Here is a 62,834-nt window from a genome sequence, read left to right on the forward strand (position 1 = left end):
GTCTAGTCAGCCCAGCTGGCCACCTGATTGGTCTCCCTGCTTCCCCTCTTGGGGTCCCCACAGGCTATTCTCAGCAGAGCATCCTCGGTGGCTCTGTGAAAGCCCCAGTCCATCACGATCCTCTACTGTTCATGAGCCCATCTCACTCAGAATTCAAGTCCCCTAAATGGCCTGCCCACCGTCCATCCTCCTCCACTTACCTCCCTGCCTTGACTCCAACCCCTGGCCTCCCCTCCACTCACTCTGCACCCATGCGGCTTCCAGCTGCCTCCTGCCCATGCCAGGCATGGCCCTCCTTCCTGTCCTGGCACTTGGTGGTCTCCCCTCCTGGCCAAGCTTTCCTAGACGTCTGCATGGCTTACTCTTTATCATTGAGTCTTCTCCAGTCACCTCGTGCAAGATTCCAACTCTCCCCATACACGTTTCCTTCTTCCCTGATTTTTCTCTCCAGCTCCGACTGGAGTGGACGAATGTTCCTGATTTGCAGCGACTGTCTTTTACTGGTGCAATACCATCAGTGCCCACTGCAGCTATACTGAAAGTTCTGATTCTGGACATCAATCCCATAGAGACAGTCTCCCTGATGATAGCTCGACTTCACATTTTTCAACTTTACGATGGGTAGATTGGGTATTAGATGCATTTTGACTTAGGAAGGGCTTATTGGCGGGGAGGGTAGCCCCACTGCAAGTCGAGGAGCACCCGTAATCGCTCAGTATGCCAGAGAAAACCACTCGCAAATGAAGAAACGATCGGCCCTATTTCCCCAGGACTGCACTGGGAGCTCCGAGCACCTGTAAGGTAGCCATCTGGTGAGCAACGGTGCGCTACGAAAGGGAGGTGGACGGGGTTGGGAGACCGAAGCAGGCAGATGGCTCGAGCCCAGGAGTTAGAGACCAGCCTGAGCAACATAGAACCCCGTCTCTACAAAAAATTAAAAAATTCGCGAGCCTGGCAGCGCGTGCCTGTGCTCGCAGCTACTTCCAAGGTGACGCAGTAGGATGGACTGAGCCCAGGAGGTCGAGATCTTTAGAGAGCCGAGATGGCGCCCCTACACTCCAGCCCGGGAGACCAACCGCGCCGGGGGCAGTGGGCGGGAGGTAGGGCTCAGGTGCGGCGCGCTCAGGTGAGGACGGCCCACATGCCCGCCCACCGCCGCCAAGCGCGCCCTCCATTGGCGGTTCGGCGGAGAACCCACGCTCCCATTGGCCGATGCGGGATGGGGGCGTGTCCGGCCCAGGGCCCCCCCCCCCCCCCCCGAAGGCGTGTCCGGCCGCAGCCGAGGCCCTCCCGGAGTTGCCCGAGAGTAGGGGCGTTCGGCGGCGCTAGTCTTCAGGGGAGCGCCAGGCGCACACCGGACCACTACGGGAGGCCTAGCGCCGAGGGCCGAGGACTTGGCCTGCGCCCGCCGACCCCAGCTACCCTCCGCAGTCGCCCAGGCGTCCCTTCCTCCCCAAGCCCAGCGGCGCCGGGCCCGGGGCCGGGGTCGGCAGGCGCAGGCGCATTGGACGCCCCCGGCCCCCCCCTCCACCCCGCCGCGTCCCGCCCCGTCCCGCCCCGTCCGCTGCCCGTCCTAGGAGGCGGAGGGCGATGACGTCATCGAGCGGGGCGACGGGCATTGGGCGCCATTTTGAAAAGGGAAAAATATCGCTCCCCGGCGGCGGCGGCGGCGGCGGCGGCGGCCGGGGCTGAGCGCTCGGCTGTAGCGGCGCGGAGGCCGTCTCCCTGGTCTGCCGCGGTCCCCGCCCGTCCCGCCGCCGGCTGCCATGGCAGGTGAGGGGCCTGCGCGGGCCGGCGGGGGCCGCGGGGGCGGGCGGGGGCCGCGGCCGGCCTGACCGCCCCGTTGTGTTTGCAGGAGCCGGAGGCGGCGGCTGCCCCGCGGGCGGCAACGACTTCCAGTGGTGCTTCTCGCAGGTCAAGGGGGCCATCGACGAGGACGTGGCCGAAGGTGAGGCCCGCGCCGCGCCCCGCCCCGGGACCTTCGCAGGCAGCTCCCAGGCCGACCGCGGCCTCCGGGCCCCAAGCGCCCGAGGAAGGCAGGCAGGAGGATGGGGGCCGGGCGGGGCAGGGGCCGGGGGCCGGGCTGGGGGCCGTGGTGGGCGAGTGGCCGTCCTCTGTCCAATGTCCTGGCCCGCTGGGCACGGGCGGAGGCGCCGGGCCCGCGGCGGGGCTTACGTAAGTCACCAAGGTCACGGGCGGCCGGGCCCTCCGAACCCAGCGCCTGGGGCTGCCTCCTGCCCGGGGCGGAACCGTGGAGACCGCGGTGGAGTCGGGGACGGGAACGGAGTCCAGATTCTGCGCTCGGGCAGCGCGGCACGATGGCCCAGAGGATGGGGACGCGCCCAGGGCCGGGTCGGGGCCTCGGCCCCCACCCGGCTCTGCGTTTCATCGCCGGTGCGCTCTTGAGCAAGCTGGTTGCCTTGGTTTGTCCACCCTTAACAAGAGAGCTGGACTCCCTGATTCTTAAGGTCTGCTTTCTGAGGTTCTAAAATCCTTGAATTTTACTGTGAAGTGTTGCTCCTTTATCTATTGATATATTTTGAAATCTCTACTCCAGATTTTAATCTTGAACTTTATGGTATTACTGGAAGTTCGCTGGTCTTTTCCTTAAATCATACCCTTAAATTGGTCCAGGCGCAAAGTTTTAGGGTGGTGGGAGGAAACTGGGGAGTGCCTCCCGCCTCAGCTTCCATGAAGCTTACATGTCACCCTCGAGTGAAAAAGCTATGTAGCTTTCCTTCTTCACCATTGAATGGAGAACTTGGTCCAGTCTTAGAAGTTTGATTAATATTTCAGATTTAGAGCCATAGTGACTTTTTTGTTGTTCATATGTCTTACTGAACATTGCAAACCTTTAACCTTTTCTTGAAAATGATTTGTGTTTGCCCCAAATACACCTTCCCTGCCTCGTTACTAGAAGCCCCTTGTCAGACATCCTGTTCACTTCCCTCCATCTCAGCCCCTCCCATGACCTTTTACTCCCTCTTCCCTACCCTGTACCTGGCAGTGTCTGGTTTGGTGCATGACCCCTGAGGACATCTGGAAATTCTGAGTCCCCTGGCACAAACAGGGCCCAGGTTATTAAGCAGGTGAAACTGGGCTCTAAGAAATGCGTAATGTATACGGTTTGAGATTAAAACTAGGTACATTTTATGTGATGTAAAAAGTTTATTGATTTTATTGATTTTGCGTATGCCAAGCAAGTGACAGTTCAGCCTTACTGAAGTGTGACTTCTATCGCAAGTAAAGCAAAAGTTGTTTGGGAGTAAGGAAGGTGAGAGGGCTTAATGCCTGCCTTAATTTCTGTTTTTTTGTTTTTTCTTTTTAACTCTTTCTTTTCTTTTTTGGAGACAGGGTCTCACTTTGTAGCCCAGGCTGGATGGAGTGCAGTAGCGTGATCTGGGCTCACTGCAACCTCTGTCTCATAGGCTCATAGGCCCATCTCAGCCTCTGGAGTAGCTAGGATCACAGACATGCACGCGCCACCACACCAGGCTAATTTTTGTATTGTCATAGAGGATTTCGCCATGTTGCCCAGGCTGGTCTGAACTCCTGGGCTCAAGTGGTCTGCCCACATCAGTCTCCCAAGGTGCTGAGATTACAGGCGTGAGCGACCACACCTGCCTGGTTTCTTTACTTAAAAAAAAAAAAAAAGATAAACTGAATGAATTAAAATTTGAGTATAACTAAAGTAGTGTATTTTTAACTGTGACTTTACACATGTGAAAATAGTATTCTTTCTTTAAAAAAATATTCTTGGGCTGGGTATCGTGGCTCATGCCTATAATTCCAGCACTTTGGGAGGCCAAGGTGGACAGATCACTTGAGGTCAGGAGTCAGACCATCCTGGCCAACATAGTGAAACCTCGTCTCTTTTAAAAATACAAAAGTTAGCTGGGCGTGGTGGTGCACGCCTGTAATCCCAGCTACTGGGGAGACTGAGGCAGGAGAATCCCTTGAACCCAGGTGGTGGAGGTTGCAGTGAGTGGAGATCGCGCCACTGCACTCCAGCCTGGGCAATAGAACAAGGCTCCATCTCAAAAAAAAAAAAAAAAAAAAAAAAACTTGACAAATACTTTGTTCTCTGAATTAAACTGATGGGAATTTTTTGCAGCTTTAAATCCCTATTTTAAGTTAAATTTTGAGTAAATCCAAAAGTTTGGTATTTTGAGTTGTTGTGGTTTTTTTTTTATTTTTATTTTTATTTATTTATTTTTTTGAGACGGAGTCTCGCTCTGACACCCAGGCTGGAGTGCAGTGGATGGATCTCAGCTCACTGCAAGCTCCGCCTCCTGGGTTTACGCCGTTCTCCTGCCTCAGCCTCCCGAGTAGCTGGGACTACAGGCGCCCGCCACCTCGCCCGGCTAGTTTTTTTTTGTATTTTTTAGTAGAGACGGGGTTTCACTGTGTTAGCCAGGATGGTCTCGATCTCCTGACCTAGTGATCCGCCCGTCTCAGCCTCCCAAAGTGCTGGTATTACAGGCTTGAGCCACCGCGCCCGGCCAGTTTTTTTTTTTTTTTTTTGTAACATTGTTTTGTGGTAATTATCCACACGTTTTGGTTATTGTAGGTATTCACAGCTTTCTATTTTAATCCATGTATGCTTTGGCCATAGTAACCCATCCAGATTAACACATTTATAACTCATCATCGATTTGTCCCATAGTTGTGATACCGTTGGTTTGTATGAAGACCACACAGTCAGTGATGATGAAGGAAAGTGTAGTTGTTGGTCACCAGTGATTGCTGAGCAGCAAGAATCGAGAAGCTGGTCATGCCCAACGCAGCCTTGAGGGAGAGATGTTGGTGAGAGATAAGAGATGGGTGGCCGGGTGTGTTGGCTCACACCTGTAATCCCAGCACTTTGGGAGGCTGAGGCGGGTGGATCACTTGAGGTCAGGAGTTCGAGACTATCCTGGCCAACATGGTGAAACCCCGTCTCTACTAAAAATACAAAAATTAGCCATGTGTGGTAGCACCCACCTGTAGTTCCAGCTACTCAGGAGACTGAGGCAGGAGAATCGCTTAAACCCGGGAGGTGGAGGTTGCAGTGAGCCGAGATCGTGCCATTGCACTCCATCCTGGGCGTCTGAGTGAGACTCGGTCTCAAAAAAAACAAACAAACAAAAAAAATAGAGATGGACAGTTCACAGGGGTTTTTATTGTGCACTGCTGCGCAGGCTGTAGAACTTACGGTATAGCAGATTTTATTTGTTTAGATTTGTGGCTCGTGAGGCATTTTGTTCTTGAAGGTTCTGTTCTGGGCCTAGTTCAGCTCTGTAGAGCTCTACTGCAGCCCTGCACTCTGGCCATCTTTCTGCCCTCTCTACAATGGGTAAGGAGAAAGGGCCTTAGAGATTGAGGCCTGGGTCATCTCCTGACTTCAGTGAGGTGGTGCCCAGGGCACAGGAGGTGGTGCAGAGGTAAGAGCAGGCACTCCTGACTTTGGAGGTCATAAGTGGGTAACATAGGAAAAGCTTTTGGTTTTTGCTTTGATTTCTGTCTTGTTTCTAAAACTAATAGTTTTGGGCTGTGGGTCAGAATCATAACCTCTGATGAAAGTGTTGGCCTGTGTAAAATGTGATGGCCCCCCACCCCAGTTTTTTTTTGTTTGTTTGTTTGTTTGTTTGTTTGTTTGTTTGTTTTTTTTAAGAATTGGGTTTAGCTATGGGTCAGGTCATTTTGCTAAGAGTCGTGATCCCACTGGGTAATCAGACTTCTCATCCCCTGCAAGTAGGAGTAGAGCTGAGCTCACAAGGAAGTTATCGAGTGTCCTGCTGGTAAGCAGGTGTATGGGCAGCAGTCAGTGGTGACTTGCCTCTCCTGCCCTTGCTGGAAGGTGAGACTAGGTGAGTTCGTATGCCGAGGTGACCAAGAGTTAAAATAGTAAAACCAGGGGGCTTCCGGCAGGAAGCGAGTAGAAGAGCTGTTTGTTAGCTTCTATCTCCACAGTGTTTCGATTCTAAATGGTGGTTCCCTTCTGGAAATTAACTGTTGTGCAGATTTTTTTTGCATGTTATGGAGTCACCTTCACCCAGCCCCTGCTCCCTCTCCTGGAATGTACTCATTCAGCATGTGATGTGTTTTGCAGTGTCACATGGTATTTCATCCTTTGCTTCTTTCTCTGGTAGACTGTGAGCTCCTCAAGCTTGAAGGCTGGGTGTCCCCCTTCCCACCCCAGCCCTTGTAGAGGACCCGGCACGAAGGTCATGATAGGTAACAGTTGCTGAGTGGTCATTCTGTGCCAGAGATTGCTCGCAGTGCTTTTCCCACGTCAGTTAATCTTCACACAACCCAAGAAGGAGGAACTATTCTTCCCAGTCGCAGATGCAGAATCCAAGGTGTGGGAGCAATGAACTTGGGTTACAAAGCGAGTATATGGCAGGGCCAGGGTTTGAAGCCGTGCCGACTGGCCGCAGAGCTGTGGAGTTCTGTATTGCTTCAGTGACCGTTTGCAGCCAGCACAGTACTGATGAAGCCGCATTGTGGCATGTGGCCGTCCAGTCTTGGGACGGAGCTGTTCTAAAGCTCGATAAAAATCTTACCACCAACAATCGTATGGAAATGTTTTTGAAGGCAAATGAAAATGGATTGCCTTTAAAGGAAGTGCGTATCAAAACGATAGAAGGTTAGTAACAAGGATTCAAGAATAGCATCGCTTTTCAACCAATTCTCAAATTATTTGAAGAGCAGATCTCACAGAGACAGTAAGTGAAACACCTGCGTGTCAAGCAAGTGCTGCGGTACCTTTGCCTGCGACGTCACTTTGCACATGACTGCGACCTGCTTACCTGCAGGGAAGCTTTGGGTCTTGCTCCTTTATATGTTACACTAACTGCTGCTGTGGAGAAACCATGGGGAGGGGTTGGGGGAGGAGAGTCTGATATCGAACCCGGTTTTATATAACTTTATAGCTTGATAACAGCTGGTTCCTTCTCAGAATTTGTAGTTTTAAGTGTATTGAGTTGTTGTTGATTTTGCTTTAATCAGTTTCTTAATCCATGATCTATTGCTTTGAATTAGACATTAACCTGTTTCTAAAGAGACACACTAAACAAAATTGAAGGTTTGTTTGCTTAAGTCAAGCTTGAATCTGGCTAGTTGTGTAAGTAACATGGATAGCTGGTTAATCTGTTAGGATAGCCTTTCCGAGGGGTTTACATTGGTACTCTGAAAGAAACATTTGAAGTCACAGAAAGGTAACAGAACTTAAGATAACTTGAGCATCAGTACCAGAAAGTTACTGTGTTTCATTGAATGTAAGATAATGTCTGGTTTGGTGGCTCACGACTGTAATCTCAGCACTTCAGGAGGCCAAGGTGGGAGGATCCCTTGAGCCCAGCAATTTGAGACCAGCCTGGGCAACATCGTGAGATGTTGTCTCTACAAAAAAAAAAAAAAGAAGTTTAAAACATTTGCCAGATATGGTGGTGCACGCCTGTAGTCCCAGCTACTCAGGAGGCTGAGGTGGGGGAATCACTTGAGCCAGGGAGGTAGAGGCTTCAGTGAGCTGTAATTGCAGCACTGCACTCCAGCCTGGGCAATAGAGTGAGACCTTGTCTCAGAAAAAAAGAAAAAATATATAATATGCAGTATATATAACATCTATATAATATGTAGTATGTATTATATATAACATATAAGATATATATTATGTATTATATATAATATGTATTATGTATTATATGTGTTATATATAATGTGTATTGTGTATTATATATCTGAAATTAAGTATATCTTATATGTAAGCTTTTATAATATCTTTTATGTGTGTATATATAAAATCTACATCTAATTTTGGAAATACTAAGATGTAGGGAAATGCACTTAGAATCAATGAAATATGGTGAATGCAAAACTTGTCAGTCATATTTATTGATTTCTTTGTGTGTAGAAAATGGGCGTTTAGTATTTATCATCATTGATTTTTTTTTTTTTTTTTTTTTTGGTCTTGAAGGGACATGGTGTCTGCTTATTTGAGTTATTCCCGGTCTGATTTCTCTATTCCATTGTAGAATTTTCATTACTTAATATTTATATCTGTGTCATTAAAGAGAACCTTTCAGGAAAGCATCCTCTGGGGAAGGCCGTCCCACAGGCAGTCAGTCTAGTAACATTTTGCAGTTTGACTTAGAGAGTTTCACAGGAAGCCTCCGTCTTGAGGAAATCAGCCTCGCGATTCGCAGACTCATCATGCTTAGTGCAGCCAAATCCTCATGCTCTGGAGGCTGGCCTGGCCATAGGCACGTCGTGAAGTTACGTTTGCAAGATACATGGTGGTATTGAGTCCTAGCTGGTGATTTTCCGTGTTCCCTGATTTTAAGCAGTCTGCTGTTCTGATGGGAAGTTCAGGTTGGGTCTGTGTCTGCTGTTTTCAGCTCTGAGGGCCCCTTCCTGAGCCTCAGCTCGCTTATCTAGAAGTTAAATCGGAAGATTTTTGTGAAGCTCAAGCAATGTGCAGTGCTTTTGTAACTTGAAAAATGCTTTTCAAGTGTTAGATACAACTGTTAATTCTTTTGTATTTTAAGGTATCGGGGCTTGGTTTTAGCTATATTTAAACACAAAAATAGTTTCTTGTTTTTCCTCACCTGCTTCATCTCCACCTGCCCAGATGCCTTCCGCTGGGCCTGGCCTCTTAATGCTTCCATGATTATGCAGGGATTATTGCCACCCTTGACCTTTGCCTCCGTGTGTTTCTCTCCCTAGAGTATTCTTTTTGCTTCCTGTCCACTCCCGAAGCCCTGCTGATCCTTCTAAATCCACCTCCAATCCCCCTTGGCGAGTCCCTGCTCCAGCTCCCCTCAGCGTTCAGTGTCGTCTTAGACTCCCTTTCACTCCCTATTCCATGTTGTTTAGCAGTTGGCTGTGTCCTGCTTGTGGTTCCCTAATTTTATCACATGTATTATTAGGCTTCTCTCTCCCACTGGATGTCAGTCAGTGTATGGAATGTCACTATACTACTAGGTGATGGAGGCATTGTGCACGTGGAATTTGGTACACATCCCTTTTTCCCCCTCTTCAGGCTTTGTGTTACCTTGGCAAGTTACTTACTGTCTCTCTTCTCATCTGTAAAACGGGTACTATTACTTGTGACCATTGCAGGGTTGCTGTGAAGATTCCAGAAAATGTATGGAAAGTTCTGGCAAACAAACACGTAACTGGTAACTGTTTAGAGGCTGTTGTCTTAAGAGACCCTCTTGCGTAGGAGAATAGCTGACTCTCTCACTCCAGGGAGCCAGGGAGCCAGTTTAAGAAAAATGAAGGGTAATGCAGGGGCCAGCTTTCAGCTTGGCACATCTGAAAAGTTCACAACAGTGTACCAAAAGGCTGCTAGTGCTGGCTGTTGGAAATAGAAATGCAGTTCTTGCCTTCAGGAAGTTCTGTTCAGACACAGACAAGCAGGTGGGTCCTTGCACCATGGCTGGACCAGGGCACTCTGAGGCAATGTGAAGAAGTACCCAGTGGGTAGGGAGTGGAGGGGAGGACGTCAGGGTATAAGAAGAGGGTGGAAGGGAAGGGGAGAAGAAGGTTCCGGGTGGAGAGGGCTTGGTGTGGAGGTTGGACAGAGCATGGTATGTTCTGAGAAGTCAGTGCTTGGCATGGTCTGACTTCTGGCAGAGAAGAAAGTGGCTGTGATGAGCAAGAGGCTGGCTGGGGCTAGATGATGATGCATCAAGGACTTGAACACTGTGCTGAGGACTTGGAGTGATTGTGAGCTTTTCAGATCCTAAGCGGAGGAGTGACATCAACTTTGTTTTTAACAAGGTCACTCTGCCCTTTGGAGAATGGATGGTGGTGGGTAAGAATGGAGGTAGGAAGTTACTGCAATAAAGGTTGGGAAAGTTGGCTTACTCTGGTTTCAGGGTGGGCAGGCTTCTTTGTAAAGGGCCAAATGGTAAGTATTTTAGACTTTGAGGCCATACTGTCCCTGTTGCAACTACTGAATTCAACTCTGCCTTTAGCAGGAAGACAGCCATAGACCCTGCAGAGATGGATGGGCGTGGCTCTGTGCCCTGCGTCCACAGGAGCGTGCCTACAGAAACAGGCAGCTGGCCAGATGTCGCCCAGGTTGTAGTTTGCTAACCTCTGCCCTAGAGTTGGTTCGCAAAGTCTTTTGGTGCTGGAATACTTTTATGTGCTTAATAGTTATACTCAGGATCCAGAGAGCCTTTGTGCTGGTTATAGCTGTTGACGTTTTCTATATTTGAAATGAAAAGAGAACAACTTAAAATATTTATTTTACTTTAAAATAATCTACTACATGTTAACATTTTTAGTGAGAAACAACTTTTCAAAAACAAATTGAGCGAGAAGAACAGTGTTTTTTTTTTTATACTTTTGCACATCCTTTTAAAATATGTGGCTTAAGAGGTGACGGCTGGATTCTCAGAACTGCTTCTGCATTCAGTGTGTTCCGGTTACTTTATTGAAATGTGTAAAGAAAATGTGGCCTGACGCTTCCATGTGGGCAGAGGAGGGATCATCTCGGAGGCTCTTCGCGATGCACCATAACTCACCAGGTGGTAACTTGAGTGTGCCGGCCCTGTGGGGTCAGTGGCGTTTCTGTGCTCTCTTCCGTCAGAACCGGCCCTTTGGGGTCAGTGGCGTTTCTGTGCTCTCTTCCGTCAGAACCGGCCCGGGGGGTCAGTGACGTTTCTGTCCTCTCTTCTGTCAGAACTGGCCCTGTGGGTTCAGTGGCGTTTCTGTGCTCTCTTCCGTCAGAACCTGAGGTCTGTCTTGTGCTCAGAGTGGGTCTTTAGCTCATGGACATGATTTGGTTAACATCACATGGGGGTCGTTCGGAAGTATTGTTACATGGAATTCTTTTTTTTTTTTCTGAATGTTAACACATTCCATTATATAAAATTGAAGAAAATCCTATTTTTTTAATGTCACCACTGACCTCATCAGAAGAGAAAGTGAGAAACTGTCAAATTAGCAGTAGTAGATAAAAGTTTTCCAAAATTCTAATTTTCTGTTGAAAGCTTGGATTTTATCATTGGTAACAAATACTGTCAGTTATTTTCTGTGAAATGAGTGGCTCACTGTGTTCATTTTCAAGTAAATTGCTGCCACATACCAAACTCTTAATAAACCAAAGTTGTCAGTTTTTTCAAATAAAAATGGCATTCCGTGAAAAAAAGGCTAGTTCAGTTTGTGTGATACTGTGGAATGTGTATTTGGTCTTCGCTAGTACACACCTCCTAAAATCACTGGGCTCTTCAGTGGTGTCTTTTGGGAATGAGTTGGCTAAGGGCTGGCAACCCCTGGGTAACTTCACAACGGGGCCTGGTCGGGTCACCAGAAAGACCTAGGCAGGGTTAGAGGGTTGGGACTTGCAGCCCTAATCCCCAACCTCGGGGAGTGGTGAGGGGCGGGGGAGCTGAAGGTTAAGCTGATCGCCAGTGGCCAGTGATTTAAACAGTCTTGCCTATGTATGGGCGGGGTTTGAAGATAGCTTCCAGATGTTTCTGTAGAGGGGCCTGCCCGGAGAGGGCATGGGAGCTCTGCGTCTCAGCCCCCCTCCCTTGCCCTATGCATCGCCTCCGTTTGCACCGCCTCCATGTCCTTTGTGGTATCCTTTATAATAAACCACTAAATTAAAGTGTTTCCCTGAGATGTGTGTGCCCAGTCAGGGTTGTGGACACTCTGATTGATAGTAAGTCAGTCAGAAGCACAAGTAACACAACGTGAAGCTTGCCGTTGGCTTTCGAAGTGGGGGGCAGTCTTGTGGGACAGAGCACTCAACCTGTGGGATCTGATGCTTTCTCCCAGCGTCAAGATCTAATGGAATCAGGGGACCCTGGCCAGTGTCCAGCTGCAGAATTGATTGCTTCCTTGCTGATGGGAGAGGTCCCCACACATCCGGTGTCTTAAGTGTGCTGTGAAGATGTGATGGGAGAAACTCAATTTTGTGTTTTGTTTTTGAACACAAACAACTGTACTGTGTGCTTTTTCTTGGGACAGTTGTACTTGGGGATGCAGCAAAAGTTCTTTTGTGGCACATTTTATCACAGGGTTGGAATTGCATAAAGTGGAGAATTATTTTAACTGTTCATCAGGGAATAAGCTAAGCAAAACTGGCCTTTTCCCTTTTTCTTTCCCTTTTTCCCTGCCTGTGTAGGGTGTGGAAAGGAGAGCTTGGGGCTGCTGCCACAGATCGTGCTGAGCCGCCAGCAGCTCCACCTGCCCTTGGCTTTGCTCATCCGTGGAAATGACAACAGCGTGAAAACGGCAGATGACGTACAAGGATTATGATGAAAATAGTCTCGACCTCATGGACCCTCTGAGAGGTTCTTGAGGACCGTTGCATCCTCAAGGGCCCACAGACCACACTTTGAGAACTGCTGCTTGAATGCAAGCCATTAGCAGTAGGAGTGGAAGGACAGGGCAGACTTCTGGATTAACTGTCCTCTCTCATCTTTACCAGATTGTACTGGTTTTGTCTCACAATACAAAAATAGAGTGTTTGTTATTTAAAGAAAATCAAATGATAGAACAGCTGAGAACAGCTGGATCAAGAGCACAGAACGAAAGTTCTCTTCATCCCACTGCTGTCCTGGAGTCTTCCTCAGAACCCACTGCTCTTAACTGTATCTTTGTAGATCATTTTCTATGTGTTTATGTATTTATTTATATTTTAAAACCTAGTTTGTGTATCAGCAATCTTTTTTAATCCACAAATGTGGAACCTTTTTCTAGACGTTGAATAAGATTTTCTGTATTACTCAATATTGTTTTTTGCTATTTCTTTTCCTTTCCTTTCCTTTTTTGGAAATAGGGTCTTACTTCTCTGCCACCCAGGCTGGAGTGCAGTGGTACGATCAGGCTCACTGCAGCCTGATCAGGCTCAAGCAATCCTCTCCCTGCTTAGCCTCTCAAGTAGCTGGAACTATAGGTGTGCACTGCCATGCCCAGCTTTTTTCTGTGGGTTTTGCTGTGTTGCCCAGGATGGTCTTGAACTCCTGGACTCAAGTGATCCTCCCACCTCGGCCTCCCAAAATGCTGGGAATACAGTCATGAGCCATGGCATGCAGCCGCCACTTGCCTTTTTTCACTAAGAGTCTATAATTGGAGATCTTACAGTGAACCGGGCTTTCTGCTCAGCCATACTGGAGCTCATTTGACCCCCAGCCACAGCCCCTTGAGATGTAAGTACTCCTGTGTTGCCTTCATCATACACATGAGATGATCAAGTATCAGGAGGATGAAGTTACTTGGTGAAGGTCTCAGAGTTAATAGGTGCTATACCCATTATTTGCACGCAGATGTTCTGAGTCCAGAGCCCATACTTAAATTTTTAACCAGGCTGCCTTTTTATGTGGCTCATTTCATCCTTTTTGATGTCTGCATAGTATTCCCTTACTTATTTAGTCCAGTGTTTCTGATGACAGTGCAGGAGAGTCTCGTCCATCCTTCTGCCCTTCCTGGGTGGCAGACGCCCAGGAGTGAGTACGCGGTGTCAGAGGCCATGCACATTCCTTGACTGTTTCTGTTCTGTGAATTGCTTTGGTCACATCTTTTGTCCATCTTTCTACTGAACTTAAAAAGTCAGTCTGTAAAAGTGGGTTTGTTTGTTTGTTTGTTTGTGATGGGATCTCACTTCGTCAGCCAGGCTAGAGTGCAGTGGTGTGATCTTGGCTCACTGCAACCTCCGCCTCCCTGGTTCAAACAGTTCTCCTGCCTCAGCCTCATGAGGCGTGATTACAGGCATGCCACCATGCCCGGCCAATTTTTTTTTTTTTTTTTTTTTTTTTTTTTTTTTTTTTTTTTTTTTTTTTTTTAGTAGAGATGGGGTTTCACCGTGTTGGCCAGGCTGTCTCGAACTCCTGTGCTCAAGCGATCCGCCCACCTTGGCCTCTCAAAGTGCAGGGATTACAGTTGTGAGCCACCGCACCCAGCTTGTAAAAGTTCTTTATATATTATGAATATTAGTCTTCTGAGTTTTTAAAAATTATTGACCTTGACTTTTAATTCTTCTGCCCCAATTCCACACTCTCCTCTCCAAGTACAGTTGAATTTATTATGCATGTGTCTTTGACTAGATTTTTTTATTGCTGTTGCTACTCTGGAAATGAAAAAGAGCTGAGATCCATGTTTGAGTCAGTAATGGGGTGGAAGAGGAATAATGAGTGGGACAAAAGGCGATTGGTGAATTGAACTTAAATACATCATGCAAGGCTTAATGATGGGGGTGGATATTTTCTGAGCAGTGCGTGCGTCCTTAGGCCATTTTGCCATGCGAGTGTCTAAGAGTACACTTACCAAGCCCAGGTGGTAGGGCTCACTCCGTTACAGGCCTCCGTTATTATCTCATGGGACCACCATGGCAGATGTGGACTGTCAGAGCTCAGAGGCAGGGGCAACCACGAAAACAGGCAATCCTGGAGTAGTCACAGAAGTCTTGGTAATGATGTTAGATACCTCAGAACATGAAACATACTTGAGCTTATTTTATCTGGATCTCCAGAGATGATAAAACCACAACTAAAATAGGAATGCAGCCGTGTGAAGACACAGGCTGTGCTGATCTTTTCTGCATTGTGCACAGCACCTGGCACTGCACCGGCACACAGGAAGTGCTTTTCTGCATTGTGCACAGCACCTGGCACTGCACCGGCACACAGGAAGTGCTTTTCTGCATTGTGCACAGCACCTGGCACTGCACGGGCACACAGGAAGTGCTTTTAGGAGTCCTTGGGTGAGTCACCACACCTGCCCGAAAGAGGCAGTCAGTTCGCTGATAATTAGCAACATTTGAGTGAAAAAAACAATAGGTCTGCATGTTTAACCACATCTCATGGCTGATTTGTTTTAAGTGGGTGGTGAGTAAAAGAGTTAACATAAATCATCATAGAAATGGCATTAATGAGCAAAGATATGACCGGCCTCACACCTGTAATCCCAGCACTTTGGGAGGCCAAGGCGGGAGGATCCCTTGAGCCCAGTAGGTTAAGGCTGCTGTGAGCTGTGATCACGCCACTGCATTCCAGCCTGGGAACAGAGTAGACCCTGCCTCAAATAAAATAAGCAAAGATATTCTAATTAAAGCAACAATAATGTTCCATTTTTCCTAGTCATTTCTGGAAAGCGTGTACACTCATTTTTTGGAGGGTAATTTGACATCTGTCTCTCAAACTTAACACAAGGATTAGGACCCCAAAGTTCCACTTGTAGGAATCCTACAGGAAATAGGCCAGCATTTCAGAAAGATGTGCGCTGCAGCAATACAGTGTTGAAAAGGCTAAATGCCTAAAAGTAGTGAGGCGGTTACATGTGTTAGGACACATACTTTGTGGAGGAAGAGTGTTCTGTGCCCCTCGGAGAGCAGTCTGTGTTGGGTGAAAAACAGCAGCTTTTGCAGAAGAACAGTGGCCCCAGCCGAAGTCAAGTGTGGTCGTAAATGCTGCTCTGGAAAGCAGATATCCAGGGGCAATATCGGGGTGCCTGGGGGAAAGGGGGGTCACGTCTGCACTGAACAGAGACTTTGGCTTTTGTTCTGCACATTTCTGTATTATTTTATGTTCCACACTAAGAATGCATTGTTTTGTAGATATAAGGAGAAAAGTGCCCTTAAGAAAAGGTAAAGAGGGAGTTCTAGCAACTCGAAGGAGGAAGGTTTTTCTCTCCGTGCGCCCCTAATAATGACTCAGCACTGCTTATCGCCCCACCTTCTGTTGTGCTCCGGTTTCTGGAATTTTAACTGTTTTAGGCTGCCATTTTGTTGTGTTTGAAAATACCTTAAACTTTTTTTTTTTTTTTTTCCGTTTCAATAGTTCTGTTCCAGAATCTGGAATGGCAAAGTAGTATCCCTGAAAGTGTATTCATTACAAAAGCTCTAGTACATAACTAGATTTAAAAGAAAGCAAAACAAAAACTCAGCTAATAATAATGATTGAAAAGGCGGGAGTCGTGCCTTACATGTGTCAGTGCATTTGTGAAAGTTCCTGACTTAGGTAGGCATTGAAGGCGGCGCCTCAGCTTTGTTTCTGTCCTTTGCAGTAACCTGTGTGCGGGAGGCTCCGTTGTTTGCCACCTCACATTTGGATAGACATATAGGTTGCTTTTAGAATAAATAATTATATATTATTAGCACAATATATAATATAAATAAACGCCCCCGTACTCCACACCTAACAATGGTCCATCGTTTTGGGTTTTTGAAGACGTGAAGGCTACGGTCACGTCGAGGGTCTCATCTCCGTTTTAACTCCCCATCTCCGTTGCCCACACTCCTTCCTCACTGGAGGCAGTGTCTGTGAAATAGGTTCATAGCCTGTCCCTGCTCTTGAGTGTTTATCCGAATAGATCCATGGGTTGCCTTTTAAAAGCACTTTTATCAGACAGAGGCCGATGGTGGATTGCAGCTCCGCCGCGGCCGTGCTTCTCCGGCTTCCTGCAATTTTGTCAGACCCTAGAGATCTAGTTGAATGTCACAGGTCACATTTCGTAGATTTTGACTTCGTTTATGGTAACAGATAGATGTATCAGTAAGTTGTTAAAGGCGTCTGAAATACTAGATAATCCTGGAAGTAGTATTAACCAAAATTATTAATCTCCTCTGCTGTAGAGCCCCGGTTAAGTTCAGGTGTGTAATAGTGATCTTGACTTAAAATGGAGAGAATGAGAAAGTTTTTTCTTTAACCATTCTCAGTTTACTTACTGTTCATTAAAGAATTCAGTAGTAGAAGACGTAATCTATTTGGATTATGAAGGTATCAGCATAGGGCTTTCTGCATACTCCCTGAAGTAGTGATCAGTACGTCATAGGTAAAATAGTAATCATAGAAATCCATTAAACGTCTGCTGCTGGGTTATTGAAAAAGTAGATGGGACCTCTCTCTGGCCATGCGCCCTGGTGGCCTCCGTGTTCCCCACAGGACAGGCTGTGGTGGGGGCACACATCACCACCCAGAGGCGGGCTCTGCTGGCCTCCGTGTTCCCCACAGGACAGGCTGTGGTGGGGGCACACATCACCACCCAGAGGCGGGCTCTGTGGAGTTCCCGTCTGTATCTCAGCAACTTAAGGTGGTTTGGGCCATGTTTCACTTGACCTGCAGAGAGAAACGTGACACCCAGGTTGGCATAGATTGGGATTTTTTTTTTTTTTTGAGGTCTAGGAATTTTTTTTAATTGTGATAAAATGTACATGGCATAATATTTATCATTTTAGCCGTTTGTAAGTGTACAGTTCAGTGGTGTTAAATGCACTTGCAGTGTTGTGTAGCTGTCACCACTACCTATTCCCAAAACAGCTTCATCATTACCAACACAACTTTGTCCTATTAAACAGTAACTCCCCTTCTCCTCTTCCCCAGCCCTTGGCGACCACCATTCTGCTTTCTGTCTCTGGGTTTGCCCAGTCTAGGGGCCTCATGCAGGTGGAATTCACATAGTGTTTGTCCGCTTGCATCTGACTGACTTCACATGATGTTTCCAAGGCGTGGCCATGTTGTGGCATATGCCAGAGTTTCATTCCTTTTTGTGGCAGAATTAGATGTGGAGTTTTTGAAGTAGTAGGTTTGTTTCTAACCTACTTTTGTTTATTTTAAAAATTATTGCTGGGCATGGTATCTCAGGCCTGTAATCCCAGCACTTTGGGAGGCTGAGGTGGGTGGATCACCTGAGCTCAGGAGTTCGAGACCAGCCTGGCCAACATGGTGAAACCCCGTTGCTACTAAAAATACAAAAATTAGCTGGGCGTAGTGGTGCATACCTGTAGTCTCCGCTAGCCAGGAGGCTGAGGCAGGAGAATTGCCTGAACCCGGGAGGCAGAGGAGGTTGCAGTGTGCCAAGATCACGCCACTGTACTCCAGCTGGGCAACATAGCGAGACCCTGTCTTTACAAAAAATAAAACAGGAACCTCAGGGTTGTGTGTGTTTCTCATAAATGCTAATAGAAGATGAATTTCAGAGACAAGTTATTGGGAGAGAAACATGAGCAGCTTTGTTTTGCTAGCATGGTGGGTAGGTTCCTTTCCTGAAGTTTGAGATATGTTTTTCCCCTTTGGATACCAGTTCTCAGAGTGATGATCTTTTCTGTATAGGCAAGGGAAATACTCGTCACTACCTTCTTGCTAGTTTGACTCTGAAATTCTTAAAGATAGTTGTATTTGTTGTTGCATGTCTAGATCTGTCAGGGGAGATGCCAGAGAGGCTTTGCTGACGTGCAGGGAGTGACCGGGGGTACCGCAGCCTCACTTTGCGGGTGCGGTTTGAGAAGGCACCATGAGTAAAGGTGCTGCCCCACAGCGCACAGGGTCCTAAGGCTTCGGCAGTTAAGTAGTTATCTGTTGCCATTAGACGAGGACTCTGGGAGTCAAAAGGCTTCCCTGAACAAGGAACGCTTGAGCTCAGATGTGAATGAGGGATGGGCCTGGACAGGGATGAGGGATGGAAGGAGCCTGCACACGGGAGAGAGGGTGGGAGGACTTGACACGGGAGAGAAGAACAGGCTGGGCGATGGGGTGTGAAAGCGAAGAGGCAGTCAGATGAGGATGCAAAACCGCATGGTCAGATTTGAGTTTAAAAAATAGAACTCGTGGCTCAAGCCTGTCATCCCAGCACTTTGGGAGGCCGAGACGGGCGGATCACGAGGTCAGGAGATCGAGACCATCCTGGCTAACACGGTGAAACCCCGTCTCTACTAAAAAATACCAAAAAAAAAACTAGCCGGGCGAGGTGGCGGCGCCTGTAGTCCCAGCTACTCGGGAGGCTGAGGCGGGAGAATGGCGGGAACCCGGGAGGCGGAGCTTGCAGTGAGCTGAGATCCGGCCACTGCACTCCAGCCCGGGAGACAGAGCGAGACTCCGTCTCAAAAAAAAAAAAAAAAAAAAAATAGAACTCAGTGGCTGCAGTGTGCGGAGGTGGGCTGGAACCCAGTTTTGCTCAGTCAGGGAGAGTGTATTTTTAATTTTCCAAAGTGACTATGCTGGTGATCGTGTCAGAGCCCCTGGCCTGTTGTTGGTTATAAAGTGCTTTTGATTTGCCTGTAAATCTGAGTCTACCATGGCTCACACAGTTCTTATTTGCAAAAAGAACTTCTAAGCATGAAATTGAGCATAAAATTGCCTAGTAGTAATTCAAGTTGCTTAATATGTTTGAGAGAAAGGTTAAATATATTCAGTCAGACAGCCTTTTGGATAAAGATGTTCTCATTTTTCAGCATGGCATGGGGGAAATAGCCTGGAATATTCTTAGTAAATCAGATTTTCCTTGAAAAGAGTGGTCCTACCTTTCATAGGCTTCAATGGCAGTGGTTTAATATGGTTCCCAAATTCTGAAGTCTTCTGAAATTTGTTAGACAAGACAAGACTTATGATAACAGAGTGATGCAAATGCTGATTTTCCAGTAAAACATAATAAAAGATTGACGGTTTCTCTCTCATGTCATTTACTCATGTATATGCTTCTGAGAAGTCAAATAGCTGTATTTACAGTAACTATTGTTAATGCTGATGTATTCTTGAAAAATAAAAAGAGTGGATGTTAAGTACTCCTCATCACAAAAATGAGTTATGTGTCAACTTTTTCTTAAAAAAAAAAAAATTGGAAAGTAGCCAAAAAGAAAACAAAGTCCCTTTAGGTTTAAGTAGGAAAATGAATTTAGTAATTTGTGGAAAACAAATTTATAGCAGATTTTTGTTTGTTGGTTGTTTTTAAAACTTTAGTCTACTTTTAGAGTGTATTTGAGAATGTTCACAAGTTGTGAGGCCCTTTTAGTGACTTGATCCATTTGTTTTTATGGGGTAGTTTTATTTAAAACAGCTTTTGAGCTGTAATTCATGGAGCGCAGAGCTCATCGTTTGTGAAGTGTGTGGGTGAATATTCAGAGTTGTATGGCCATCTGCACTATCCAATTCTAGAACCTTCCCATCACCCCCCAAAGAAACCCACTAGCAGTCCCTCCCATTCCCTCCCTGCTCCGCCCTCTGGTAACCACTGATTACTTTGTTTCTGTGGATTTGCCTGTTCTCTACATGTCCTATACATGGAGTCATGGCCCTCTGTGCCGGCCGCTTCCCACCAGCCTGATGCCATCGAGGTGTACCCTGCAGCACGCGTCGGTCCTTCCTCCTTGCCTGGACAAACAGTTTTCCATTTTTGTTTATCCATTAATCAGTTGATGGGTTCTTCCGACTTTTTGGCTCTTACAAATGCACCCGTGGACATTCTTGTACATGTTTTTGTTTAGACATGTGTTTTCTGTGCTCTTGGGTCTATAGAATGGAGCTTGGTCATATGGCAACTGTGTTTAATGTTTTTGAGGAACTACCAAACTGTTTTCCAAAGTGGCTGCAACATTTTATAAAATCCAGCCGTCAGTGTTTGAACAGTTTTTCTTCACATCTTCACCTACGCTTGTTATTGTCTAATTTTAGCCATCCTAATAGTTGTGAACTGGTATCTGGTGTTTTTGATTTGTATTTCTCTAGTGATTAATGATGTTGAGCATTTCCTGTACTTATTTGGACATTTTTATGTATTTTTTTTGAAAAATTACATTTTCAATTGGCTTCTCTTTTTATTTTATTTATTTATTTTAGAGGTAGGGTCTTGCTGTGCCACCCAGGCTAGAGTGTAGTGGTGCGGTCATAGCTCACTGTAACTCCTGGGTTCAAACGATCCTCCTGCCTCAGCCTCCCAAGTAGCTGGGACTGCAGATACACACCACCACAGCTGGCTAACTTTTTAAAAATTTTTGATAGAGATTGGGTCTTGCTCTGTTGCCCAGGCTGGTCTTGAATTCCTGGGATTACAGGTGTTAGCCACCATGGACCAGTCTTTTTATTGTTGTAAGAGTTCTTCAGGCATTCTGGATACAGGGTCCCTTATCAGATACACAGTTTACAAGCAACTTCTCCCATTCCATGAGTTGTGTGTTCAGTCTCTTCATGGTGTCCTTAGATGCACAAGAATTTTTAATTTTGATGATGTCCACTTTATTTTTTTATTTCAAAAGTTTGTGCTTTTGGTATTATATGTAAGAGACCACTGTCTAATCCAAGATTGTGAAGATTTATTCCTTTAGCTCTTACATTTAGGTCTTTGATCCATATTTATGTACAATTATATACATATAATTTATGTGCAGTGAATTGTAATGATATTTATATATAATTTTTATATGTGGTGTAAATAAGGGTTCAGCTTTTTTCTTTTGCATGTGGATATTTAGATGTCCTGGCATCATTATTAAAATAGTATTCTTTTCCCATTAATTGTCCTGGTACACTTGTTGAAAATCAGTTGACTATAAATGTCCTTCTAGACTATGACCTGTGATCCATTGGTGTATATGTCTGTCCTCATGCCAATACCATACTGTCTTGGTTACTATAGCTTTATGGTGAGTTTTGAAATCGGGAAATGTCAGTCTTCCACCTCTGCTCTTTTTAAAGATCATTTTGGCTATTCTGGATCCTTTGCACTTCCATATGATTCTAGAATTAGTTTGGCAATTTTTGTAAAAAAAAAAAAAAAAAAAAGGCAGCTGGGGTTTTGATAGGGTTAATACCTTGACTATTGTAGAACAGTTTGGAGATATTTTCTTAAGTTTTCCAATCGTGACACAGGATAACTTTCCGTATATTCAGGTCTTTGATTTTTTCCTACAGTATTTTGCAATTTTCAATGTACAAATCTTGTCATTCTTTGATTAAATTTATTCCTAAGTATTTATTCTTTTTGATGATATTGTAAACAGAGTTGTTTTCTTGCTTTTGTTTCTGAATTTTTCATTGCTAGGTGTAGAAATGCAGTTGACTTTATTGGCCTTGCATCCTGTGTCCTTGCTGAACCTGTTTATTAGCTCTGATGGGTTTTGTGTTTGTAGATTCCTTAGGATTTCCTATATGCAATATAATGCTGGCTGTGAATAGAGATATGTTATTCCTTTTTAATCTGGATGCCTTTTATTTCTTTTCTTTGCCTAATTGCCCCAGCTAGAATTTCCAGTAGAATGTTTACTGGAAGTTAACAAATCAAACGTCCTTGTTTTGTTCCTGCTCTCAAGGGAAAAGCATTCAGACTCATCATTAAGTGGGATGTTAGCTGTGGTTTTGTAGGTACTCTTTATCAAGTTGAGGAAGTTGCATTTTATTCTTAGTTGATTGAGTGTTTTTTATCATGGAAAGGTGTTGGATTTGTTAAATTCTTTATCTGCATTTATTGAGATGACCATGTGGACTTTGTCCTTTATTTTGTTAGCATGGTGTGTTACGTTGATTTGTTTTTGTTAAACCAACCTTGCATTCCTAGGGTATGGTATACTTCTCATATTTCAAAAATACTGTTTGTTCCTGTAGCAGAGAAATGAAGTTTCAGTTGTTCTTTCTGACTTCTGCATTTTAGAATAATTTGCCACAAACTTTTTTTTTTTAGTGCCTAAGTGACTAGAAAGTAATATGCAGAATTTTCTGCTTTGTCACATTTTATCCAGTCTAGTCATAATGATGCAGGATTTTTTTTTTTTTTTTTTTTTTTTTTTTTTTTTGTCAGCTAAATTCAGGTTCTTGCCTTGCAACCAGGAGAAATCAGGCATGCGGACACATTGAAGGGTGAGGAGGGCAGAATTTATTAAGCAAATGAAAGCTCTCAGAAAAGAGAGGGGTTCTCCAGGCAGGTTTTCCCCTCACAAATTGAATAACAGGCCACCACACAGTGGTTGAAGAGGCCAGGCCCCTCCCCAGCATAAGGTGAGTATTCCTGGTGGCTCCGCCCTGTTCTTCAGTGCACACAGGCCCTTAGTCTGAGCCCCTCCACGTTGATTTATTTCCCTTACTGGGCATGTGTTAAGGGACAGGATTTTTCAATGTGGGTTGTTTAGGTGACTTCTCCCACCCCATGCACAATGACTTGGGCGGGGCAGAGATTCTCCCAGGACCTTTCCCTACTTGCCTGCGTATTGCGTTTGGCTGTCTCGTGCCTCTGTCAGTAATTTGGATAAACTCAATTTTGGATGCTTTTAGATTATAGTGTCTCTAGAATCTTACTGGGTCTCGGACATAAATAGTTTTCCAATTCTTTTTTTTTTTTTTTTTTTTTGAGACGGAGTCTCGCTGTGTCACCCAGGCTGGAGTGCAGTGGCCGGATCTCAGCTCACTGCAAGCTCCGCCCCCCGGGTTTACGCCATTCTCCTGCCTCAGCCTCCCAAGTAGCTGGGACTACAGGCGCCCGCCACCTTGCCCAGCTAGTTTTTTGTATTTTTTAGTAGAGACGGGGTTTCACCGTATTAGCCAGGATGGTCTCGATCTCCTGACCTCATGATCCGCCCGTCTCGGCCACCCAAAGTGCTGGGATTACAGGCTTGAGCCACCGCGCCCGGCCCAATTTTTTAAATATATGGTAGAGGCTTATAATTCACTTCTATTAGTTTCTGTCTGGTTTTTGAACAGAATGGACTTTTTGCCTTTAGGTGAGTTTCTTTGAAAAGACACAGAAACGTGTGTATGTGTGTGCATCTGTGTCTGCTTGTAGAAAATGTCTTACTTCCAGCTGAGTGCAGTGGCTCACACCTGTAATTCAGTACTTTGGGAGGCTGAGGCAGGAGGATCACTTGAGCCCAGGAGTTTGTGACCAGCCTGGACAACATAGTGAGACCCCGGCTCTACAAAACATTAGAAAAGGTAGACTATTTCCCACTTCCCTTGTCTGTCAGTTTGTCATATCCAGAGTGCCCTGTGTTGAGCTCACTGCCTGGCAGCCTCAGTAAACTCCGCATCCTTGGAGAGCAGCTCTACTCCTCTTTCTGCATACATACTAAATTCTCAGAGAAGTTTTATGTGAAGGAGTTGTGATTTCCAAAAACCTTCTGGCTGGATGTGTGTTTTGACTGTTGTGTGTGCGCATAGCCCTGCCAGGTGCCGCAGAGCAGGAAACAAGTGGCCTCGCCCAGCACCTTGCCTCTACGCAGCGTGTAGAGGAGAGAAGTGATTGGGTGGGTAACAGCAGGAAATGAACTGGTTGCCAGAGTAGGGGTGGGTTGAAATGGGTGAAGTTGGTGAGTCAGGGAAGCAGAGCACTCCCTACAGCGAGTTCATGAAGGACTGGGAGGAGAGGGTATGGTGACCACGAGTCCAGAGAGCTGCCCAGCTTGTGTCATCCTGCTCCAGGTGGTCTCTGCTGGAAGCAGTGGCTTCTTCCATTGCAGGGGGTGTCTTTGACAGGGAGATTAAGGCTGTTCTCTTTTGGGTTCTTCTGTTTTTCATGAAATAAGCAGATTCATTAATAGGAAGTGGGTGGGGTGAGTGGCTGGGGCGCTGGACGTTTGAGGGGAGAGGAAAGGTGAGACAGTCATTTTGAGGAGGGAGGAGCCGTGGTCTGGGAGCATCAAATGGAGGAAGGAGAAACTCTCCCCAGGGAGTCGGGTGTGAGAGAACAGAGACCCCCATGGAGAGGGCCTGGGGAAAGCTGCTGTCAGGGATTGCACATTTCAGACCAAGAGGATGAAGGGAGCCTTCAGAGAGGGCGGGTGCGTGGGTCAGAGGGGTGCGCGGATCGGAGGCACAGAGCTCAGAGGCGGTGAGAGTCTGAGTGAAGATGGACAGCTGCTTGTGCCTGAAGTCCATGGGATGTTTGCTGCAGTGCGGGATACCTGCAGAAGGCACCGATCCCAGGCATGCAGTACTGACTGTCGCCCAGCAAAGACCCCCAGTAAATACCTAGCCGCACCAGGAGCACATTGCCAGGACTCCAGGCCCTCCCTCCCTCCCTCCCTCCGGGGCAGCTGCTGCCCCAGCTGGCGTCGCGCACTGGACACCCGTTCTTGAATGTGGTATAAGTGGAATTGCGCCCTAAGTCCTCCACAGTTTCAGCTTTCTGTAAGTAACCTGTGGTGTTAGGTAGTGGTCATTTGATTATTTTCATTGCTGCGTGGTGTTCCGTTGTATGAATATGCCACAGTTTATGCATCTTTTCTACTGTTGACGGACATTCAAGTTGATTCTTTTGTGAACATTCTCGTAAGTGGTTCAGTGATGCACATGTGTAATTCTGGTGGCTGTGTGTCTGGAGTGGAGTTTCTGGGTCACCAGATATGCATGTTTCGCCTTAGTGGATATTGCCTGATGGTTTTCAGAGTTGCTGTACCCGTGTGCTCCAGGAGCGGTCTGCAAGAGCTGCCGTGGATATCTTTAAAGGTCAGTCTCATTTCAGCCGGTGTATGAGAGTGTGACATTGCAGGGTGGCTTGTACTCGCCCTTCCCTGACGGCTGGGGAAGGTGGACACCAGTTCCTCTGCCCCCGGAGGGAGGGAGTGCGGGCGGGCCTGGCGTCCTGGCAATGTGCTCCTGGTGTGGCTGGGTATTTACTGGGGGTCCGATTTGCTGGTGCCTCCAGTAGGGCACTGGTTTTCCTTATAACCACCTCTTGGGCTGCTAGGCCACCTCAGTTCCTGGTGGCCAGGTGAAGACCATCGGGAAGGGGCAGTGGTCTCGTGAGGAGTACCTGGTCTGTGGTTCTGTGCCAGGAAGTGTGTTTAAATGACCACTCCAGAACTAGCCGAAGAAGGGAAGCACAACGGGCCTGCGGGAAACTTTCATGTCGTGTCTGTCATGGATCCCTTTTGTTTTGACAGTGACAGTAATTTTAGGTGATGAGTTTTAAGGACTGTATCTTTTCTGGTAATAGACTGATTGTGGTATTTGGGTATTGACAGGGTGTTTTCAGGCTGGTAATGTTATCTTTATGCTTTTCAAGAGCTTCCTCCCGCTGCTTTCTGGACATTGGGCTCTGAGGCTCAGGAGAGGAAATGGGGGAACCCCTTGAAGGCTGCAGCAACCCTCCAGCAGAGGTGGTGGGTGCCGTGGGCGGAGGCTGGCAGAAGTGAAGATCCAGAGAAGTAGAGAAGTGAAATAGTCACATTTTTATTTTGTTTTGAAAAACCTAGTGAGTTTTCAAAAACTATTAGGAAAAGTCTCAGGACGTGAGCCATGCAGCCAGCAGGCTTCCAAACGGCCATCCAGGCAGGGGAGACGGGTCAGGAGACATTGTCTCTGGGGACAAGAAGATCTGAGAGCTGATCTGGTGCATTCATATTTGACAGACCAGTTAAAGGAAGTAATTAGACATGGTGTACATAGAAAAGAAAAGTAGAATAATAATACGACAGGCGCCTCTGTCCTCAACCCCAGAACTCACCCTGGAGTTGTTTGTCTGCCTTCATGGTGTTTCTGTCCGGATGCAGTTTCTGGATCTCCTGAAGGCTGATGACCCCAGACAGTCTTGTCATTGCCCCCTGCACTGCCTTGGAAATCTTGATTTCAGGCACCCCCTTGGATTCCTGTCTCCTGTGCTTCCAGCGGAGTGACTCTGCTCCCCACACCGGCTTCCTGCATGCCATCGTCTCCCCTGGGGCTCAGACTCGGGTGTCCCTGCCCTGCCCAGGCTCCCCCTCCTGATCCTCTGAGCCTCTGCCTCCTCCCAGCCACTGGGCAGGCTGGAAATGCCATCGTGGGAACGTACCTGATGGTCTTGTATTGCCCTTAGAGTTTCATTCACTAAAGCCTAAGCCGAGTGAAGACGGGCTTTGCCCTTAGAGTTTCATTCACCAAAGCCTAACCCGAGTGAAGACGGGCCTAGAGTTTCATTCGCTAAAGCCTAACCCGAGTGAAGACTGGCTTTGTGTCGTTTTGAGGCCGCCACACAGTGCTTGGTTTAGAGCCACTCAGATGTAGGATCAGCTTAAAAAGATAAGCTGCTGGCCTCAGGTCTGAAGTGGGCGTGGATACTGCGAGGCAGGTCTGCATTTCTCAAGACTCGTCACTCTTCTCTCTTCTGAGGGGACTTCCGCCGTAGGCTCCCGACATCACCCATGTCCCCTCTCTTTCACTCCTAGCGGATGACCCTCCCTCATGCCTCATGGAAACTGCAGCCTGAGGGGCTGTGCTCTGCCCCCCACACCTGCCCTCTCCATTCTCACAGCAGCTCCCAGCTGTGCTCTGCGCCTCCCTCCCGGCCACCAGGGCCCGACTCTCCCTGGGGCATGTGGTTGTGACTTCTAGGCCATCTTTTACAGATCCCACTGACTCCACTTCCCCTTCCCCATCCACAGCTCCTAGTCTGCTTCCTCATGGCACCCAGATGGCCTTTAAACCTGGGACCTCCTCGTCACTTGCCCTTCCTCTCCTGCCACGTGAGGCTGCCCTGGTTCTGTCTCCCGTGCTGCGACTGCTCACTTTTCATTCCGTGATTTCGAACTATAAGTGCCAACCTCCTGTGTGGCAACTGATGATTCCGCTTTTCACTGATACTATCTTCAGCCCACGTGTGCCCCCACTCCCCGCAAATAAAGAGGTTGAAAGAAATCTATTGCAAGTTTTTGTTACATAGTATTTTGTTAACAGGTAAATATTGTGTATTATTGAACTATGCCTTTTCTTTTTCATACAAGTTTTCACTTTCCTAGAGCTAATGATTGCCTGATTTTCTCATATGCTTAGTTATCTGTCTTTAGTGCATTTGTTTGTTTTTTGTTTTTGTTTGTTTTGTTAGCAAACACTTCAACAGGTCTATCAAATACCAACACGTCAGATCAGCTCTCAGCTCTTCTTGTCCCCAGACCAGTCTCCTGCGCCTGGACGGCCACTCTGAGGCCAGCCAGGCTGGCCGCCTGGCTCATGTCCTGAGATTCGCCTCACCATTTTTTGGAAGTCAGATCCCTGATCTTTCTCTTGGCTTTTTCTCTCATTTTGCCAAATTGGCTCTCGCAGCAGTTTCCTGAGAACATGTTTGTTTGGTTTGGCTCTTTGCGTATTCAAAAACGTTTTTATTCCTCCTTCAGATTTGATCGAAAACTTGACTAGGTCTAGCATTTTGGGTTGAAAATTGTCTTCTCCCAGAATTTTGAGGGTGGTTGCAAACCACCCATGTTTCCTGCAACCTGTGTGATGCCATCTGACTCCCTCTCTAGGTGGCCTGTTCATTTGCTCTGGAAATGTTTAGAATCTCCTGTTTGTCCTGGTGTTGAGATGCGCATGGCCTGGGTCTGCTGCCAGCCATGCCGGGCTTCTGAGCCTGGGAATGGGGCCCTTCTGAGCCTGGGAAGGGGCCTTCTGAGCCTGGGAATGGGGCCCTTCTGAGGCTGGGAATGGCCCTTCTGAGCCTGGGAATGGCCCTTCTGAGCCTGGGAATGGGGCCTTCTGAGCCTGGGAATGGCCCTTCTGAGCCTGGGAATGGGGCCTTCTGAGCCTGGGAATGGGGCCCTTCTGAGCCTGGGAAGGGGCCCTTCTGAGCCTGGGAATGGGGCCTTCTGAGCCTGGGAATGGGGCCTTCTGAGCCTGGGAATGGGGCCCTTCTGAGCCTGGGAATGGCCCTTCTGAGCCTGGGAATGGGGCCTTCTGAGCCTGGGAATGGGGCCTTCTGAGCCTGGGAAGGGGCCTTCTGAGCCTGGGAAGGGGCCTTCTGAGCCTGGGAATGGACCCTTCTGAGCCTGGGAATGGGGCCCTTCTGAGCCTGGGAATGGACCCTTCTGAGCCTGGGAATGGGGCCTTCTGAGCCTGGGAATGGGGCCCTTCTGAGCCTGGGAATGGGGCCTTCTGAGCCTGGGAAGGGGCCTTCTGAGCCTGGGAATGGACCCTTCTGAGCCTGGGAATGGGGCCCTTCTGAGCCTGGGAATGGGGCCCTTCTGAGCCTGGGAATGGGGCCTTCTGAGCCTGGGAATGGGGCTCTTCTGAGCCTGGGAATGGGGCCTTCTGAGCCTGGGAATGGGGCCTTCTGAGCCTGGGAATGGGGCCCTTCTGAGCCTGGGAATGGGGCCTTCTGAGCCTGGGAATGGCCCTTCTGAGCCTGGGAATGGGGCCTTCTGAGCCTGGGAATGGCCCTTCTGAGCCTGGGAATGGGGCCTTCTGAGCCTGGGAATGGGGCCCTTCTGAGCCTGGGAAGGGGCCCTTCTGAGCCTGGGAATGGGGCCTTCTGAGCCTGGGAATGGGGCCTTCTGAGCCTGGGAATGGGGCCCTTCTGAGCCTGGGAATGGCCCTTCTGAGCCTGGGAATGGGGCCTTCTGAGCCTGGGAAGGGGCCTTCTGAGCCTGGGAAGGGGCCTTCTGAGCCTGGGAAGGGGCCTTCTGAGCCTGGGAATGGACCCTTCTGAGCCTGGGAATGGGGCCCTTCTGAGCCTGGGAATGGACCCTTCTGAGCCTGGGAATGGGGCCTTCTGAGCCTGGGAATGGGGCCCTTCTGAGCCTGGGAATGGGGCCTTCTGAGCCTGGGAACGGGGCCTTCTGAGCCTGGGAAGGGGCCTTCTGAGCCTGGGAATGGACCCTTCTGAGCCTGGGAATGGGCCTTCTGAGCCTGGGAATGGGGCCCTTCTGAGCCTGGGAATGGGGCCCTTCTGAGCCTGGGAATGGGGCCCTTCTGAGCCTGGGAATGGGGCCTTCTGAGCCTGGGAATGGGGCTCTTCTGAGCCTGGGAATGGGGCCTTCTGAGCCTGGGAATGGGGCCTTCTGAGCCTGGGAATGGGGCCCTTCTGAGCCTGGGAATGGGGCCTTCTGAGCCTGGGAATGGGGCTCTTCTGAGCCTGGGAATGGGGCCTTCTGAGCCTGGGAATGGGGCCCTTCTGAGCCTGGGAATGGCCCTTCTGAGCCTGGGAATGGGGCTCTTCTGAGCCTGGGAATGGGGCCTTCTGAGCCTGGGAATGGCCCTTCTGAGCCTGGGAATGGGGCCCTTCTGAGCCTGGGAATGGACCCTTCTGAGCCTGGGAATGGGGCCTTCTGAGCCTGGGAATGGGGCCCTTCTGAGCCTGGGAATGGGGCCTTCTGAGCCTGGGAATGGGGCTCTTCTGAGCCTGGGAATGGGGCCTTCTGAGCCTGGGAATGGCCCTTCTGAGCCTGGGAATGGGGCCCTTCTGAGCCTGGGAATGGCCCTTCTGAGCCTGGGAAGGGGCCCTTCTGAGCCTGGGAAGGGGCCCTTCTGAGCCTGGGAATGGGGCCTTCTGAGCCTGGGAAGGGGCCCTTCTGAGCCTGGGAATGGGGCCTTCTGAGCCTGGGAAGGGCCCTTCTGAGCCTGGGAAGGGGCCCTTCTGAGCCTGGGAATGGGGCCTTCTGAGCCTGGGAATGGGGCCTTCTGAGCCTGGGAAGGGGCCCTTCTGAGCCTGGGAATGGGGCCTTCTGAGCCTGGGAATGGGGCCTTCTGAGCCTGGGAAGGGGCCTTCTGGGCCTGGGAATGGGGCCTTCTGAGCCTGGGAATGGGGCCTTCTGAGCCTGGGAATGGGGCCTTCTGAGCCTGGGAAGGGGCCCTTCTGAGCCTGGGAAGGGGCCCTTCTGAGCCTGGGAATGGCCCTTCTGAGCCTGGGAAGGGGCCCTTCTGAGCCTGGGAATGGGGCCTTCTGAGCCTGGGAAGGGGCCTTCTGGGCCTGGGAATGGGGCCTTCTGAGCCTGGGAATGGGGCCTTCTGAGCCTGGGAATGGGGCCTTCTGGGCCTGGGAAGGGGCCCTTCTGAGCCTGGGAATGGCCCTTCTGAGCCTGGGAAGGGGCCCTTCTGAGCCTGGGAATGGCCCTTCTGAGCCTGGGAAGGGGCCCTTCTGAGCCTGGGAATGGGGCCTTCTGAGCCTGGGAAGGGGCCTTCTGGGCCTGGGAATGGGGCCTTCTGAGCCTGGGAATGGCCCTTCTGAGCCTGGGAATGGCCCTTCTGAGCCTGGGAAGGGGCCTTCTGGGCCTGGGAAGGGCCTTGGGTGCTTCTCCCTTGCCCTCTCTGTTGTGTTTCTAGAGCTCGTCCGCTGGGAGGTGGCACCGAAACGGGTCCTCTGGCTGTCTTACCCTTCATGTTGTGCATCTCCTTTCTTTCTGCTCTGCCCTTTGGAGGAGATCTGAAGGTTTTGTTATTACTGTTGCCCTTTGGATTTCACTTTTTCCTCCCATTTCCTTCTCAAGCATATTATTCCTTTCCTGGGGGCCCCGCTGGGTGTCCTGAGACACCAGCCCGGGTGTTCTCCCCACTCAACCAGCAGGGGTTTGCCGCCTCGGACGCACAGGGTCCCACATCCAGCATCCCTCCTCTCTGTCAGGCGGGGTTGATGATAGCCCTGCTTCCTGGGGCTCCTAGCAGGCCTGATTAGGTTAGTGCAGGGCTCACATGTGGTTACAAGAGCACCTGGCTCCTAGGAAGCACTCAGCCAAGCACTGGAACTGCAATGTCTGGTAGTAGTTAACAGCTCCCCAGAACATGAATTGGGCTTTCCCATCTCTTTTTGTTCAGATTCCATCCTTGCTTTTGTTTTTTGTTATCTTTTACTGAGATGGAATCTTGCTCTGTTACCCAGGCTGGAATACAGTGGTTAGAGATGGGGCTTTGCAGTGTTGGCCAGGGTGGTCTTGAACTCCTGACCTCAGGTGATCCACCCACCTCAGCCTCCCAGAGTGCTGGGATTACAGGCCTGAGCCCCTGGGTCCGGCTCCACCTGCCTTTGTTTTGGTGACTTCTTGAGGCTCTGCAGGCCGTGGCTGTTGGTTGTTTCTGAGCGGGGGGAGGCTGCTGTTGCTGTGGGCGTGAGCTTTTCAGCTGGTGGCTTCACTGTGGTTGGCCATGTCCTTGTGAAACCCCAGTGTTCAAATACTGAGGCCCTTTCCCCTGGGCTGGAGTATTTCGGAGGGCACCCTGGGGAAGTGGCTGGTAGCCAGTGTCTGAGGAACAAGAAACTGGAGTAGCTATGTGCTCCCACCTGTCAGGGTGAATGGGGGGCGACCTGGGGAAAGCAGCTGCGGAAAGACTTTCTGCATCTTTCTGCCAGCCCCTTGCTGTCCCCACGTTTGTTGAAGCTGCTCACATAGATGCTTTTTCTGCTTTCTTCTGACACCTGGGCGGGGGTGGGAGGGTAAAGGAGATGAACACACACACGTGGCCTACCGTGTTTGACGGAGGGGGAGTCTGAGAGGACTCGGGGTGGCTTGCGGATTTGATGTGACCCGGATGTTGGGTGAGGATTGCACAGCCAGCCGGCAGCAGTGCCACGGCAGGTGCATTGTGACATCGCAGTGGAGCCCATCTGGCTGAGAAGAGACCCGATGCCTCCCCGGGACTGCCAGGAGGTGCCAGGCTGTATTGTGGGCAGAAGCTACCCCTACCCCAGCAGGGAAATGGAGGCAGAATGCAGCCATGGTGAAGTTTATGGTAGTTTTAAAATACCTAACTCAACTTTGGGACACTGAGGCAAGTTGATCACTTGAGACTGAGGCGGGCCGATCACGTGAGGCCAGGAATTGGAGACAAGTCTGGTCAACATGGCAAAACCCCGTCTCTACTAAAAATAAAAAAATTAGCTGGGTGTGGTGGCGCACACAAGTAATCCTAGTGACTCAGGAGGCTGATACATGAGAATCACGTGTACCCTGGAGATGGAGGTTGCGATGAGCCAAGATCGAGCCACTGCACTGCCTGTCTCAAAAAAAAACCAAAATGTACTTGGTGTCTTTAATACCATATTTATGCTTTCAGCATCAGTCTGGTTATTAAAAACTATCTCTGTCAGGTTAATTTGATATTGATAATTTAAATGTTGGTTTTGTAATTTTGTGTATTTAGTTTGGGTTTAGAGATTAAGCGCTGCAGTATTTCTAACTTTAGGTTCACGCATGTTTGCGTAGCTTAATGAAATTTCTCAGCACCGACAGTTACAGGAGTTTCTCTTTTCAAAGACTCAGTCCATTTTAATTAAGTTTGAAAATCACTGACAGAGCTAGAATACCATTAATTATGTAATTTTATACACCCTCTGGGTATAAATGACATAGATGTAGACCTTTTTAATCCGATACATAGTATTTTAGTTTCATTTAAGCAAGTAGGTTATTTTCAGTAATTTAATAGTGACACTTCTAAGAAGCAACCTAATCCTTCTTCCAAAGTCTGAAGGTTTTTAAAAAGAAAGAAATCCCAGGCCAGGGATTCCCACGTGAAGCCGGTGAACAGTGCCAGCCGCAGGAGCTCGCTGTGTAGATGTTGGTGGAAATCCTTCACTAACACGATTAAACGCCTCTGCAGACCTTTCAGACTTGCGTTCTAGTAGAGCCACTTTTAGGGGGAGCTCTTGGAGTTACTTCAACTTTAGGGCCCATATATTAGTAAGTAGGTTGTTTACAATAGCCATTTAGTGGTTTTTTACTTCCTACTTTAAAGATACCATGAGCCCTGGGTGAGCCCTTGAGTTGGTGCCCAGCAGGGGGGTGAGCTTGTAGTGTTCTAGCTGTTCCTGAGACTCCCCCACACTGCAGGGTAAGGCGAAGAGTCCCGCTGTGACCATAGGACAAGCTCCGGCAGGGCCCTCAGGAGACCACACCAGGCCTTATCCTCGTCAGTCCACACACGACATAGCAGCACTGCAGAGAAGCCAGCTTCCTCCAGAGTCCATCATGGAACTGCTCCCTGAAAATATAAAATCTTTGTGCAAGTGACAGACCTGGGATTTTTTTTTAATGTCTGTCATAAATCCAGGCGCTCCCCTCCCAACCCTAAGGGTTAGCCTTAGGACACCTGAGGACTTCTGCACTGCTTAGTGGTGGTGTTTCTTCTGCCCCAGGGTCTTGGCCTCTGTTGAGCTGGTGTCTGGGGTCTTTGTGGTGGTGTCAGAGATCTCAAGGCCTCCCTGACAGTTGTCTCACTTGGTAATGATGTCATCATTATCAATGGTGGTAACTGTATCCAGACAGTGACATGGAACCTCTACTGTCTAGAATATTACATTGTACAGAAGCCAACAAAGCACAGAATGTTACAACATTTTTATTACTATTGTATAAGAATCAGATTTATTGTAAAAGTTAACATTAGGTATGCATTATAAAGTTAGGCAACATTCTTCAGGACCCATTTTTTTCCATTTTTTTCTTTTAAAAATGAATTTTCTAAATTTCTACCCTTTATCCTTGTATCAAGACAACGCAGTCTAGATAAATCCTGGTGCACCGGGGGCCGAGGCGTGGAGGTGGAGTAAAACTCACCCATTCACCTGTGCCGGCAGGTTCTCTGCACCAGAACCAAGGAGTGGCCGCTTGGCAATTACAAGTTTGCCATGACAATTCTGCTTTATTCTGGGAGAACGTTGTGTATGATTATCTTTCTTTTGATCCTTTTTATTAGTTTTTTGGTATCGTGACTCCTCCCCAAAACCGCATCTGGTAAATCGCTTCTGTATTTTGTTGGCAGCGGACGTCATTTCCACCGTCGAGTTTAATTACTCTGGAGATCTTCTTGCAACAGGAGACAAGGGCGGCAGAGTTGTTATTTTTCAGCGTGAACAAGAGGTCAGTAATTTTCAGTCCACAAACCAAATGCAATTATCCAACCTTTCGCATATAACTTAGAAGGGAGGAAGCAAAATTATTTTCTCATTGTCTCATTTCATTAAGATTCAGTTCCATCCCATTAGCCACACAGAGTCTCCTTTCAGAAATTCTCTAAGTTCTGGCTTCAGCGGCTGAGCCCCGGTGAAGTCTCCAAGGCCTTTGTCTTCCGAGTAGGGAGGAGATTCCGCTGGGACCCCCTGAAGGATGCAGGGTGGTGGTGAGGGGCATTTGTGTGCTTTCATTCCATAGGAACTCAGGCGGCTGTCTCTGAAAATCCCTTTATTCGCCTGTGCGGGTTCTGGCCCAGCCCCGCCGTCCTGCCCTGCCGTGAGGGAGAAGAGCGTTCTGTAGGGCAGTGCTGTGAGCCGCTTTCTCAGCACTTCCTGCAGAGAAGTCTGGCAGGGATGTGAATTCTGTCTTCCCTTCAAGGAGAGGTGAGCAGCACTCACTCCTCCATGCCCCCTTGAAGGCTTCACCTGTCCAGAGGGAAGGGAACCTTCAGAGTGTGGCCTTGGAGGAGCCCACAGCTCATAAACAAACACTGGCTTCCAGATCACGGCACTTCCTTTTCACTGATGCCTTGCCAGCCCCCTCCCTCTTCTTTCTGGAGCCTTGTCAGAGGTCCTAATGAGCAGTGATAAAGGAAGCGAGATCATGATTTGGTAGGCAAGGATGCCGGGCAGAAACCTTGGCTCAGTGCAGCCATGCCTGGAGTCTGAAATATTTGTCCTGCCTTTTCCTTAACAAAGTGTAAATACTGTCCCTTGCCCTTCCTGTCTCTTGAATTTCCTAACAGATGAAAGGGACAGTTTATCATCTCCAAAGTCTGGTCTCTAAATTTGCGTGGTGAACTTTGGTTTAGAGGCTGGTGGGCCCTAGTTCCCCACTCTGCAGATCTGTACGCAGGAAGCGCTGGCCCTGCCCCCAGGAAGGGGAGCCTGGAGGATGACTGTCCCTGGGCCACATGGGGAAAATTGACAGGTGCTAACCAATTTCATTATCAAAACATATCTGTTACAGCTTTAATTTTGATTATGTCCAGGTAGTTAAAGATTTTTATAATTCCTGTTTTCTCTGATTTGGGATGGTAAGAAATCCTTTTGTGAATAGTAAGTATATTATCAGTCTTTCTAAATCTTCACAGTTTGATATATTTATAATTTTGTATTTTTATCTCAGAAGTAGAATATCACACAATGCTACTTAAGAACCATATACCTTGGCCAGGCGCAGTGGCTCACGCCTGTAATTCCAGCACTTTAGAAGGCCGAGGTGGGCCGATCACCTGAGGTCGGGAGTTCGAGACTAGCCTGACCAACATGGAGAAACCCTGTCTCCATGAAAAATACAAAATTAGCTGGGCGTGATGGTGCATGCCTGTAATCCCAGCTACTCGGGAGGCTGAGGCAGGAAAATCACTTGAACCTGGGAGGCGGAGGTTGCAGTGAGTCGAGATTGCACCATTGCACTCCAGCCTGGGCAACAAGAGCGAGACTTCATCTCAAAAAAAAAAAAAAGAACCATACACCTTACCTTTTTCAACAGAAGTAAAAGTGGGTTGTGGTGTTTAAATAATACTTTTAAAGTGGGAGGAGTTTTTGTTTTTTTGAGATGGAATCTTGCTCTGTCGCCCAAACTGGAGTGCAATGGCATGATCTCGGCTCACTGCAACCTCCGTCTCCCGGGTTTAAGTGGTTCTCCCTGCCTCAGCCTTCCGAGTAGCTGGGATTATAGGCACGCACCACCACGCCCGGCTAATTTTTGCATTTTTAGTAGAGATGGGGTTTCACCGTGTTGGCCAGGTTGGTCTCGAACTCCTGACCTCAGGTGATCCACCCACCTCGGCCTCCCAAAGTACTGGGGTTGCAGGCATGGACCACCACGCCTGACCAGCAGGAGGACTTTTTAACAAATTGCTGAGTCATGGTTATCGTACTGCAAAACTTCACTTTTAGCTTCTTTAAAAAGTCTGTCCTTGTAGCGACAGCCTTAGGGAAAATACCTCATCCCTGCCTAACAGATTTTAGGATAGAAAATGGAATTTCTCTTGTTTTTGTGAATCATTGCTTAACCCCAAAAATAATAGTCTCAAATATAAAGCAGACCATGATAAAAGTCAAGCATCTTGTTCTAAAATATGTTGGGTATTGTAGAGTTTTAAGTGCTTATTTAAGATGTATTAAGTTGTTATGTGAGTGACAGATTTACACAGGAGCAAGTCCCTACTAAAGTTCTTTAATAAACCCAGTCAACTGCAACTTGGTAAACCCCAGGCAGTTTTCTTTCTTTTCCTTCATATTTTGGTTAACATCTGAAAGACCTTCATGTTCCATCTGTTTTTAGAATATTTCGCTGGTTGCCATGTGTGACCCTGACTGTGGTCCTGTGTTTCTGTGTGGGTGAGGGTGGCAGTGCACGTTTTCATCCGTGGTCAGAGAGGCCGCGGATGGTGTTGCAGCCGCCAGGAGGATGAAGCTGCTGCCCAGTAAGCGACCCCAGCTCCCAGTTAGAAGCTGCAGCAAGGTTCAGAGGTGTCCACCTGCGCACCTTAGAATCAAAGGAGCATGGGGGATTCGGAAGGCTAGTGAGTGCCCCAGCAGATGGTGGAAGGTGCAGGGCCTGAGATTCAGGAGTCAGGCCCATAGAAGCTTGTCAGGAAGCCCTGGCTGTGCAGAAGATGAGTAGGGAGCATAGTCAGCACCTTGAGTTTCAAGCTTTTCTTATTTTTCTGTGCAGATTAAGTCTTACAGGAAAGCCCAGCTGGTAAAACTAAGGCACACAGAATTTATGGATGTGGCTGTGCAACTCCCTGCCCTCCAGGCTCAGCTCTAGTCCCCAGGAATCAGGTTAAGTCAGAAATCAGCATGTCCAAAAAGAGAAGGTGCTTGCTTCCTCCTCCTCTTCCTGTGTGTTACTCCCCTACTCTCCTGTCTCTGTCCCCGCCGAGGCTTCCTTTAGAGTTCCTTTCCCTAGCAGGACGGCTCTCCATGAGATCTCGGAGTGTTGGAGGAGGCTGAGGGGTTGCTTGGGTTTTGGGTGTCTGGGATGGGAGTTGGAACCGGTTCATGGCAGAGAGACAAGCCTGCAGCCCAGGGACCATTCTTGTTCTGGCTCCTGGGAGAAAGGGTGGCGCAGGCAGCACTTTGACTTGGACATTTTATTTTTTTGCTTATATTCTGCTGTTTTTTCTTGATAGATGAATGTCTTGGGCATAGGACTAATTTAGTTATACAGATTTTTCTTTTTAAATAATTCTGTTCCATTTTTCTCCCTTGCGATAGAACCGTCTGTTGAGGGGCTGTGCTATTTTGTAGAGGGGTAGGAGAGGGTCAAAGGAGAGCAGTTTCAACATCTGCCCTGTGCCGCACATGCGGGGCAGTCGGCGGCGAGGCGCTCGGCTCCTGCCCACAGAGGCTTCAGTGGAGGAGTGCCCTGCACGTCGGACTCGGTGCAGCGGAGAGGTGTGGGGAGCTCCTTGGGATGTCTTCTCCTGATACTTGATCAGATTGGAAATATAAAGGAACATCTGTCTAGACCTCAAAGTTCGTTTAGTTCTGTTTCTTTAGCACATGTACTAAAATGTTAAACACCTAAGATATTAGATACTGGTTATAGAGCAAGAATGAAAATACTGGCGTCCTTGATTTTGAATTATGAAATATTTAATACTTAATAGAAAATTTCATTTAGGGTGTGCAGAAGATTCAGAGGTTAATATAGATGCACCTGCAAACCCACTACCCAGAGATTATCCCTTCGTCAAAGGAAAGAGAGTGCTCAGGATACCGAAGATGCTCCTGTTGTCCCCTCCGCGTTTCATCCTGCTACTTTCCTCCCTGTCTTTTTCCTTCTCCCTCTCTCTACCTTCCCAGAGTTGCTTATGATTTCAGAGATGGTATCTATCTTCCCAAGCATGTTTCTCTACTTCTGTAACAGAATTGTTCTGTACATATGTAAGCAGCGCCTCACTCTGGGCGCCTGTGCGGCCTGCTTCACTTGGGCAGCACTGTGCCGTTGTCTGTGCTGGCTCATTTATCTCAGCCTGCATGGCTCTGTGGCTTACTGGTGCCCTTCTCCTCTGGTTGGCATGCGTGTGGCATCTGGTTCACTACCACTGTGTTGGAGCCGCCACATCGCTGTGTCACGCTCCTCGGGCCCGTGCCGGCTCTCCTGTAGAGCAGACTCTGCAGACGCTTTCTCTCCAGGGCCAGATTGCAAACATTTTTGCCTCTGTAGCTCATGCGGCCTTTTCACAACCACTTACCTCTACCCAGATGGTGCAGAAGCAGCCAGACACAGTATGTGCACACGTGGGCCTGACTGTTCCACTAACACTTGCCTTAAAACGGCAGGCTGCATTCGGCAGACCCTGCTGCCGATGCATACCTAGAAGTGGAATGGAAGAGTTGGAAATCAAGTTCTTTCTTTTTTGTTTTTTTTCCCCAAAACATTGATTCTGAGTTTCATCTGTTAGAGATTTTTTTTAAGCCAGGATTTTTTAGCTTTAAAAAATATATATGGTCATTTGATATTCAAATTTATAGTACAGAAATTTTCTCTGCACTGTGCTTTGTTCATTAAAACAGCTTTCATGTTTCTTTGCAGAACAAAAGCCGCCCTCATTCTAGGGGAGAATATAATGTTTACAGCACTTTTCAAAGTCATGAACCAGAGTTTGACTATTTGAAAAGTCTAGAAATTGAGGAAAAAATTAATAAAATTAGGTGGTTACCACAACAGAATGCTGCTCATTTTCTACTCTCTACAAATGGTAAGAATTGTTTTCTAAGTGGCTGATTTAGTGTTTTATTTTTAATTTTCTGTGTGTGTAGATTCCTTTTTATTTTAGAAGTTATTCCTGCTTTAAATTTTGGGGGGAGGGTAATTTATCTAAGGTAGCAAGTGATAGGTTGAAAATTCAAAGTATGCAACAAAAACCACACATGCACGTTATTAGGATGTTACTCTGCACGTCTCCACATCTTTGTTTACTGTGCAAAACACCTCCAATTGGAAATACTCGTGTTCAAAGACCCCATAGCTTATAAACCGACATAGGGCCACACCGCTTTCTAATATAATGCTCAAACAGTAGTGATGCATGTTACAGTTTTTCTTTTCATATGGAGAATGAGGTTTTTATTTTCAGATAAAACTATAAAATTATGGAAAATAAGTGAACGGGATAAAAGAGCAGAAGGTTATAACCTGAAGGACGAAGATGGAAGACTTCGAGACCCATTTAGAATCACTGCACTACGGGTATACATTGCCTTTTCTTTATCCACTGCCATTCAGACATTAAGAATAAACGTTTATGTCTGCCGTTTGGAGAGTCCTGCTCGGTGGAACACTGTGAGGTCCGCCTCCTGAGTCATGAAAGTCATTTGCGCTCATGAGTGTGTGTTTAGAGCAAGGTCTTTCTCCTATTTTCACAAAGGCAAAAAGTCACATGTGGTCCTTAGACAATACTGCAATACTAAGGGGAAAACTCACATCCAATTGTACAGCAGAAATCTTGGTGGACGTACCAGCCACCCATCTCTCTGAAGGTTCGGAACAGCACCTGGCAGGGTGAAGTTCAGATGGAATTCCGAACACTTCGCCGGTGAAACAGCACAGGCTGCAGATCGAAAGATAAGCTGTGGGCCATCAGGATGCATTCAGGATGTTCTCATGGCATTTCTTTGGAGTTGGCTTAGGCAGATGCTGACAGTTCAGAACTCTTCACCTGTCCATCCATGAGCATCGTTACTTTTTTAATTGTTAAGTTATTTGCTCCATTGTTGGCGCCCCCTACCCCCCCCACCTCATGCAGTATGAAATGACCATATTTCGTCAATTCCAATGCCTAGATTTTTTCACATTTTAACATTTGTGAAATCGGGTAAAACTTAAAACCTCAATGTCTTATAATTGGCCTGGTGCTACGTACGACTGATATGTGTCTTAAATTAGATGGAACATGGTGAAGGGTGGCCGGCAAACTGGACTCAAGCCCAGGTGTGTCTTGGTGAGAATCCAGCACCTGTGCAGAGGTGTGTCCCCTGGAAGGAAACCGTGCCTGGTCCCAAGGGAGTGCCATTACTAGATTTGAAAACGGTTGGTTGGTTGGTTGGTTGGTTATTTGGTTGGGTGGTTTGGTTGCGGGGGGTGGGTGTGGCTGGTTGAGTTGGTTGGGTTGGGTGGCTGGTTTTTAATGAGATTTCAGCCCGTTACGCTATTGTTTATCAAGTGAAGACCGAGTGAGTGAGCCCATTCCACATTAGCCTTTGAAGTGCTACAGAGAAGGACGCTATACTGCAGAAGCCTTTGCCTAACACACGTGCCCCTGGGAGTGACGCTGGGTCTGTTCTGATGCCATTTCTCCAGCTTTGCCGTGCGGGGTGGGTGCACCTGGGGTCGTGCATTCCCCAATTTCCCAGGAGGAGTGTCCTCAGACTTCTCACATCGATGTTATCACCCTGTTTCCTATGAGCTCATCAAAGTGAGAAAGGCTGTGGCATATGCTGAAAATGTAGTTTATAGGGTCCTAATGTGAGCCAAGATGTTTCGATCCAAAATGGTGGTGGTGTCTGATACACAGTGCCGCTGCCTTTGCATCCGTGAATTAGTGTAAATCACTTTTAGTGACAGTAACACGAGTTGTGCAGTTCCTTCATCATGAAACTGCTGACTCTAAAGTAGAAGTGTGATGGGACCCCCGGGGGTGGGCACTTGACCCCCTCCAGTCTCGTCCATCTCTTCTGCAGCCAACACCACCTCCCACCCAGGCACCTGTGCACACCCCACCCTCAGAAACCCCTGTTCCTCCCGATCAGACCCTGCCACAACCCATGAGCTCCCAGGCTCATTTTGGGAAAACAGTAGGCCTTTTCTAGGCCCAGTCTTGGTTTTATTCAAGGCTGCTTTTGTGGGTTTAGCCTAAATAAAACGGGTATAATTGGTGGCCCTACGGAAGGCGTGTGAGAAGTGTAGTTATTTCATTAGTCAGTGCATGGGGAAGAGACCACAGACAGGTAATTCTGTACAATGACTTAGGTCAGTATTTGAGATTGTACCTCTCTAACAGTTCAGAATGGACTATTTATGTATCGGAGCCTAACTGGGTAAGAGTCAGAAATGTTGCTATTTTTAAATTGTTGCTCTTAAATTATTTTAGTGCCAGAAAAGGGATATAATTAAAAGAAGAAATCTTGGCCAGGCACGGTGGCTCATACCTGTAATCCCAGCACTTTGGGAGACTGAGATGGGAGGATCACTTGAGCCCAGGAGTTCAAGACCAGCCTGGGCAACATAGCCAGACCCCATCTCTAAAAATGAAAACAAATTATTTTATATGTAAATTAAAATTTTTTTAAATAAAAGAAGGAATCTTTGTAAGTATTGCAGCTATCACGTGTTTTGATTAATGGGAGATTTGTTAGAGGATTGTGGCAGGTGTGTGTTTTTTAAGCCTGAACTTTGTTGAACTGACTCTTCTTGATCTAGAGAATCCAAGGCTGTGGTCAGCACTAACTGGGTTAAAATAGGGAAGTCTCACTACACACACTTTTCCACGTTCGTTTTTTACAGAATTTGGCCAGACAAGACTCAGTTGAGAGATTTTTTTTTCCCTAAGCTTTCAAGGCTCTCCCTTTTGGTTTCTAATTACAAGAATAACAAAAAAATACTCTCATTAATTTTTTGTTTTGATTTTAAAGCTGATGTTTTTCTTCCAGCTGGGTGTGAGGGAGATGCAGACCTTTGTCCTTTTTTTGTGTGTGATGCTGTTCCTCACACCTGAGCTCTCACCTCTGACCTCAGGCGGCCTCCGGCCAGCACCCTTCTCCTCTCTGCCCTTTCCATTGCAGTGTGAATTGGGCTTTCCTAGAAGCCTCCCTGACCACAGCACTCGACAGAGATGGGTGCAGGAGGTACCTTTTACTTTTTGTTTTAACCTCAGATGAAGTGTAATGAATAATACATACCTCCAAATAATACGTCTGCCCTATAAGTGACCCGCTCCATGAATGTTTGTAGACTGGACATGCCCATGTAGTCAGCCCCAGATCAAGAAATGGAACATCCTCAGCTCCCCAGCACCCTCCTGTGCACCCTGCCAGTCCCTGGAGACGGTGGAGGCTTGTGGGGTTTGCACCAAGAAGCATAGTCCTGGTGCAGTGAGAGGAGGTTTGTGCATGTAGCAGCAAGGAGAGGACAAAGGGAGGGGCCCAGCTGAGCCACCAGGAAGACTTTGCTGTCCAGTGTCTCAGTGTGGCCACCAGAGGACGCATGGGAGAGGGAGCCGCAGGCCTTGGTGCCTGGGCAGCTTGTTACCGTGCCAGCTGATCTTCCTTTCTTCAGCAGGAGTATGTCGACCTCGGTAATGGAAGCAAGAGGGAAGACTTGGAGTAGACAGTATTCCATTTTGTAGCGTGTTTTCATAACTCTGCTAATTGGTTATTTGGGGGTATTGCCTGAACAGAATTATTAGCCGTGAATATAAACTTGTCCTCTTTCGTTATCTACTGTAAGTGTTCTAATTATATGCTGCTGTGATCTTTGTTTTGAATTCCTATTTCCTTCCATTTTTAGGTCCCAATATTGAAGCCCATGGATCTTATGGTAGAAGCGAGTCCACGGCGAATTTTTGCAAATGCTCACACATATCATATAAATTCCATTTCAGTAAATAGTGATCATGAAACGTATCTTTCTGCAGATGACCTGAGAATTAATTTGTGGCACTTAGAAATCACAGATAGAAGCTTTAGTATCCTTCCTCAGAGGGACACTGGCGTTTTCCTGAGGTGCTCTTTAGATAGTGATTTCTCTTGTTCCTTTATACACCTGTATCTCAGAGTCTGGTCTTGTAAATACCGTCGCTGCACAGTAGCCTGTGATATAAGTAAGTTCTCTGTGATTTGAAATGTTTGTCCCTAAAGATACAAATTTCTTTCTACCTTTGGGAAAAAGTTATGTGTAATGGGAATTACCTGAAGTCCACTGCTTGCCTGTTTTAGTCAGAGACAGTTTTAAATAGGCTGCATTTGAAAAACCAACTTTATGTGTGTTTTTTTTTTTTTTTCTAAATTTGCTAACGGATGGTAGAAAATACTGGCTTAGGTTAGAGTGGTGTTTCATCATCCATCCGAGCAGCAGCTTCCAGTTAGAACTTGCATTCTTCTGTGGCTGTGCACGGTCTGGGCGGCCCCAGCCCTCCTCATATGGGCCCCTTTCCAGCCAGCAGCCGGGAGCAGGGGGCTTGCTTCATCTGCAGCCTCTCCAGGGTCCCTGCCATCCTCCCTCTGCTGTCCAGCGGCTTGAGCTGGGGTTCCATGTCGTATGTTGGTTTTCTTAGTTGTTTCAGCTTACAGGGTGAAATGGGGCCTGCTGGTCTGAGTTGACCCACAGCTGAATTCTGCCCTTCCTTGTTTTTTTCAGTCGAAGGATTTCTGTATAGGGCAGCCTGCTGTGTTGGATCTGCTCTAACTACACGGAATGAACTCTTCATGTCAGGAAGAGCAACATCTTTTGGAATAGGGCAGTTTTCTTGCATGTGTAGTTTTGTACGGGAGTGTGGGATTTTGCACAGATGGTGCTAGCTTGCTCTTCCTATTTATATGATTAAGTATGTACTATCTTGCTATTAAGGGCTTTCTGTATAACAATAATAGCAGCAAGATGAAAGCGGTATTCGCGTGTCGGGGTCTGCCCCTGGGCCGGGGCGTTGCTGCCGTCTGAGTGTGCTCATCCCAATCCTCTTACCAGGCGCTCCTTTGGAATTCGGGATGTGTAATCGGCCTTCTTAATAGCTAATCCCCTAAATCTCACTCTGTGGATTGTTTGGCATCCTATCTTCACGTGACCGAATGTAACTAACTAAAACCAGCTGAGCCGAGCACCGTGCCTTAACCACACCCTTCCAGACATCGTGGACATCAAGCCTGCTAACATGGAGGAGCTGACCGAAGTCATCACCGCAGCCGAGTTCCACCCACACCAGTGCAACGTGTTCGTCTATAGCAGCAGCAAAGGGACCATCCGACTGTGCGACATGCGCTCCTCGGCCCTGTGCGACAGACACTCCAAGTGTAAGTGCCTGCGTCTTGTTTTTGAGACAGACTCTCGCTCCGTCGCCCAGGCTGCAGTGCGGTGGCGCAATCTTGGCTCACTGCGAGCTCCGCCTCCCGGGTTCAAGTGATTCTCCTGCCTCAGCCTCCCGAGTAGCTGGGACTACAGGCATGTGCCACCATGCTCAGCTAATCTTTGTATTTTTAGTACAGTCAGGGTTTCACCATATGGACCAGACTGGTCTAACCTCAGGTGATTCCCCCATCTCGGCCTCCCAGAGTGCTGGGATTACAGGCGTGAGCCACCATGCCCAGCCGTGCCTGGCGGCTTTTAAAGCATCTCATTTAGAGCCACTTGTTCTTCAGACATTGACTTGTCTCCAAAGACTTAGAGGGTTCTTCCTGTTCCCCAAGTACCTTTGCGCACCCGGGGAGCCCTCCTTTGCTGGGGCCGTCCAAGCGCGGCTGTGTCAGAAGCTGCTGCTAGTAAGTGGAACTCAAGGTCGTGCTTCCCACAGGCTTGCGGCTGTAGGGTGAGCGCTTGTGGTGCCACCAAGAAGCGGGGTCGTTTATGCCCAGAGCCCAGGTGTCTCCTCAGAGGCTGCCAGCACTGGGTCCCACCAAGAGCCAGCTGTTGCCTCTGCCTCTGTGCGTGAGACCCGGGCTGAAACCGCCAGCACACAGGAGGCTGTTCCCAGCTGTTGGAACGAGCTCTGTTTGTGTTGAGCTTGGCTGGATTGGAAGCCACTTCCCTGAGCTGAAAGTCTAGCATTTTAATCCACTGAGCTTTCAAGTTCCTTCTAGGTGCGGGGGGTTCTGATTTTGTTTTTATTTTTAGCCGTAAAGAATGGGCTCGACTTGATAGAGCACTGTAGTCAGCGTGTCCCAGTGTCCTGAAACATTGCTGATCCTTCTTCCAGTGCCAACAGGTAGATGTGTGTCCACTGACTTCCTCTAACGGGGAAGCCGCCAGTCAGTCCCACCAGACTGAGTCACTGCTCGTGTGCAGCGGCGCCCCCAGCGCCTCGGTGGCATGTGCCCACCGACCTTGCTCAGCAGCCTTTTTGCCTGTTCTCTTTCCTGAGGCTGAGGTGTGTTTTTAAGAATTCCGTATTTCTCCTAGAATTCCTGCGATGAAGATCAGTGTGTCATAGCATTTGGCCTGTATCTTAAGCATAGCATTCTTGAGTAATTAATTTCAGATTCCAGTTCTGTTTGTCATCAGAGTGACTTATTTGAGTAAATGCTTGGTGTCAGCACAGCTGGCTTCAAGTTAACTTCGGATAGTAAGCCAACGCACACACAGGCTCCTGCCTCAAGAAAAAAGAGAAAAAACCTAAAGCAGCTTAAGGGCAAGGAAGCACAAGCCAGGTGCAGTGGTGCACGCCTGTGGTCCCAGCTCCCCTGGAGGCTGAGTGGGGAGCATCACTTGAGCCCAAGAGTTTGAGACCAGCCTGGGCAGCATAGCAAGACCTTGTCTCTCAAAAAAAAAAAAAAAAAAAAAAAAAAAAAAAAAAAAAAACATCTCTCCTGGCCTGAAGTTTACAAAACCTTAAGGTATGACCTTATGCTAGGGCGGTCAGTGGCCCAGTGGGGCCATGGGCGCCTCTCTTTGCCACAGGTGCAGGTGGAGGGAACTCTGTCAAGTTACTGCAGAGAAAGCAAGGTCTGCTGAGGAAGCACCCAGATCTTTCTGAAAATAGGAATCCAGTTTTGTCACAGTAGAACTTGAGTATTCAGTATTGGAGACAAATCTTTGCTGGCTGGCTTTGACCGGCGGGACCATCTTGGTGGTTAAAATCGGGACCACAGTGTTGCCGGTCAGGGTGGTCACGCTTGCAGACCCACAAGCTGTCAACCCTCCGAAAAGCAGGCGGTTTCTCAGAGACGCAGACCGCTGTGTCTGCGTGACCATGTAATGCTGTTTATGTCTTCCTGTGATGTGTATGCGATAGGATTTCACATGCTCGGGCCTGGTGCCATGAGGATGCAAAGACACTCCTACAGGAATGCGGTGGTGCTGAACCTGGGCCCACATCAGGATGCCCCGAGGAGCTCCCACAGATTACAGTGCCTAGGACCTTTCCTAGAGGTTCTGATTCAGGGTCTGGATGAGACTTGGGTGTCTCCACTTCTAATGCCCATCCCTGATGCCCGTCCCTTGTCCATAGCTGGTGCTAGAATGTCGTATCCGAAGCTCTTGCCCCCGGAAGTCACAGAAGATCAGAAAACGTAGAGAATCAGAAAGATCAGAAGACCTAGTGCTGTTGAGGCCAAGCCCTTCCAGAGTCTCTGTGAAGGGGCCACGTCCTACTTGAACTTGAAAATGATTTGTTCTCTGATTTTTAAACAGAAGCTGAAAACGTTTTATTTTGTTTTTCAGTTTTTGAAGAGCCTGAAGATCCCAGCAGTAGGTCCTTCTTCTCAGAAATAATTTCATCCATATCTGATGTAAAATTCAGTCATAGTGGGCGGTACATGATGACCAGAGACTACCTGTCGGTGAAGGTGTGGGACCTCAACATGGAGAGCAGGCCGGTGGAGACCCACCAAGTCCACGAGTACCTGCGCAGCAAGCTCTGCTCTCTCTATGAGAACGACTGCATCTTTGACAAGTTTGAGTGTTGCTGGAACGGTTCGGATAGGTAAGGCCTGCGTGGAGATGAGCCGTTGCCCCAAGCTTGCTGGTTTCCCAGAGTGCAAGGTCAGTGAGGGAGGCGAGCTGTCCTGGAGCGTCAGAGGAGGACACTCATAGGTGGTGTTTTCCAGACCTTTTGATTGATGGATGATAGTATCAAGGTAGAGAAAATAGGATCTCTGAGCACGTTTCTCACCTAGCTTGTCATTCCATCTGTACTTAGACAAGAAGTATAGCACTAGGTACAGGCCAGCTGTGTTTTAAATGATTAGTGAATGTTAGTTTTATTACTTTTTATTATGCCAAAGATGAGTGAAAAGGAAGGAAGTGGGGAAGGGAGTCACCTCACTGGGACAGCCGCGTTGCAGTCCGCCCTTCCTTCTGGAGAGAAGTGGATGAAAACACCCCGGAGCCACTGCCTGTTGTACCCAGACGCAGCGTGGTCGTGGCTGGTGTGAAACGCCGATGTAATTTGTCGTGTGCTGGTTCTAGGACCTTGATAATTTATTTTGTATACATTCTTTAAAGATATTATGATTAGTGTGGTTGACAGTTATGTTTTATTATTATGCAAAAAGTTACGTTTCAGATGATGGAAGATTATCTTGCACCTTTTTTTTTTTTTTCTTTTGAGACGGAGTCTCGCTCTGTCGCCCAGGCTGGAGTGCAGTGGCCGGATCTCAGCTCACTGCAAGCTCCGCCTCCCGGGTTCCCGCCATTCTCCTGGCTCAGCCTCCGGAGTAGCTGGGACTACAGGCGCCCGCCACCTCGCCCGGCTAGTTTTTTGTATTTTTTTTTAGTAGAGACGGGGTTTCACCATGTTAGCCAGGATGGTCTCGATCTCCTGACCTCATGATCCCCCCGTCTCGGCCTCCCAAAGTGCTGGGATTACAGGCTTGAGCCACCGCGCCTGGCCTGCACCATTTTAATACAGAATTTTTGTTCAGAATTTAAAAGTACAGAAGAGTCTGCTATTGGCAATAGGTGATTGACTGGATATTCTGCGAAACCCTCTGGCATAAACACCTAGAAATGCTGGATATGATACAGCAGGTGTCTCTTCAGGTGCGTAGTTGAGCCCACAGATAAGCAAGGGAAATCTCACAACAGCCAGAAACTAAGAGGCAGCTGAGACCAGAACAGCAGCCTCTGAAGGCATCTATTCTGAGAGCAGCCTTGCAGCGCTGGGTGGCCTCAGGGCCATCAGCCCATAGCGGGAACCACTGCGCCCGTGAACAGCAGGTTGTGGTGCAGAGCTGAAGCCTTGGCCCACACGCAGTGACTTGCTCACGGTGGCTCTTCCTGTGTGAGCGTGGTATTTTCAAGAGCTGAAGCCTTGGCCCACACGAGGTGTGGAGTTGGAACAGGGACTCTGGAAGATGATGTCTCCCTCCACTGGCAGGTGGAGTCCAAAGTGCAGTTTATCTGTCTGAGGCCTTGCATGGGGGTGGCCAGCACTCCCTTGAGACGTGGAAGCATAGCCTCCCTGCACAGGGTTTGCAGTGTGGGTTCGTTCGGCTGCGTTATGATCTGTCACGTCTCACGCCGTGGAGCTCCTGCCTCCACCAGGGCTGTGTGCGGGCATCGGGACAGACCGGCGTGGTTCCAGCTCTGGCTTCTACTGCGAGGGCTGTGTGCGGGCATCGGGACGGACCGGCGTGGTTCCAGCTCTGGCTTCTACTGCGAGGGCTGTGTGCGGGCATCGGGACGGACCGGCGTGGTTCCAGCTCTGGCTTCTACTGCGAGGGCTGTGTGCGGGCATCGGGACGGACCGGCGTGGTTCCAGCTCTGGCTTCTACTGCGAGGGCTGTGGGCGGGCATCGGGATGGACCGGCGTGGTTTCAGCTCTGGCTTCTACTGTGAGGGCTGTGGGCGGGCATCGGGACGGACCGGCATGGTTCCAGCTTGGCTTCTACTGTTTGCAGACTGACCTGTCAGCCTGTAGCATCTCACGGATGTTGACTGAAGACATGAGGTTCCCGGGTCCTCGTGGCACCGCAGGCAGCATGAGCCTCTTGTTGGTCTGGGTTCCCCATGGCTGGACACATGAGGCCGTGGCTGATGCACACTGAGCTTGGAGAACCCCACTGCTCTCACAGTGGGCAGTAAACACACCTGCACTTTGACCAGAAGAGACATGATCTCATTCCTCAAGGCCGCTTGCTGGAAGCACAGCCCTGAGAAGTGGCCCAGGTGGAGAGAATGGCGTTGTTGGCAGACTCCATGAGAACACACGTGCTGGGTGGCTGCTGCCAACACACCCAGATCTCTCTGGATTTCCTCACATTAAAATCATCTAAACATGAGCTCACGGGTGAAAATTACCAAGCACATACAGGAAACGCCACCATGAGCAAGTCAGCAGAACCACGGCAGAACTGAACCTCCAAGAAGGCAGCTGTTGAGATCCTAAGTTAAAGAAGATAAACTAAGAATGCTTGAGATATTCACAGACTAGAGGAAGGAAACAGCCTGAACCAGGAACCACATGACTGCTAAACATGACCTGGAGACTGGAAAGGAATCAGAGCATCTAGAAATGACAAGTGTGATAGATGAAACTAGGTTTAGCGGCAGGTCCATTTTGGCTAAACAGATCTTCTATTAGTGGATGGAAAGGAAAACCAGAAGAAATGGGGGCCAAAGAGCCAAACAGAAAACATGAGACACTAGGAACTGTGGAGGCCGGGATGAGGCACAGCACACGTTTAAACGGAGAAGTGTGGGGTGTGAGGCTTAAAGTGACAGTGGCCAGCAATTTTTGCTAATTTATGAAAGCCTGAATACACAGAATCAGGAGGCACAGAAATGCTCATCCATGTCATCATGAAATTGCAGGACACCAAACACAAAGAGAATATCTTAAATGCACCCAAGGAAAAAACACAAATTACCTCCGAAAGCAGACACCGAGAGTGAGACTCGGCTTTGCCATGGCCACAGTGGGAGCCAGAAGCCGTGTGACAGATCCAGCAAGTGTGACTCGTGACTCTCCACCGCCAGCTTAGAGGCAAGCCTTGAAATAGATGACTTGTTCAAGAATCTGCTTGTGATAAAATTATTTTCAAATGGGAAACAATGTATCACAACAGGAAACTCAGTAGAGTGAGCTGTAAAGGGAGCATGGCCCTGCAGAAAGGGGCTGAGACAGATAGGGGAACGCAGCTGGCAGGGAAGGGCAGTGCGGACTCAGCAGCTCTGCCAGCTGGACGACCTTAGTTAACTGTGTTGGGGGGAGAAAAATTAGAGCCCTCACCAGCCCCACACAGTACATAAGCTCCGAGTGTGTGTAAGCCTGAGCGAGCCATCTTCGTGAGCTCTGGAGACAGAAGGGCTTTAACAAGGCCCCAGAAGCCCAAGGAAAACATTAAGAAATTCAACTACATTAAATTTTAAACTTCTTTATATTGAAATTAAAAGTGAAAATCCCCAAAAGCATAACGAACAGAGATTAAGTGTCCAGAAGAGGTGCAGAATTAGGAGTCAACAAGAAGGTGGCAAACAATTCAGAAAGGAGCAAACACCATGAATGGGGTTTCGGAGAAATGGAAAAATAAATAGAAATGTTCATCCTTTTTAGCGATCAGCAAGTAAAGCCAGAGGGACGTCCTTTCACGCCCGTCAGAGCGATGATGCTGTAGGGGAGAGGGTGGAGACTGGTGGTCTCACCCAGTGCCCTTGTTGTGGGCCTCCTTGGTGACATTCAGTCCGATTGGGAGCTTCTTGCATGTACAGACAAGAAAACATGCTCAGATACCTGAAATAGCAAACACCTGGAGACGACAGCCCACAGGTGCAGAATTAGGGGAATGGACAGGTAAGTTGTTCTCTATCATAACATGTACTGAAAAGCAGTGAGAATCAGTTATTAGAACTACATGGATCACATAGGTGGATCTCACAAATTTCAGGAGGAACGTGTACAGCACAATGACTACAACGTGTTTAAGACATACAAGACAGTTTTAACTATTGGCCGGGCGCAGTGAGTGGCTCACGCCTGTAATCCCAGCACTTTTGGAGGCCGAGGAAGGTAGATCATGAGGTCAAGGGTTTGAGACCAGCCTGACCAACATGGTGAAACCCCATCTCTACTAGAAATGCAAAAATTAGCTGGGCATGGTGGTGCACGCCTGTAATCCCACTACTCGGGGCTGAGGCAAGAGAATGGCTTAAACCTTGGAGGCGGAGGTTGCAGTGAGCTGAGATCGTGCCACTGCACTCCAGCCTGGGCAACAAAGCGAGACCTTGTCTCAAAAAAAAAAAAAAAAAAATCTGTAACTATTCAAAATATAAGTGTGTGTGGGGATGACACTTATGTACTCTAGCAAGTGAGGACCCCAGCTGGGAACGGGATAGAAGATCATCTTTCTTTCCAGAGTGACAACACAGTGTGGGGGGTTCACTGTCTTAGTGACTTGCGGGAGTGTGTGGGGTTCACTGTCTTAGTGACTTGCGGGTGTGCGGGAGGGTTCACTGTCTTAGCAGTGACTTGCGGGAGTGTGTGGGGTTCACTGTCTTAGTGACTTGCGGGAGTGTGGGGGGTTCACTGTTTTAGTGACTTGCGGGAGTGTGGAGGGTTCACTGTCTTAGCAGTGACTTGCGGGAGTGTGTGGGGTTCACTGTCTTAGTGACTTGCGGGAGTGTGGGGGTTTCACTGTCTTAGCAGTGACTTGCAGGTGTTGGGTTCACTGTCTTAGCAGTGACTTGCGGGCATGTGGGGGGTTTACTGTCTTAGTGACTTGCGGGTGTGGGGGGTTCACTGTCTTAGCAGTGACTTGCAGGTGTTGGGGGGTTCACTGTCTTAGCAGTGACTTGCGGGAGCGTAGGAGGGTTCACTGTCTTAGTGACTCGCGGGTGTGCGGGGGGGTCCCTGTCTTAGCAGTGACCTGCAGGTGTGGGGGGTTCACTGTCTTAGTGACTTGCGGGTGTGAGGGGTTCACTGTCTTAGCAGTGACTTGCAGGTGTGGAGGGGTTCACTGTCTTAGTGACTTGTGGGTGTGCAGGGGGGTCCCTGTCTTAGTGACTTGCGGGTGTGCGAGAAGGTTCACTCTCTTAGTGACTTGCGGGTGTGCGCAGGGTTCCCTGTCTTAGTGACTTGTGGGTGTGCGCGGGGGTTCACTGTCTTAGTGACTTGCGGGTGTGTGGGGGGGTTCACTGTCTTAGTGACTTGCGGGTGTGCGGGAGGGTTCACTGTCTTAGCAGTGACTTGCAGGTGTGCGGGGGGTTCACTGTCTTAGTAACTTGGGGGTGTGTGGGGGGGGTTCACTGTCTTAACAGTGACTTGCAGGTGTGCAGTGGGTGGTCCCTGTCTTAGCAGTGACTTGTGAGTGTGCGTGGGGGAGTCCCTGTCTTAACAGTGACTTGGGGTGTGTGGGGGTGCTCACTGTCTTAGCAGTGACTTGCAGGTACATGGATAGTTACTGTATTCTTTATTCCTCTTGATATATTTCAAATATTGCAAAATACCCTTAGATTACATACCCCAAGACCATCTAAAAGCATTCCCAGTAACACTTGCTTAGTCCATTTACTTTCACAGACACGCCTGTCTTCCTGCCTGGAAACTTCTGTTGAGGGACCTGATGAAGGGGAGTGAGGCGTTGCAGTGCTGCCTCAGCCCAGTCCTGATTCTCTGTGTGGCAGCGCCTTCTCGTGTTCTAGGCCGCCTCACAAAACCAGTTATGCGCTTATGTCTGTGTCTGTGCTGTTCCCTTCCTGGGCCAGCACCGGGCTGCTGGGCAGCGCCCTGGTTTGCAGCATGGAAACACCCACTCTGGGGCTGGCACTGTATGGGAAGTATTTAAAAGGGATCATAAATCTGTATAAAAGCTGATCTGCTTTTCATTCTTACCATGCACCAGCAATTCCAGTGTCGGCCATACATCTTTTGTGGTCTGTGTTCTGAATAATGGTTGCTGTTGAGTTTTAATAACATAAACGTAAGCTTCAGATTCACACATTCTTATACTCACCCTTTCGTAAACATTGTGTTTTATGTGGAAACTAATTTCGGGAACTCCCAGTCAATGGCCCTCACGTACCAACTTGGCTGCACACCCCTGTTCCAAGACCATGTGCACAACTTGGCATTGCTGGAGGGTGCTGGGCACATCTTGTGTCTCCTGCCCCTGTGGTGCTGTGGACTCCTGGATGGAAGCAGGAGATGTGAAATAAACATGGATAGCTGAGTGCAATTTCTCTTTTCTGAGTTTGTCTTTTTTTTTTTTTTTTTTTTTTTTTCGTGCTTTGAAGTTTTAGACAAGGTCAGCCAGACACTAGATATTTGCCAGCAGCTGGGGTCAGTGCTGGGCCATGGAAGGGAAACAGCCCGCTTCTTTCTCACGGCACCTTGAAGACGTGCCAGCATGAAGGTCTCTCGCCGTGCATGACCACGGGGGCAGGACGTGAGGGTGCAGGTCAGTGTCAGAATACGAAGAGCAGGCGAGCTTCGAGGACTGCTGGAGAAATCAGAAGGGCATTGTTTGAACACATCTTTCATCAGAAACTGGACACATAAAGCCATGGGTCAAATCATGGCAGTGGTTGCTATCATTCAGCCATTTTTCTGTCATTTTTGTAGAAAAAGGAAGATTGCAGAGGTTTTTGCCAATATGAAGTTATGAGGATGTGTGCGTTCGTGGAATTTTTCGACAGCAGAGACATTTGAAAGCCATTACAATTGATCTTGAAGAAAAAAGCATGGACAGTATTGTATTGTCTGGAATGTGTTGTGAAATGCAGTTGTTCTAAAATTCTGCCACACTTCGCCCAGTGTTTAAGATTTTTACTCTTTCTATCCGTTGCTTCATTTGAAGGAAACTTTTTGAAATTAATAGAAAAGCAGTTTAACTCTGAAGAAACATTGACAGATATGACTAGTAACTGTTGAACATGATAAGGATTATGTTCAGGTCATTATGAATTATTGACAAACTGCAGAATTTAAGGCTTAAACTGTACTGTTACTTATGAGTGAGATAAATAGGTGGGATTGTTTCAGAAAATACACTAATGTCATTAAAAGTATGACCCCATTGTTGTGTTTCTCCTGTGACTGTTCTTACTGACATGATTATATATAAAGCTCAGTAAGAATCTTCACAGCACTCCTCTTCAGACTGGTATTGTGATTGTTCATTCCTGATTTCTGAAAGTAACTGGGTTGTGGGGGCGGGTGGTATGCACTGTGCACCCCAGGGTTGGGGTCTGAGTCCTTGTTGCTCCCCCCACTTAGGAGTGCTGCTCTCTGCTCTTGTTTTGAACAGCGCCATCATGACCGGGTCCTACAACAACTTCTTCAGAATGTTTGACAGAGACACGCGGAGGGATGTGACCCTGGAGGCCTCGAGAGAGAGCAGCAAACCACGCGCCAGCCTCAAACCCAGGAAGGTGTGTACAGGGGGTAAGCGGAAGAAAGACGAGATCAGTGTGGACAGTCTGGACTTCAACAAGAAGATCCTGCACACGGCCTGGCACCCCGCGGACAATGTCATTGCCGTGGCTGCCACCAATAACTTGTACATATTCCAGGACAAAATCAACTAGGGACGTGAACGTGAGGACCAAGTCTTGTCTTGCATAGTTAAGCCGATCATTTTTCTGTCAGAGAAAGGCATCATTGTCCGCTCCATTAAGAACAGCGACGCACCTGCTGCTTCCCTTCACAGACACAGGAGAAAGCTGCCGCCGCTGGAGGCCCGGTGTGTTCCGCCTTTGGCGAGGCGCGAGGCAGGCGCTACTGCTCACATGGAGACGCTCTCGAAGCAGAGTTGACACTGCTCCCAAAAGGCCATTACTCAAAAGAATAAATGTATTTATTTCAGTCCAAGCCTTCCTTTCCAATTTATAGAACAAAAAATTAACATCCAAGAGAAAAGTTACTGTTGTCAGTTACCGCTCTTCCTTCGACTTTCCCTCTCTCTGCCATCGCACTTGGGCCTTCACTGCAGCGTGGCGTGGCCACCGTCCGTGTCCTCTCAGCCTTCCTCTGAGCCCGGGTGGGCTCCGTGGATGTGTGGATGTGGCCCGAGCAGGCTCAGGCGGCCCCACTCACCCACAGCATCCGCCGCCACCCCTTCGGGTGTGAGCACTCAATAAAAACAACACGCTATAAAAAGTGTTTTTAAATCCAAACATAAGCATTGCCTTTTCATTTGCTTTCATTGCATAGAATGAAGTTATGCAGGGTTCTTCTTTGGAACTACCTGTTTGAGAAATGTGTCCCCTTCTTTGGCAGCGTGGGGGGTTGTGTGCAGCATTTCTGTCCCCAAGCTGCCACCCGCTGTGTTTCTATAGGACCCCATCAGATACACCAGGTAAGGTCTGGGAAAAACCAGAACCGAGGCCACCTCTGAGAAAGAAAATTGCAAGGAAGAACCGAAAGTGCTGCCATCCAATTAGCCTGGTTTAAAGTAGCCTCAAATTCACTACAGATGAAGAAACATGTGCTTTCTTTCTAAGGCTTTTGAAAAAGTACTTTGGGGGAAGTATACTTTTTAAATATTGCTAAAATTATATGCATGCTAAATTTCATCCTGCATTTCAAACCAGGAAAATTAAGTAATTTTAATTACATGATGCCACCAGCACGTTTATTTTCAAGTAAGATCTTTGATGCCAGAAATCAAGATTTTCCAAGACATATAATACAGAGCTGTAACAATGCTGGGTGACCAGAGCTTGCTTCTGTGGGATTTAACACACACCCACTACGTGTCCCCGAGGGGAGTGGGGAGTCGGGCTCCCGTGCCCCTGTGGGGATGAAGGTGTGTGCTGATCCCCCGTTCCCGTCTAGATGAAGGTATGTGCTGATCCCTTGTGCCCCTGTCTAGATGAAGGTGTATGCTGATCCTGATTCCTCATGCCCCTGTGGAGATGAAGGTGTGTGCTGATCCTGATTCCTTGTGCCCCAGTGGAGATGGAGGTGTGTGCAGATCCCCCATTCCCCTGTCTAGATGGTGTGTGCTGATCCTGATTCCTCATGCCCCTATGGAGATGAAGGTGTGTGCTGATCCTGATTCCTCATGCCCCTATGGAGATGGAGGTGTGTGCTCATCCCCCATTCCCCTGTCTAGATGAAGGTGTGTGCTGATCCCTTGTGCCCCTATATAGATGAAGGTGTGTGTTGATCCCTTGTGCCCCTGTCTGGATGAAGGTGTGTGCTGATCCTGATTCCTCATGCCCCTATGGAGATGGAGGTGGTGCTGATCCTGATTCCTCATGCCCCAGTGGAGATGGAGGTGTGTGCTGATTACTAATCCACATCACAAGAACAGGGTGTCTGTCAATACCCTGAATTAATGCTAACACAGTGCCACTTGAGTTAACATTAAGTTAGAAATTGAGAATCTAAAAGTACTTTTATTTTTGTATATTGATTGTGACACAGTTTACAAAGTCTGAGGTGTGGAACAGAGTTATTTAAGCATTAGTCAACCCTGGTCCTTAAAAAGACAGTTCTAGTAAAATGGGATTGTATATATTTGTTCGACTATTTTGACCAAAAAGTTTAATAAATTGTAAATGTTTAACTGGATTTTCACTACGTATTTGGACACCTTTTGCCATCTTTCCTCTAGAACATATTTCCCACTAAATAGCCCACCTCCTCCACCTCCGGGGCAGAGCAGAAGGTGCAGCCCAGGCGGATCCCATGTGCAGAGGCTCTGTGTGGCACTGCTGTTCCCATGGGACTGCCACTGCCTCAAGGTCTGGGGTGCACATTCCCTGGAGGTGTCCTCACCTGGCTCTGGGGCCCCTGTGGAGGAAGTCACCTGGCCAGCAGCCCTTTCCACTTCCGTGGGTTCTCCCCAGTGCAGTCTTGATGTTCTGAGAGGCGCTGGCGATTGCAGGCACCTATGTCTGCAAAAAGCAGGATCCATTCACTTCTGAGAAAGAAGTGCCCTCAACAGGCATGGAGGAAGTTTCTCCTGGGTTCTTTTCCCTTGTATACTTCAGATTCCATTTAAGCCTTTTCCATCCCAGTGAGGTAAGAATCCTGTCTTTTTCAGACTTGATATTTATTATTTACATTCAAGCTTATGAAATATCTGTCATTTCTCTTGTTCTAACTTTCCTCTTTTCTGCTTAAAGAGAAAACAGTGTCATCAGCTTCTGAAGGTTAATGCTGAGCACACTTCATTGATGAAGGTTCTGTGCCTGTGGTTCACATGAAGGTTTGCTGTGCTCTGGGGTGATGACCTGGATTCCATGAACACACTTCCTTCATATGTGGATTTAACATGCCTTTTTTGAAAGAAAAATGGAGCTCCTATGAACCAGTTTATGATGCCGTTGTGGACACACTCGGTCTGATTTCGGAAGCCACTTGACTGGCAGGTGTGGGCTGGAGACTGCAGCATGTGCATGTCTGTCTGTCCTGTGTGGAGCCAAGTTACTGCCGTTAGTGCCAGAAGCCACCCAAAGTGCGGTGCCATGGGTTTGGTGTGTGTCCTGCTCCCGGCCAGACGAAGCTGGCCCCGGATCCACCGGGCCCGGCTGCTCGGCGTCACCCCTTTGCTTGCTTGGGAGGAGCACTGGGTCTGGGTCTGCGGAGGCTGAGTGGCCTTAAGCTTGCTTTCTCCTAAACCTGCGCTGTGTGTCCTTGGCCAGCGGCTTTGGCGTCAGCCACGGAGTAGGGGAATGAGGTCAGAGCCAGCAGGAGTCCGGGCTGTGCAGGACAGCAGAGGTTGCGTCTTCCCAGAGCTGCAGGCGAAGGGACATGAAGTGGCTGCTGTATGCAGGGTGTGGCTCTGCTCGCCCTGGGCTGGGCTGGGCTGGGCCGGGCCGGGCCGGGCCGGGGGTCCTGAGTGGGGCTGGAGCGGCATTCTCCGTGGTGAGCTGTGCTCTTGGTGCTGTGCTGGGATCACCAGGGGAGTCGGATGGAAGCCGTCTGTGAGCTGGTGAGACAGCCAGCCAGGAATCCAGCTGCAGGTGGGGAGAAAATGCAGCTCAAACCAGTGGAGCTGAAAGGGGCCTGCAGACCACCTTCAGACACTGCCTACGGCCGCCGCTCTCCCAACTCCCAGGAGAGGCCTGGGCCTGGGGGCCTGGCAGGCCCCACGCTCTTACCTTGGGTCCCATCCTGGGCAGAAGGACTCGCTCGTGCCCTCCGAGGGGGCTGCCTGCCAAAGCCGAGCTCAGCAGTCCCCGACAGTGGGTCTTTTCTGCTCAGGCAGTGTGCAGGGGTGGATGGAGTGTAGACCAGATTTGGGTAAGGGCAGCACCTCCAGCCCCATGGGGCTGTCACAGGTCAGGCCCTGCAGAGCTGTGGGGTTTGGCTGGTGTGGGTGGCAACCCCTCCTGAGTGCCTGCTGCAGGCAGGCTCTGCACCAGGGCTTTCCGTACAGCCATCCTGGCCATGGGTCACAGATGCACACACCACAGCACCCGGCTGGGCACTGGGGTGATGCTGGGCTTGGCTTTGAGCCCCGTGCCTCTGTGCCCCGTGTGCCCCGTGTGCCCCTCAGAGCACTGGTGACAATGCAGGGCTGCCTACAGGACACCCAGGGTTCCTTGATCTTTTAGGAACTGCAGCAAACCCCTGAAGCCGTGAGAGGTGCAGAGGCGCTGCCGTCCTGGGCCAGGCCTCAGCTTCCGCTGTCTGCACCTCTGGCTGCAGCGCCTGCACCCAGTCCCAAGAGCACAGCGGCTGCGACTTGTCTCTGGCCAGGGGAGGTGGTGGCGTCATACCCAGGACAGGAACCCACACTTGATGTCCTCTGGGGTCTTTTTACATTATCTTAAGGACTGACAGACTCCCATCCCATCTGCTCCCACCTGTCCCTAATTTCATGCGCCTCCGCCTGAGTTCCTGCACGCATTTCCTGAATAAACACCCCCCTGTGCCAGTCAGAACCCTCAGGGATTTTGGAAGTGAGAGCCCAGCAAGGCAGCTGGCCAGGGGGCTGCACTGCCCTTTGGGGAGCACCGGTGCCCAGGACTCTGCTTCTGAGGCTGGCCTGTACAATGATTTTGTATAAATCTCTCCAATTAGAACCTTTTAGTGTATTTTTTGATATAACAGAAACTGGTGTCTTAAAATACAAGACTAGCTGCCCAGTGATAGACACCAAATCGATCCTGGTTTGCAGTGGCCAGGATCCCTGACAGTGGAATGGTGAGGTTAGAACTGAAACTGCATTTCATGAAATCACACCATCACGCAGGAGAAAAAAGGTTTGGGGTGAGGGGCAATACCGTCCTAAGAAAGCTCGCCAGCTCCATGCAGTCACCTTCACTCACTCACCAGATGTAGATTGCAAAGAAGCAAAACCTGTGGTTTCTTTAGTAATCACAGTCTCCATCTGGTGAGTGGTTAAAGTCACATTCTGTTTTCATTTTCCTTTTGGTTGCTGGGAAATGCTTCTGATCGTAATAGTTTTCGATTCTGCAACTCCCGTTGTCTTAGGCTCTGTAGCTCTCCATTTTCTTCTTATCCTTGAGACGTGTCTTGGACATTGCTAACAGGCTGTGTTCCTGGACCTGCAACTCAGCTGGAGACTGGGTCCCTTGCAGATTTGCAGGGACTGTCCATCGCTGGTGTATAGATGCAAAACACTGGCACCACCCAGTCAGAACTGGCAGGGGCTCCCTGCACTGCACCAACCCCACAGATGGCCAGGCCCAGACCACACAACTGCCCACCAGGCTCCACCCCACAACCTCAGCCCAGCCAAGGCCGAGAGGTGGCTGCACTTCCGCCGGTCAGAGGTCCAGATAGAGCTGCGTCTGCTTGGAGTGGTCGACTGCATGACACCGAGTTTCATAATCAGTGGTACTTACTTTCCATTTATTAATATTATACCTTTGAAGATGACTGTGTGACCTTAGACAATTCACTTGCTTGCCTTGGAGTTGTTAGAAAATTATTTTTAGGGCCGGGCACCGTGGCTTACGCCTGTAATCCCAGCACTTTGGGAGGCCAAGGTGGGCGGATCACGAGGTCAGGAGTTTGAGACCAGTCTGGCCATCATAGTGAAACCCCATTTCTACTAAAAATACAAAAAATTTAGCCAGGCCTGGTGGTGGACACTTGTAATCCCAGCTACTTGGGAGGCTGAGGCAGGAGAATCACTTGAACCCGGGAGGCAGAGGTTGCAGTGAGCCAAGGTTGCGCCACTGCACTCCAGCCGGGGCAGCAGAGCAAGACTCCGTCTCAAAACAAGGTTGGGACATCTTTTTAAGTGTGTCTGTTCCAGGACGATGGGAAACAGTAATTCATGATTCCAAGAACTTTCAGGGGAAATTTGTTGTCCAAACCTAAATATGTGAACACAGTGTAACCCCGGCTCTTACTAGAAGTGTTTTTTCTTAAAGAAGCTGTGAACTGGTCATACGTACCCCGTTCACAAGTCCCCAGAGGAGGGTGACAAAGTCTTGCCCTTGTGGATGATTTTGGATACTTGTTTCTTGGGGGTACTTCAGTTTTTGTACAAACACAAATAAGTTTCACTCCTGTTTCCCGTTTCTACACATGGGGTAGTATCCTGTGCATGCCGGGGGGCACCTGGCTGTCCTCACTGCACGCGCCTGGGCAGGCTGTCCTCACCCATTTGTGAAGCCTTCTCACTGGTCGCTGCACGGTGGTGTCACCTCACGTGTAGGACGTGGCTTCTGACGCCACAGGGCTATGCTCTGAGGTTCTGTCTTTCTAACAAGCCCCCAGGCAGCGCTGACACCCCTCATCCAGGGACCACACTTTATTTTTTTTTTTAAGTAAAAAGGTATCTTCTATTTATTTTCCTTCTTAGTGTTGTACTTTGAAATAATTTTGGACAGGTTTTGGAAATCCTGCAGCCTTCACCCAGCCACCTAACAATGGTGTCTTCTGCAGACTCGCACCGTGCAGGGCTAGCAGCCTCACCTGCACCTGTCTTGGCACCTGCCTTGGCACCTGCCTTGGCACCTGCCTGGCTGTCTCACAAGTGTCCATTTTTCCTGTCCAGGGCCCTTCCAATGGGCCCACATTGTATTTTGTTGTCTCCCTGTCTTCCAGTCTCTCCTGCAGTCTTTAGGACCCGAGCACTTCGGAAGTGTAGGCAGGCATTTTGTAGACTCCCCCTCAATTTTAGTTTGCCTGATATTTTCTCGTGATTAAACTGCAATTATGCATTCTGGCAAGAACACGGAAGAGATCTGGCCTCCTCTGCATCACATCAGGATGTAGGTGGTGTCTACCAGGTCTCCACCCATTTGCAGTTTGGACGGGGCTTAGCAGGTTCAGTTCATCTGTGCTCCAGACAGTCAGCGAGGGCATTGCTCCTGGCACTGGAGGATCCACAGAGGGGGCCACATGGCTGGCAGGGGTGCTAGCTGCTGGATCCTATCTGACCAGGCCTCTCTACTGAGCAGTGTGGCTTCCTCCCAGCACAGCCAAGAGCACGCACCCCCAAAGAGACAGGAAGGGGCAGCTGCCACTTTTTTAAGGCTGGGTGGGCCCAGGAAGTGGTGCTGCACCACTGGCATCACTGCCTCCTTGTCCTGTTGGCAGAGTCCAGAACTGGAGGGGCACAGACCCACATCACTCATTAAGGGCTGTTGTCAAAAAAAAAAAACTAGGGGACTTTTTTTTTTTTGAGACAGAGTCTTGCTCTGTCGCCCAGGCTGGAGTTCATTGGCGCGATTTCGGCTCACTGCAAGCTCCACCTCCCGGGTTCAGGCAATTCTCCTGTCTCAGCCTCCCAAGCAGCTGGGACTACAGGTGCACACCGCCACACCTGGCTAATTTTCTGTATTTTAGTAGAGATGGGGTTTCACCGTGTTGGCCAAGCTGGTCTCGAACTCCTGAGCCCAGGCGATCCACCCGCCTCAGCCTCCCGAAGTGCTGGGATTACAGGCGTGAGCCATGGCGCCTGGCCGGGGGCTGTCTTAAAACTGCTCCAGGTTTCCTGTTTCAAAGAGCTGCTACCAAATGTTTCCTTTCTGCTAGGGACACATCTATTTTTGCACCTTGCTTTACTTCACATTCCCTGGAAACCCCTCATCCCGAGCTCTTCCCCGTCGTGCCTGAGTGGCAAAGCGCGGGCCCTGCAGGGCAGCAGTGTCGCTTACTCGCCTCTGTGCATGGGCACCTCAATTGTTTCAAGTATTTTAAGACAATCATGTTATAATAAATACTACCTAGTTATATCCTCGTGCATGTGCACGTAGAAGTTTCTAGGTCTGTCTCCAGAGTGAATCCCTGGAAGTAGGTCATGCATCCAAAACATAGATGCAGGGCTGGAGTTTTTTGAGGTGTTGCCGACTCCTCTCTTGCAGCCATGCGCATTCCTTGTAAGCAACGTGTAGGCGTCACGTTCTACACCCTAACCAGATGTGTATGGGCAAATGTCTGCATCGGAGTAAATATTAGATAAATAGTGGCCAAGTGTTCAATGTTTTTCTATCAAAATCATTTAGGTAATGTTAATTTTGTAAACTTGTTAATGAAATGAGTGGTGTGGGCAGTTACCTGTATTAACCACTGTAGAAAAGAAGGGCTGTTTACAAAAGCTATTCAGAAAGGCTCACTTACTGCCATTACCCTACCTCCAAGATAAAAACATTGATACAGACATCAGACTTCGTTTTTCATGAAATATCTGATGTTACGATCTAATGGAAAACACCTGTAGAAAACTTGACTCTTGTCCCATCTGTCTAAAGCACTCCAGTCCCAGAGTTCTGCTTTTTTGAAACAGGGTCTTCCTTGCTCTTGCCAGGCCGCATGCACTCTCCTGGCTCACTGCAGCCTTCAACTCCTGGGCTCAAGGGGTCCTCCTGCCTCAGTCTCCCAAGGAGCTGGGGCTACCGGTGTGTGCCACCACACAAGGCTAATTCTTGTATTTTTTGTAGAGACAGGGTCTTGCTATGCTCCCCCAGGCTG

The 62,834-nt window shown here is 48.6% G+C and overlaps 1 protein-coding gene across 9 annotated transcripts; it reads left to right on the forward strand.

The window, feature by feature from the left end:
- Window positions 1-1,227: 1,227 nt before the first annotated feature.
- Window positions 1,228-55,107, forward strand: PPP2R2D (protein phosphatase 2 regulatory subunit Bdelta). 9 transcript variants are annotated; one of them, XM_030941498.1, is made up of 10 exons: window positions 1,569-1,773; window positions 1,856-1,948; window positions 34,134-34,231; window positions 38,879-39,044; window positions 39,423-39,535; window positions 40,232-40,375; window positions 42,851-43,028; window positions 44,185-44,349; window positions 46,712-46,973; window positions 54,235-55,102. In XM_030941498.1, exons 1-10 carry the CDS (start codon window positions 1,767-1,769, stop codon window positions 54,512-54,514), a joined length of 1,506 nt encoding a protein of 501 aa, XP_030797358.1. In that variant the 5' UTR covers window positions 1,569-1,766; the 3' UTR covers window positions 54,515-55,102. The 9 variants fall into 9 exon arrangements, with proteins under 9 accessions (XP_030797359.1, XP_030797358.1, XP_030797360.1 ...); XM_030941499.1 differs by lacking the exon at window positions 40,232-40,375 and having other exon boundaries at window positions 1,228-1,773; window positions 54,235-55,107; XM_030941500.1 differs by lacking the exons at window positions 39,423-39,535; window positions 40,232-40,375 and having other exon boundaries at window positions 42,978-43,028.
- The last annotated feature ends 7,727 nt before the right edge of the window (window positions 55,108-62,834 follow it).

Source organism: Rhinopithecus roxellana, chromosome 11 (genome assembly GCF_007565055.1).
Source record: "Rhinopithecus roxellana isolate Shanxi Qingling chromosome 11, ASM756505v1, whole genome shotgun sequence".
Taxonomy (NCBI): Eukaryota; Metazoa; Chordata; class Mammalia; order Primates; family Cercopithecidae; genus Rhinopithecus; species Rhinopithecus roxellana.

Bases quoted from the DNA above. Each gene is read 5' to 3' on its own strand.
- PPP2R2D (XM_030941498.1), top strand. The intron at 39,045-39,422 runs GTAAGAATTGTT...TTTTATTTTCAG, and splicing joins TTTTCTACTCTCTACAAATG to ATAAAACTATAAAATTATGG. The intron at 43,029-44,184 runs GTATCCTTCCTC...ACACCCTTCCAG, and splicing joins AATCACAGATAGAAGCTTTA to ACATCGTGGACATCAAGCCT.